The sequence below is a fragment of the Sapajus apella genome, unplaced genomic scaffold (genome assembly GCF_009761245.1).
Source record: "Sapajus apella isolate SASKATOON/1434 unplaced genomic scaffold, GSC_monkey_1.0 scaffold42, whole genome shotgun sequence".
NCBI classification, from domain to species: Eukaryota; Metazoa; Chordata; class Mammalia; order Primates; family Cebidae; genus Sapajus; species Sapajus apella.
This window is the reverse complement of record NW_022436982.1, coordinates 20,756,584-20,828,672: the sequence shown is the minus strand read 5'-3', so window position 1 is coordinate 20,828,672 and position 72,089 is coordinate 20,756,584. Positions and strand designations below refer to the sequence as shown.

Sequence of the window (72,089 nt, the reverse complement as noted above, 5' to 3'; positions counted from 1 at the left end):
GAGGGTGGGAGGGAGTGAGAAAGAGAATGAATGAACTAAACCACTCACTTGACACTTGTCTTAGGAATCTAGTCTCTGATTCCATTTTCAACAGGGTAGTAACTGAGGGAAACAAAAAGTGCCCTGGACTACAAGTTAATTCTCCTTTCCTATTAGCTGTGTGATGGTATCAATATTTTACATTTCAAACCCCTTCTTTCATTTTCTATAATATAAAGAAATTAAACTAAAGGAGCCCAAAAATTTATTTAATTTCTTGTATACTAGTTTTAAATATAGAAAACATTATCCAACCTAATCTTAAAGTAAAATATATCATGAGTGGATTAATTTAATTTAAATTTATTTGCCATAATAGAAATAGTTCAGACTTTTATGGATGAGAACATATCCTCTTAAAGAACATAAATTATGTGATAATATTTTAATTTTTTATCTTTGATTTTCCTAAAAATCAAAATCTATTAAAAATTCAGAAATACACAAATTTTTATTTTATTAATCATAGAAGTATCTACATGCTCTTGAAAAATAGCATCTATGATTATAAAATAGAACTAATTCAATGTAAATGCAATTCGTAGTTTGCATAAAGATTCTTGGATCCTTTGCAATAACTTCAAAAATAACTCCAAAAATATTTGGGGACTACCAAAAATAAAGAGTGAAGAGATAAACTTGAGCATTCTTTAAATGTAAGCTAGGTCTTATCCATCTATAGGAGATATAAAAAAAGTGAGAAACAGCTTAAACCTGACAGTAAAGGATGTCTTTTTGAGGATGTGATATTTTATCCTGAAACCTAAAAGAATCGAAAGAACTTGGTACACAAAGCTGGGGAAAGAACATTCCATAGAGACAGTGTGTCATATAAGTTTCTACAGGTAGACTATGCTGTCATTGTAGTGGCAGGAGTGAGAGGGTATGACTTTGGAGAGATAGGGCTATAAGGCAAAGTCTTATAATTTGTCACCAAGAGTGTGGATTAAAACAAAGCACAAGAAGAAAATAGTGGATGATTTTAAACCAGCCATATAATGCAGCTACATTTTGAGAAAAACCACCTTTGCTGCTATATAGGTAATGGATTGGGATGGGGAGAGACACGGTAAATAAAAAGACCAGTAAAGAGAATCCTGCAGTATTCCAAGTAAAACATGATGATGGCCTGTTCTAAAGGTGAAGACAATAGAGATAAAAAAGAAATGGAAGAATGTGAGAACATATGGAATTAACAAGACTTGATGATGGGTTGAATTCTTAAACAAATTGGGCAATCAGAAATTACTCTATTTTTTCTGGTTTTTATTCCTGGGTGGCTGATACCTCTTCTGAGGTGTGGAAGATGGTGGATGAGGAAATAACTGGGGTGGTGGAAAATACACAAATCATACTTTGTGATTTTCAGGTTAAAGGCATTCTAAAGATCTGTAAGATCCTATTAACTTGGGCATGTCAGTCATTTAGTGAAAACCTTATTCCCACAGTTTGTCATCTTCAACCTCAACTATGCATACTGGCCTGATTCTTATCCTTCCACTTGCAGCTTATGTTTCCAGTGGGGACTTGTGTCAGCCCTGACCCTTGAGGCAGTGTGTTGGAATGGGGAGTGGCAAGAGCCTGCTTATTAACTAGTCAGGACACTATCCACCCACTCTCTGACTTCATTTCTGCTTCCATGGAAGGGAGGGTGAGTGGGTGGATATGGCTCTAGGGCTGTCTGCCTAAGAAATGTAAAGCTAAACTATTATTCTAAACCTGAAAATCCAGAAGGTAATATTTTTTTGTGTTTTTATTATGAAAATGGTCAATATACAACAAAATTGAATCATCTTCCAAGTAACACCTTTTTCACACACTACCTAGATATTATCAGTAATATTTTGGCAAATGTTTTTTTTTTACTTTATTTCTTCTAAAAAAAAAAAAACAAACAAGAAATCAGGATACATATGCAGAACGTGCAGGTTTATTACATAGGTATACGTATGGTGGCTTGCTGCATCTATTGACCCATCCTCTAAATTCCTGCTCCTCATCCCCCAAGCTCCAACAAGCCCTGGTGTGTGTTGTTCCCCTCTGTGTCCATGAATTCTCAATGCTCAACTCCCAGTTGTAAGTGAGAACATGCATTGTTTGATTTTCTGTTCCTGTGTTATTTTGCTGAGGATGATGGCTTCCAGCTTCATCAGTGTCCCTGCAAAGGGCACAATCTCCTTCCTTTTCATGGCTGCTCTCTTTTGGTGCTTGGTAAATCTTCCTCCATCCCTTTATTTTGAACCTGTTTGTCTTTACACATAAGATGGACATCTTGAATACAAGACACTGATGGGTCTTGACTCTTTATCCAATTTGCCACTCTGTGTCTTTTAATTGTGGCCTTTAGCCCATTTACATATAAGGTTAGTATTTTTACATGTGAATTTGATCTCATGATCATGATGCTATTTGGTTATTTTGCATACTACTGGATGCAGTTTCTTCATAGTGTCACTGGTCTTAATATTTTGGTGTGTTTTTGCAGTGGTTGGTACAGGTTTTTCCTTTCTATATTTAGTGCTTCTTTCAGCAGCTCTTGCTAGACAGGTCTCATGGTTACAAAATTCCTCAGCATTTACTTGTCTGGAAATGATTTTATTTCTCCTTCATTTATGAAGCTTAGTTTGGCTGGATATGAAATTCTGGATTGAAAATTCTTTTCCTTAAGAATGTTGAATATTGGTCCCCAGTCTCTTCTGGCTTGTAGAGTTTCTTCTGATAGGTCCGTTGTTAGTCTGATGGGCTTCCCTTTGTAGGTGACCTAGCCTTTTTCTCTAGCTGCCTTTAACAGTTTTTCCCTCATTTCAATCATGGAGAATTTGATGATTATGTGTCTCAGGGTTGACCTTCTCAATGGTGTTCTCTCTATTTCCTGAATTTGCATGCTTGCCTGTCTTGCTATATTGGGGAAGTTCTGCTGGATAATATCCTGAAGTATGTTTTCCAGCTTGTTTCTATTTTCCATGTTTCCTTCTGGTATACCAATCAACTGTATGTTTGGTATTTTTATAAAGTCCCATATTTCTTGGAGGCTTTGTTTATTCCTTTCCATTCTTTTTTCTTATCTGCATGTTTTATTTCAATAAGGTGGTCTTCTAACTCTGATATCCTTTCTTTGACTTGGTCAATTCAGCTGCTGATACTTGTGTATGCTTCATGAAGTTCTTGTACTGTGTTTTTCAGCTTTATCAGGTCGTTTATGTTCCTCTCTAAACTGGTTATTCTAGTTAGCAATTCTAACCTTTTTCAAGCTTCTTAGCTTCTTTGCATTGGGGTATAGATGCTTCTTTGCATTGAGGGTATACATACTTCTTTGCATTAGGGGAGACACACTCCTTTAGTTTTTATTAGCCATTTTCTGAAGCCTACTTCTGTTCAATTAATTCATCTGATCCTCTGTCCAGTTCTGCACCCTTGATGGAGAGACGTTGCAATCATATGGAGGAGAAAAGGCACTCTGGCCTTTTGGGTTTTCAGAAATTTTCGTTGATTCTTTTTCCATTAGTTTGTTTAGTTTGGGTCTTTGAGGCTGCTGCCCTTGGATGGGGTTTTTGTTGGGGATTTTTTGATGTTGTTGATGCTATTGTTGTTGCTTCCTGTTTGTTTTTCTTTCAATAGTCAGATCTCTCTTCTGTAGGGCTGCTGCAGTTTGTTGGGGGTTTACTTCAGGCCCTATTCATCTGATTTTCTACTGTGCCTGGAGATGTCACTAAAGGAGGTACCTCCCTTGGCTGAGGGGAAGGGGAACCCCTTCCCCTGCGTGGCTCAGATGGGCCACCACATCAAACTGCTCTTCCTTCTCTCCATGAATCATACCAGCCTTCTAATCAATTTTGATGAGAAAACCTGGATACCTTGGTTGCCGGTGAAGGATTCAAATGTTTATTATTATTATTTTTTTTCAGTGGGAGCCTCCAAACATCACTGCTTCTAGTTGGCCATCTTCAGAAGGTGTTTTATGATAAATATATCCATTTACCTTTTCCTCCATCCATCCAGTAATTCATCTTCTTTGATGCATTTTAAAGTAAATTGTGGCCTTCAGCCTACTCCCTACTAGTTACTTCCCATGCATAATATTAAATAAAACTAATATTTGTCCATCATTTTTCTTTTGATGAAAAAATTATTTACATAACATACAATTCTTTTGTGTACATTCACTGAATGTTGACAAATATATACACCTGTGTAACTCAAACATCTGTCAAAATATAAGATACTTACATCACCCCAGAAATATTCCTCATACTCTCTCCCATTCAATCTCTACTTCCGCCTTCCCAGAGGCAACCACTGTTCAGATTATCTCCATTCTAGAACTTCATATAAGTAAATTCATACAATTTGTACACTTTTGTGACTGATTTATTTAGGTCTTTATGGTTATTGATTTCTATGATACAAGTAATCTTTGATTAGCACCTAATCAAAAAGATCCCTCCAAGTTTTCCTCTAAAAGTTCTATAATTTTAGCTACAGAACCATATATATGTAGTTCATTTTTAATTCATTTTTGTTTATGAAGGAAAAATCAAGTTTCTTTTTTTAAATTATGAATATCCAGTTATCCAGTATCATTTGTTGAAAAGGCTTCTTTCTCAAGCGAGCAACTACCTTTCCACTATGCATTGCTTACCTTGAATTGTACTACTTTAAAATACCTTTTATTCATTTGCATATTTTATACTCTTATTTATTTTTAAGAGAATTGTAAAACGAGCAGTTTTTTACTTTGTTGGTTTTATAAAACCTGCCTCATCCTCTCCAGTAAAACCAGTCATAACTGACCAGATGAATTTGGCCTGTGTTATCATTTCCCTGTAAGGGACAAAGGGTGTTTATTACACAGAATACAATAGCATTATATACTCTGATGAGTCAGAGATCCAGGAAAATTATGATTTATCATTGATTCACGTGGCATTTTCTTTAGTGCTGCTTAGTAGCTGCAGTTTATGGCTCAATTCTTACACACCCCTGAAAGATACTCTGCCCTCAAGAATTCTGAAAACTTATTCCCAGAATGGTCCACGTTCTGTCACCTCCAGAGATGTGTACATGCTCTTATCTTTGCCCGTAATGCCTCTATTCTGATGTCAGAGGAATTCTATTCATACCAAAGGAAGCCTTTCTCAACCTCCCATCAGTGTTAGCTATTCCCTCCTAGCTTCCCCTGTGGCTTCTTGGCATTAGATATATTTATCCATATTCCTCTAATTATTCTGCCTATGTTCCTCTCTCCTCCCAACACACCACCTCCTTAATGTGAGCCTCTGGAAAGCATAAATCTATTCCATCATTCTTGCACCCCTGTAAGTTACAACAACCACAGCAATAGTACATTTGCTGGATGAAAGAACTTGAATTTTCTGAGGTAGTTTAAACTTCAAGTCTCCTCTATCTTATCGATTAGTACATGTGTATTTACAAGATTGCACAGCCTGATCACTTAGTTTGGGAATTTTAGTCATCTTTTTATATCATAAACTGGAGAAAAACATCTCCTTTAAAAGAATTTTTAAAAGACATTTGTCAATGTACCTAGTGCATATTCTCCTGTTTCCTTATACATGGATATTGAAATAATGATTGCAGAAGCATATTTCAAGTATGTATTCTCAAAGAAGTATATTAAGTGTAGCCTATTGTTTTCCCAAATGTTGTTTTCTTCTGATATACTAATTGAGGCTCTGAAGAGAAAACATACTAATAAGTAGATGGAGTCCCAATTCTGCTATTTATTAACTGTGTGAAAATATCAGTGAGCACAGTCGGGGTGGTGTTGCAATAACAGCGAAGCTACAAAATCATAGTGGTCTCACTCCCACAACAAGACTCATCATGAATCAGCTGCAACCCTATTTCTTGTTGCCATCACTCTGGGAATCAGGCTAGTGAAGAAACCTGTAATTAAAAGATTACCAGTCTTCAAGACAAAAGGAAAAGAGACATGGAGAACCATACTCTTACTCCTGAAGCATCTTTCTGGGAATGTTGCATACCACTTCTATTCACATTTCTAGTAGCCACCTCTGAGTTAATCAGGGCAGGATACATAACCCTCATGCAGAGAAGAAAGTTGAAATTGTGTTTCGCGAAAGCAATTTAGTCTACTAAATAAGTAACCTTGGGGAAAACATGTATTCTGTGTCAGTTTCCTCATCTGTAAAATGATTATAATGCAATGAGGATAGTAACTACTTCATAGGGTTATGTGGGTTAGCAGAGATAATGAATACAGAACACTTAGCATAGTACATAGCATGTAATTATTACTCAGTAAGTGTTAGTTTAACAAATAAAAAGGGAAGCATCTCAGTTCCTGTATCTGTCAAATAAGTACTAGACTAATTGATACCCATAATATCTGGCATTTCAGCTAGGTGGCTAGAAGAACTAGAGATGACTAGAAAGGTTCAATTATGGACATATACATCAAAACTTTATTTTTCTCCATCTTATTTATTTTCTGTTGGGATCGAAAATATCCAAAATGACTCCCTCACTTACAAGTTCATTCCCTGAGCTGGGATAGCTGTAACTTCTGGGGGTGGCCAAGATGGCTTTCTAGTCTACCAGCCACCCAGGTGGATTCAAGGTATCCTTACTTCTTGTATAGAAGCTGGCTACCCTCAAAACAGACATTTCAAGAGACAGTATTTTAAAAGGCCCAGAGAGATGTTACAAAGTTTCTTAAGACATAGCCTGAGTTACAGAACCTCAGCATCACTGCATTCCATTAGTCAAGCATATCACTAAGGTTATTAGGGTTCTTATCTCTTTACTAAAGCTGGGTGAAAAACTTGAGTGGGTGTTATTAGGGGAATACATATTATCATAGGTGTGTGGTGGTTTATTTTTTGTTTATTTATTTTGCTTTCCTTTTGTTTACTTGTCATCTATTTATCTTTAGTGAAGTGCTTGTTCAGATTTCTGGCCATTGTTAAACTAAGCTGTTTGTTTTCTTACTATTTTGGGTTTTGAGAAGTTGTAAGGTATATACTCTAAATAGAAGTCCTTTGTCAAAATTTGTCACAATTATTTTTTCCAATCTGTAGTTATATTTTCACTCTCTTTGCAGAGCTTTTGAAGAACAAAAGTTTTTACTATTGATGAAGTCCAGTTTGCCAAGATACGTTTTCTTTTTCTAGATCATGATATGGCACTATATCTAAGAAAATTTACTTAACTCGAGGTCACAAAGATTTTCTGCTATGTTTTCTTCTAAGAGTTTTGAAGATACATTTAAAGTTATCTCCCTAAACCATTTTGAGTCAATTTTTGTATAAAGTGCAAGGCATAGGTTGGGGTACACTTTTTTTGTATAAGGTGTCCAATTGTTCCAATACTATTTGTTGACAAAGCTATCCTTTTTTCCATTGAATTGCCTTCACGCCTTTGTCAAAAATCTATTGCCCATATTGGGTATATTCTTGGACTCTATTCCATTCATCTATTTATATGTCTATCTCTTTCCTAATATGACACTATTTTTATTACTGTAGCTTTATGGTAAATTTTAAAATAAGATAGTTTGTATTCTCTAACTTTGTTTTTCTTTTACAAAATGTTTTTGGCCATTCTAATTCTTTTTGCCTTTTTAAATAAATTTTAGAATCACTTGTTTAAATACGCAAAAAAATTATGTTGGTATTTTGATTTGAATTGCAATTAATCTATAAATCTACCTGGGAAGAACTGATAGCTTAACTGTGTTGAGTATTCCAATCCATGAGCCCTGTATATCTCTCCATTTATTCAGGTGGTTGTCTTATCTTTTTTTAAGTCAGAATTTTGTACTTTCTTATGTAGCAATTCTGTACATTTCTTTGGAATTTAGGGCTTTTACATAGTACACAGTTCCCAATTTGGGCTTTGTTTAAAGCAGGAAATATGGAAAAATAAAATTAAACCAAAACAAAATAAGGAACCATGAGATCATTTATATGGTGTGTTCTTATTTTCCTTCCTAATCTTCCTATTACCACCTGGGTCTGCGTCCTCAGAGGTATTCTGTTTAGGTTTTCAGTTGTATGCAGAGGGAAAGATGGAGTTACATATGCTTGCTCTATCTTATCTTGAGCTGCAGAATATAATATCAAAAGCAATTTGAAAGTATAAAGTGTTGTTCCTTGCAGGTTTTCATATATTTTGTTCTGACATGATATTAATTCCAAATATGAAACTGTTTGAGCTGCAAAAATACAAAATAAATATATATTTTCTATTATTTTGACAAGATGTATCTTAAGATTTTTTTAACAAATAGGATTCCTAACTTTACTTATTTAAATCTATGTTTAACTATTTGGATTTAACATATGTATTTGTATTGGGTGGAGGGGAGAAGACTGAGCTCATTAACAAGATTATGATTACTTTATGTATTTTAAAGACTAGATTTATGTTTCTGAAAATCACATTTACCTAAATTTTAATAGCATTTAAAGTCAATGTGTGCCTAATATGGATTAGAATACACATATTTACTCAGCTGGATGATTATAATATCAGCACTGGCAGTTTAGAATTGGGGATAATAGATTTACTTTAGTCTGTTTATCACAAAGCACAAGGGTTGTGTATCTAGAGAGCATTCTCTCTTTGTAGCACCTATTTATACATAGGCAAAAACATAACTCATGAATTATGTTGATCCTATGACGCCCAATTCACTGTGCCTGAAGTAAAATATTATATACAATTCAGGGTTTTTAAATGAATCTGAAATTGGTTCCAAAAATAGGAGAAAATATTCAACTAACCCCATAACAGAATTCTGGGGGAAGTGTTAAACCTCACTCCCTATAGGCTCAAATGACTTTTGTAGATTTCAAGAAAATATTTTATTAAATGCTTTTATTAGAAAGTGAAATGTATTACATACAGTCTTTATTGTGTGTCTGACAGAATACTAGTTAAGCATTCTTCAACAATTAGAAATGAAATGGATACATTACATTTTCCATTGCATTTGTCTATTCTGGACCTCGTTTTGAGCCTGAGTCTTTAAAAAACTGGAGTAGTCACTGATAAGTTTTAGCAATTTTGAATCTTTGGAAATTTTAGGCCAATTTTTATTCAATTTCAAAAAGTTCGACAAAGGGTTGATAGGTTCAACAAATCACCAGGGCATACATATATCTGTGTAACAAACTTGCATGTTCTGCATATGTATTCTGGAACTTAAAATTAAATGAAAATTCTTTAAAAAGTTCATGTTGTACCATTTTTAATGTTTTGTTAATGAGTGGTCCCTAGGATCATCAAGTTCATATAACAGAGATACAAAGAATATTAAGAACTTCCTGTCCAGAGACAACATAGAATGGAAGCATGAACACAAACAAGACGTCTTTTTTTCATGCTTCTATCTGTTCATATGGCTTTGGACAAGTTACTTTCCTAGGTTTTCATTTTCTTTTTTGGAATCCCTGAAAATCTCATAATATGGGTTCTGTAACATTACCTATATTCAGTGTCCTCTTTCCAAACTGAGTCCTATAGCGTAGCCTTTCAACCTACCTTTTGCCAATACTTATAATCTCTTTATTTTTCTTTTTAATCCTACCAAAGTAGCAAAACATCAACCTAACCATCCTTGTTCTTCATTTCACCTTCAGTTCTACCGAGACGGTTAGAAAAAGTTACCAAACTTTTACATCTATGCTTCATGATTTCCCATTAAATTCCACTATGGTGGGTAATATCAAGTATCAACTTGATTGGATTGAAGGATGCAAAATATTGATCCTGGGTATGTCTGTGAAGATGTTGCCAAAGGGGACTAACATTTGAGTCAGTGGGCTGGGAAAGGCAGACCCACCCTCAGTCTGGATGGGCACCATCTAATTAGTTACAGGCACAGCCAGGATATAAAGCAGATAGAAAAACATTAAAAGGCTATACTGACTTAGCCTCCCAGCTAACACCTTTCTCCAGTGCGGGATGTTTCCTGCCCTCAGACATCGGACTCCAAGTTCTTCACCTTTGGACTCTGACTGGCTTCCATGGTCCTCAGCTTGCAGATGACCTATTGTGGGACCTTGTGATCATATGAGTTAATATTACTTAATAAACTCCCATATATATATATATATATATATATATACACACACACACACACACACACACACACGTTACAAATATATGATATATATATGTTCTATATATGATATATGTTTTATATATATATATATTTGTGAGTTAAGTAGTATTAACTCACATATTAACACAATCACAAGGTACTAACAAGGTCCCACAATGTATATATAATAGGAGATATATATATATATACACACACACACACACATACACACATATATATATAGAGAGAGAGAAAGAGAGAGAGAGAGGGGAGGGGGATATATATCTCTCTCCTATTAGTTCTGACCCTCTAGAGAACCCTAATACATTCACCCTCAATGCCTCTTAGGGATTTATTAAGTGCTTCCCTGGTCAGCTCCCTTTTCCTTTTCTCACAACGAAACTCTCCAACAGAACAGATTGGACACTTTGAGTGACTCTTGACTGACAATGCCTTATTCTCACTTTCTGAAACCTACTTCATCACAGGAAAAGTAAGTTGACATCCCATTGGCTAGTCTCTCACCTTTTTCACAGCCACGAACTATGTTAATTTTCATGCACACTATACCTAAAAACCCACCATCTGAATACTGGAACTGGTCCTAAATCAGATGCTTCAGTGGCAGATTTGTCTCCAGTTGCCTGCTATACTCAGATTCCACTTGCAGTACCTTTTTCTGTCCTCTCAGCACTTTGCTCAAGCTATTTAACTAGCCAAAATCCCCAGGCTTTCCAGTTATCTTTTATAAGAAAAGAAATTATTAGGACAAATGAAAGCATACTCAACTGCTAAACTCATACCCTTCAGGGAGCATTTGCATTTTGAAATAAGTTTGCCAAAACAGGTTGCTTCTTTGTTAGAGAATGAGTTCGCTATTGGATATTCTAGTATGCTGACTTATGAAAAGAGGGGTAAGTATGAGACAGAAGCACCTCTAAAATAAAAAACACCTCTTCTGCTAATGTAAGGGATCAAAAGCGACAATATATTTTTTCGTTTGATTTTGTGGGGGTTAGGTTTTGTGTGATTGTATTAGAAAGATAATTTGCATGTTTTGTTGTCTACCATATTCTAAGCCTTAACTTATAAAAACAGATTGAGAAATGAGTAACAGAAAATTATTATATTATCTAAATGCATATCTGATTTACTTACTAAACTGAATACATAAAAACTCATCACATGCTGTGCACAGTAATAATATAGTATAATAATGATCTATAATGATTTGTCAAACACTTTCTATTCCTCAGTCATGAGTAGTCTTACAAGTACAGAGAAAAATCCATTTCTCCCACAAATAGCTATTATAAATAATTACATATGAATGTTATGTGTGTACTTAAACTGTAGAAATGTATTACACAACGTATTTTTATAGAACAACCACCTCACAAAAATTTCTAAGAAAAAGGGATTCCATGGCTATATATGTTTAGGAAGAGCTGTAAACGATATATCCTCTTGGAGACTTAAAATGTGTTTGACCCTATAAAATCTCTGAGTTGCTCTACAGTAAAGAAATCTAACTATTTGGTAAAACATTCACAAAATTGATTAGACTACTGAATTCTCCATTTCACATAATGCCTATTAACATTGTGAGCCAGTATACTGCATAACGTATTATGGGAAACATTCTGGTAGACTCTTGTCCATTGGGAGGGATATATTCCGGAGCTCTCATAAATCCTCAAATTCATGAATATCACTGTAGCATATGATTTCTATCATAAAGTATGCAAATGTTGATCCTTATTGCAACAATCACTGAAACACTTTGCTGAATTGTTTCCCCTTTCTCTGTGAGCAGTACAGGGTAGAGTCATTCATGTCATAAAATCCAAATATCTTCACTGAATTAGGCACTAAACTCTTCATTTACCCCAAACATCTTTGGTTAAAACCCATTCTTTCCTTGACTTCTTCATTTTTCATTTACTTCTACTACAAGGATTAGCAAAGGAGAGTTCTGAGGACGACTTCTCTCTCTTTCTCTCCCTCATAAACACACACATGCACACATCAAACACACACATACAGAGTTTTGTTTTGTTGTTTTCATTTTGCACTGCATTCTGTGGGGCAAGAGGGTAAATTGTGGTCCAAGCTCTCAAGGCACTATACGTATATAAATGAAAGTAATAAACAAACATATATATATGTCCATATATACACATATATATATAACATATATACCCACATATATGTAAAATGAAACTTACTGTTTAACCCATAATGATATATCAATGAACCAGGAATTTGGGGAAATGTTGGTGACATACTGGAAAAAGACTTTAGAGTCAAATAGAACTGAGTGGACCCTAGGCAACATTTGAGCAAGTTATTTTATCTCTTTAGATATTCCTCATCTGCTATACAGGATTACAACAGTTTGATAACTAATGGAGATATATGTAAAGTGTCTGGCACCTAGTAGATTATCAAAAGGTAGTAATAATTGTATAAAAAACAGCCTCATATCAGAAATTTTATTAAAATCTAGGTCCAGAAATATTTCATGTCTGCCCACCTATATAGACAGGAAGGATAACAGCATGTTTGATTTTATCAATACCTTTTGCAAGCTAGTTCAGATTTAAGTAATTTAAAATATTCTATAAATATCTCTTCCAGCCCTAAATAAAGAGGATGATACTCCCTAACCTAAATTCTGAAAGTAAATAGAGAATAACCTCTCAGAACCATTGTTCTTCTCAGTGTAGAGGCCAATAGCACATTAATTTTACATGCTTCTCCATATCATGTATCATCTTCAGGAATTAGCAATCGTTTTCTTTGAAAACATAGCTGGATGCCAACTTTCTACTTATTTCCATTTAGGTGAATGCTCAGTAAGTATTTTTTCTTTAGAAAAGAAATTAACATTAGAAGAAATTATTGATAGTCTAAATAGCAGAGATTTATAGCAATGACTGACAACAGACAAAAGAAATTATAGTCATATGCTTATTTTTCGATGTAGAAGCTATTCTTTTTTTCTTCTCATATCCTCTATTTAACCTCTAAAATACTTTCCATCTTGCCTGAAACAAGACAAGATGTGAATATAATATTATAGTAGAAAACTTTCATGTTCAATCCTCCTTTGTTCTACTTCCCTATGTTGTGGCAATGAAAAAGGACAGAATCTCTGTCAGACAATGTGTCACAAATAGCAGAAATACAAAACTTAATACACTGTCCTCTTTCTCTGTCTTAAAGACACACACACACACACACACACACACACACGCACACATACACACACACACAAAGGAAAACCCATAGCATAGATTTGATTTCGTGTGACTGAAATCAAACAAAACACAAACAACGGCTGGATTACTATGACAACAGAGTCCATGCCATGGTTTCTGGGAACCTTTGGCAGCTATCTGCAATTTTAAGTGCTTGTTCTGCTAACTTCTTGTGAGTTTCAAGATGTGTGCCTTGTTCATTTAAAGAAGTTCCACTCATTCTGTATGCTTGTTACCATACGAAAATAAGAACAGAAGTGAGTAATGCTGAGGACTGAGTCACTTCACAAATTTTACTCAAAAGGAGTCCAGAAGGTCTTCTCACTTGCACTGTACAGTATGGTAAAACTACAGTATTAATCTTCTGCTGGTCACCCTTTTTAAGGTTAATTACTGTGGAATTCTTAATTTTGGAGGGGGATGGGGTAGGTTTTATGTGCTATCATCTTGTCTTTCATAGATAAAACATTGATATGAAGGAAGAGATCCTCTTTCTTAAACAAAGTTAGGTAAAATTAATTTGACCTTCAAAACAATCCTGTGATATAGATATATTATTAGCTTTCTATTACAGAAAATGAAAATTTGATCCAGCAGTTAAGCAACATGTACCAAACCCTTAAGTGTACCTAGATTATAGCACTGCTACTCTGAAACCCAACTTCATTATTCCTAATTTAAGCCTTTATATGCCTTTTACTGCATTCATGAGTATGGTTCAGAAAATGATGGTTAGGAAACACCTTTGCCTAAGAAATATTTAATGAGGGCAAACAGCACAACTAAGAATAGTGTTATTGTTGGCAGCATCTACTAAGTCTATGTGTATAGTATAAGAAGGTTAAAAAAAAATCGGGAACACTTTTGAAGGATGATAGTTAAAAAGCAAATAGTAATCTTCTCCCACAAACATCTCCAAAGATGCTTAATGGAAAATGAGAAGGTGTGAATGTTGTGATCTCAGCTCACATTGAGGATTCTTGTAACTATACCAAAAAATTCTTGACAGGTTATTCAATCTATTTATGTATTAGTTTTCCTAATACAAAATCAAAATTGTACAACTTGGGTGGGTGGTAAAAAGAATGAGTAACTCGATGATAATACACTTAAGTTCACAATATTATTGCCTGTAAGTTTAATGTGAATACACAATCAACTGACAATCTTTTATTGCCCACATCAGTTCTAGATATGACAGGAGATCAAAACAAACATATGACACACATCATCCCAGAGGAGCGTATAGGAAGTTGGTGAGACAGAATTTATAGACATAAAGAATTAAAATGTCCTAGAAGATAATGTAGAATCAAATTTTATGAAACATCTTGCCCTATTTAACCACTATTGTTATCTACATTTTTCCCCAAAAAGCAACTAAAGTTTACCCTGTGAAGCCTTTTTTAAAACTTTTCTAGCTTATAGATTCCTCTCTTGGGCACTATTTGAATCATATCTTTGTCAATTAGCATATATCTTTGAATTTTTTATTTAAAAAGTATACAACCTACTTCTCTGTTTCAATTATAAGTCTCTGGCTCAAAGGCCATTTATTATTCCCTCTAACATCTTCAAAGCCAGACACTTTGTTTTGCACAATGAAGATATTACCCATTTTTTTCCTGATTATCATAAAAATGATAACAATTGTTAATGAAGTATGAGTTCACAGAGCAAAGCAACCACAAAGACAATAGCAGGTATCACTGAATTCACTTGACTGTGGGTTCCTGAAGCAAGAGGATTATGTCATTTTCATGTTTTATCTCTTATTTTTGGCCTAGCATGATGCCTGACACATATTAGATATGTTAATTTTTGACAAAGGACAAAGAGTTAGAAAGGGAGAGAGAATTGAAGGGAGAAATGAATCTGGGTGTTAAAAAATAAACTGGAATATAAGACAAGATACGAACTCTAGGCAAGAGGGACATTATCAACAAAGGCCAAGTGGTTGAAATTGACAATGTGTGAGTATGTATGTGTGTGTGATATTATGTGGAGGTCATTCCAATTGGAACAAAAAAATTATTATGGGCATTATGTTGAACAGGAAAGATATGTTCTATGCTGTGGATGCCATACTGTGAAACCTAGAATAAATAATTTAAAATTGGAGCTAGAAGCTATAAAGCCATTATAGATCCTTAAGATGATGAAAAGCATCTTTTGGGAAAACTACTTAGAGCATCTTGCAAGTTAGATGAGAGGCAACCATTAAAGGAGAAAAATCCATTTGGATCCAAATGTGATCATGGAATAATAAACAGAAAGTACAGCAGGATTTCTAAAATAGAAAAAAAATTACTGAAAAAACATCAGTGGGGTTTGATGATTAATTGAATGCAATGGTGAAAGAGATAGAGACAACCTAAATTTTACCAAACCTCTAGATGTTGGGAGAGATTGAACTCACAAATTGTGGTGCCCATACATTAAAGTAAGGAATTATAAAAAATAGTTGCTTTGAGGAAAGTTATAAATTTAATTTTGGATATGGTAAGTTTGTAGAATGGGAGGTAATTCAAAGAGATATACTGTGGATTTTAAAAATAAAGAAATAGAAAGAATGAAAAGTCAGGGAATTGGGAGTAGCATGAGGTGGTAGAAAGGACCTCATATTAAAAATAAAATTAGCAAAGCCACAAGTTCTGTTCAGAGCATGGAGAAGGTACTTAGGGTTTGAATTATTATTTTCATTAAGTCACTCAACATCTCTGAGTATTTGTTTCTTAAAATATTAAAAGAGTACACTGATTCCTGCTATAATTATCACATTATGAGGATAAAATAAAATGTGATTATTAGAATTCTTGGAAATTGTCAAATCTATGTAAGTCAAAATTAGAGATGAGAGGCAGAGGTATGATCTATACAGAGGTGGATTACCTGCTTTTCCTAGGATCTTACAAAGGAATATTACTCTCCCACATTTACTTTCGAAGTAATAGAAGATAGCAAAACGATGGAAAACAAATAATTTATTTTCTGAACAAACAAATCCTAGGATTGGTTGAGCCTTCTTCTGTCAAGCAAACACTTGTCTTTTCCTAACTATAAAGTAAAAACAAGACAACCCTACCCATTTGTCGAATTTGTTCTACAGACTTCAGCAAAGGGACCCTGAACAAATACAAGAACAGAGACCCTGAGTATGTAAGAGAGAGGCAATGGTGCTGGTGACAAGGCTATATGGCCTTCTGAAAGCACTGACGTAGAACCAAGTAGGGGATTTAATCACTGGGGATTTTGACTAAGAAAGGAGAGAAAACATTTAATAATTATTAAGCACATGAACTCTGGGTACGGAGGGGTATTTACCCTCAGATAAAACACAGCTTCTAGATGTGCAGCAATGTGATATTTCCTGGTGAGCTAAGCCACTAATTATAATATGGGCACATAAGACAATCTACCTCCTGAGGTTGTGAAGATATGAGATACAGAGTAAGTACCCAATATTCACTAGTTGCCATTATTATAAGGAAATAGAGTTAAACCTGCTTTGACCAGCATGATAAGGACACCACTCTTTTCTAGTTGAAGTTGTTAAATATAAGAACAAAGAAAGAGAGAAGAGAGAAAATGGCAACAAAGGAAGAAAGAGACAGACAGAGCAAGCAGTAAGGATGGATGAATAAAGAGGCGAAATGGGATAAAAATGAGAAAGAATGAAGAGGCAAATGATGGAAAAGGTTGAAAAGAACAATGATAAGAGAAAATGGGGAAATAATGATTTAAATTAATACTTATAGTTTCAGATTTCTATACATTGTTCCTTGGCCATCGTAATAGAAGCAGAATAAAATGAAATATAGCTGGGAATGAAACTGGATACAAATTTTACTGAAAATTCATGGGTAGCAGAAGGAAAGGGGAGAAAAGAGCCTTGGTATTGGACATATGGGAATTGATTGAAAGTGTAAAATATGACTTCATCTAGTTCTTTTCAGGGTCTTCTTTTTTCATATCTCTATCACTATATAAAAATGCCTACTTAAATAATGTGCAATGCAAGCCTTCTTAATCAAGTATGTCTTGGCCTTTATACAATACTTTAAACAAAGCACACTTATATAATTAGGAATGGTGCTATAATACAAAGCAAAGGTATTGTATTACACCAGGGAACTTCAGTTCTATAAAACAGAGGTTACATTCTAGCAAACTAGCAAATCTTTTTTTTTTTAATCCCTATTCATACACAATTCAGAATGATGTAATACCAGGTTATCTATCAACTAAACTATTCTTAAGGAATCTCTGACCCAAATGCCTGTGGAATCTGCCCAGAGTTGATAAAACACTGAAAATATTAATAAACTCTGTGCTCTATCTACTATAGATTACTACAGTACTCATACAAGAACCAAACGTAACTCAATTTAAGATGCCTGCATTATGCTTAGAAAATGAATATTAGTAAATGATGCAAGCTCACTGAGTTAGGAATTAATGCATTTTATTGTGAATTGAGGTATTCTTCATATATTCTGAGATTTACAGATTTAGTAACCAAGAGATTTTTGTTTTTGTTTTTGTTTTTTTCCAGAGACAAGTGCTTTTTCTGTTCAGAGAAGGGAGCTTACTACGTTGCCTATGTTGAAGTGCACTGCTATTCAAGGAGTGATCCCACTATCAGATCAGCACAGGAGTTTCAACCTCCTCCATTTCCCACCTGGTCGAGTGTATGTCACTTTAGGCAACTTGGTGGTCCTCTGCTCCCGGAAGGTCACATTATTGATGCCAAACTTAGTGCAGACACCAGACCAGCATAGCACACTACAGCTCAGAACTCCTGGACTCAAACAATCCTCCTTCCTCAGCCTCCCCAGAAACTTGGACTATAGGCAGACACCTGCCTTTGCAAACTTTCAATGTGTAAGATGTGCACATTTAAGGTTGGCCACAGCAAAACTGCATAGTACCTGCAGTTGTATTTGATGACTCATTACCTCTGAAGCCCCTCTCCTACTCACACACCCAGACATATATACACATAAATTTATCTAGCTCCTTCTACACAGAGCTCCCAATCAAGTTCCTACACTCTAGTTTTGGTTTTGGCCCTTCCCCTGCTATTATCTTCTATCTCATTTTCCCTCCAGCCAGTTATTTGATAACTAAGATGGCGTGACACAGACCTGAATATTCATGAATTGAATTTTCTAATTACCATATTTGCAATTGAAGGGGAAAGTTAACAAAGTGCAATGGTAATACTGTAGGGGAATTAATATGGATAGATCATTTATTAAAAATACAGAGTTCTCATTATTTAATAAAAGTGATGTGCACTCTAAACTATTTTATTTCACATGGTTCTACTATGCATTTGGCAATCATCTTGCACAACTCCTAGTTACCCTTTGCTCTCTACTTAAGTTATGCTGAAATCAAATAATGTGCCAGAATAGATACCCCCATTAACTATGGGAGAGATATAAAGCAAATTTGTCGTGAAGTACCCAGAGAATAATCACATTATTGGTACTTTATAGAGTTAGGTTTTTTATATTTAGTATAGATTTAGTATTAACAAAGGCTTTTCAGAAAACTTTATAATTATGATACAGAGTTGTTGGGTAATGATATTTTTACTTGTTAAAAACTCAAGACTCCCCTTCAAAACTACACCACTTTATTTCTTTCTTCAATGTTAGATTTTAAAAACCTGTTAAAAAGTCACATATAAGCATTAGGCAATGAAATGAAAAATAAATACTGAAAAGAAAATCTGAAAGCAATATTCTGTGTTACAGTTATAACTAATCAGAGTTAAAAACAGAAAAGTACTAAGATAAAATTTTAAAACCTCCCATAATCTCATCACAGGGTGATAGCTTTTTACTATTTGGTAAATATGCATATATATTTTCTGTGAATTTATTTTCTCTAAACTTTCACAGCCCTCAAGCATTTTCTACAACTTTAAATATCCATTATACATGTATATGTGTATGTGTGTATATGTAATATATACGTGTGTTAAAGCACCTTACTGACACTTGTTTTTAGCTTGTTTCTTTTTTTTTCAGTTAACAATATATTGCCAATATTTCCCAAGTCATTAAGTGTCCTTCAGTCACCTTCCCATTATTGGTTGTAAAGATGTTCAAACTACATACATAATTTATTTAACTATTTTCATTACTGTCTGAACTTTATGTAGCAGCATTTGCTTGCTTGGTGACTTTTTCCTCCTAGGATTCTGTATTGAACATATTTATAAATAGATGTTTTCACATATTGCTTATTACCTTTTTAAAGATAAATCCCTAGAAGGTGAATTGCTAAGTCTACTTAGATGCCTGATTTTAAAACTTGGTCACCAGCTCCCCAAAATGCTGACTAATTTGCTTGTACACTAACAGTACATTCATTTCACTTCAGATATAGTCATAACTTAGATGTTTTGAAAGTTGAGGTAAGTTAGTACATAAATAAGTGGATAAAGACTTTTTTGCAAAGGAGTTATAACAAGCTATTTACAAATAATACAAATTTGTCTTTTCAGCATTTTATTATTCTCCTAAATCATCTACAGCACAAAACCAAAACACAGAGAGATAGACGTGTGTTTCTGCTCCAATTTCTACACGGCTGTCAAATGAGATGGGTTACTACTGTAACAGAGTGACCATTCCTGTATGCATCAAACTGTTAGATGTTTACCTCTATCAGAAGTTCTCTCTCTCTCTCTCTCTCTCTCTCCCCCTCCTCCTCCTCTCTCCCTCTCTCTCCCTATTCCCTGTCTCTTTCTTACTCCCTCCCCTTATGTTCCCTCTTTCCTTCCCTCTCTCCCTCCCTCTCTTTCTTTCTGAGACCATATCTTTTGCTATGGCGCCTTAGATACTTATTGTCATATCTTCTCAATTGACCCTTTAAGATCCAGCCTTTACCCATAAACTCTAAAGAAATATGAAGTGCTTTCTAGTAGAGCATAATAAAATTTAAATAGAACTTAGCATGTTCTTAAAACAAGCTTTGAAGTGTTTGAACTACCAAAGCCAAAGTTTATTGTAGAACTAAGGGTCGGCCACTGCAAAATCAACTACAGCACATGGTTTGGATATAGGCAAATCACCAAAGACATTAGTTGGAGTTGAGCAATTCATTTTCAGCTGCCTTTTGTCTTCTGGAATGGCAGTGTATCTGGGACTACAGCCCTCCCCTGTGAATTTGCCATGCCCTTGGCATTTGCCACATGAGAATGACAAGGAACAGTCTTTGTGAACAAAAGGTCATAAATCCCTCTATTCAGTTGCTTGTTGCACAAACTTTCATACAGCACACATTCATGTATGTGTTGCCCTCCCATCATTACCCTTCTTTTAGAGCCGTCACCTGTGAACCAAAGAACGAATTCCCACATCTATTCAGATCCAGGCCCCACCAAAAGGCAGAATCAGTCTCAAATATAGGTCCTGTGTTAGAGGAAGGTGTGATAGTTCATTCAAAATCAAAGGTGGGGAATGGGACCAGCCTTCTAGAACATTGTAATGTCCTCTAATGATGAATCTTCCAAGAAAACATATATCTCCTTTTTTCACCTATCTTTGATCTCTACCTCACTTGGAATATGAATTATTCAAAATCATCATCAGTAGTAACATGATTTTGGCTTCTCAACAATACAGTCATGTGCTGCATAACACTGCATTCAAGGATAGACCATATATAACATGGTGAGCCCATAAAATTATAATGGAAAGTGAAAAATTCCTATCACCTAGTAACGTTGTAGCTGTTCTAATGAGGTAGCACAATGTATTATATTTTCTACATTTATATATGCTTACCATTGTTTTACATTTGCTGACAGAGTCAGTATGGGAACGTGCAGCACAGATTTGTAGCCTAAGCCATCTCATTTAGCCTAGTGTGCATTAGGCTATCCAATCTATGTATGTGTAAGTACACTCTATGATGTTTGCACAGCAACTAAATCACCTGTGATTCATTTCTCAGAATATATTCCTGTTACTAAGGGATGTGTGACTCTGTGTTCAGAAGCAGAACTCTTAATAGTTTCGAAAGAGGGATAATGCCCATTTGTGGGTAATGGAAAAAACACATACTTGTGAAAAAAATATATATATAGAGAGAGAGATGAGGCTTCTTACTATGTTGCCTAGGTTGGTCTCAAACTCATGGTCTCAAAGGATCCTTCAGCCTCAGCCTTGCAAAATGCTGGGATTACAGGTGTCAACCACCATGGCTGGCAGACAATAAAGTGCAATTTAGGACAATTCTCAGCTTTCTCACTTGACACCACTGGAACATTGGATGAGTGATTTTACCTCTTGGAACTTCAAATGCATTTTATTAGAGGAGAGTTAATAACATTCATTTTGAGAATTAAGCAGTACAAAACCTGTAAGACCCTTTCATAAAATAGTGCTGATTACATAGCAGCTCCCTTTGTAACCAGTACTTTTTCAGTTTTTCCCACATTATTTTAACATAGTGATTTATGCTACTTTGACGTAAAAGTGTTTTCTGATTTTAAAAAGGTCCCTGTTGATTTATCAAATGAATATGACCAGTAACTATCTTTCTTAATATTTTCAAGACCTAATTACAGTATTTATCTTGTACATAAGATGCATATATTCAATATGTTTCATGGTCACAAAGTATTCTCATTAAATCATACATACTTCTGAAAGAAAATCACATACATACACACACGCAGAGAAGTAGGCTAGTTAATATCTTAAGAAGGCTAGTTTTCAAATGTACAGTAATGCTCTTAAGTTATAAGACTAGGATCTGCAATTCTCATATGCAGAGTTCTTGAGTTTTAACTCCCAAATAATGTCAGCTAATTCATGTATGTCGTTGCACAGAATTTCTGTGTTCTTTTCAAAATGAAAAAATGCATAAAAACTTTTATTCCTTATTCTCATTCTTCCAGGGCTTCTGAAAAGAAGTTCTGCACATCCTTCCAAGCCTATGGAACCAAAGATAAGGAGAAGCTAGGAGCCTAAAATATAGACAAGAAACTAGACACATTCATAAGACATTGCCGGAAATGCATACTGATCACAAAATTGAGAGAGACAATTGAGAGGGAATTTTATAGCATGTGCCACACCCTGAGGTCAAAACCATAGTGGAATATTATAGCTCCCTTTAAACCTCTTAGACACCATCCTCTGTGTACTCACCATTGCTTTTCTCTACCTTCAATAAGGTTACAGTTTCAATTGCATAGCTTCTGTGTTAACATTTATGATAACAATATTTCAAAAAAATCTGTCAAATCCTTTTTAAATCCAAGTTCATAGGATTGCTTCTAAGCTAGGAGATAGACATGGAGTATTTCTTTAGGCCCTTTTATGTTTATTTGAATGATTATACTATATATTGTGGGGCACATCTCAAATACAATTTTAGACATCACCGTTGTATTTGGTAAAAGATATCAAAGGTGGGTTGTATGTCTATGACTATGTCACTGGATGGCAAAATAAAGATGTCTCTGTGACTAGTTTTCTAGCCCATAAAAGCACATTTTTTTAAAAAGGCTAATAGTTGTTATTTTCTAATTCATAATTGTACGTAGTGACGTAAAGTAGCCTGTCATTTTAAATACATTTTTTTGTGATTAAGTAAAAGTTTGTTATCTATTCTTTTCAGTGACTTTAAGTGTTCTTGGCTACTTTCTTTTTTTTCTTTTATTTATTTATTTTTTGAAACAGAATCTTGCTCTATCGCCAGGCTGGAGTGCAGTGACATGGATCTTGGCATGCTACAACTTCTTCCTCCTGGGTTCAAGCGATTCTCCTGTCTCTGCCTCTTAAGTAGCTGGGACTACAGTCACACCCCACCATGCACAGCTAATTTTTGTGCTTTTAGTAGAGACAGGGTTTCACCATGTTGGCCAGGATGGTCTCGATCTGTTGATCTTGTGATCTCTCGATCTTATGATCCACCTGCCTCAGCCTCTGAAAGTGCTGGGATTAGAGGCATGAGCCACTATGCCCAACACTTGGCTGCTTTTATACCTCTGCCAAGTAAAAAACAAACTATGAAACAAAAAGAAGATTTCAGTTATCTCATATTATTCACAGCCTCATATCTAAACTACACCTCCAAGACCCCACACCTCTCTACAGTGTTATGATTTGAAGTCTGTCCCCCACAAAAGAGATCCTGAAATTCTAACCCTATGAAACCTCAGAATATAACCTTATTTGGGAAATGGGGTTATTGCAGTTATAATTAGCTAACTTAATCCAAAACGGCAGGTGTGCGTATAAGAAGAGAGAAATTTAGACAGAAGCACAGAGGGAAGATAGCCATGTAAAAACAGAAGCAGTGATTTGAGATATGTAAACACAAGCAAAGGAATTCTGGGTCTCCCAGAAGCTGGAAGAGGCAAGGAAGAATCCTTCCCTAGAAGCTTTAGAGAGAGCATGGCCCTGCCCACATCTTGATTTCGGACTTCTAACTTATAGAACTGTAAGACACTAAATTGCTGTTGCATGGTATGTTGTTATGGCAATCCTAGGAAACTAGCATAACACAGGTCACAGGTTCAGTAATCTTCCTGCTTTCTGACCTTGGGACTCATTTTCCCAAATTATGGCTTTGCCCAACCCTTAAACTTAAAACTGCACGTTTTCTGGCTTTGAGTCTTTATTTTCTTTCTTAACCATAATTAATGATCACCCTCCAATAATTTTATGAAACACAAGTGTCCTGGTGCAAACCAATTCCAATGTGCAGAGACAATTGTTAAATTTTTGAGAATTTTGCAAACTGGTTGCTAAACACAGCCATTATTTTAAAAATTGCATTGTATAAGCTTTTATACAGGGAAACTAAAACAAAGTTAATAAAGAAGAAAAACTCATCGCTTCCTAATTACTTGAATACATTTTACTACTCTCTGTGCCTACTACTGTTTATGCTTTTGAGGTTATTTATGTGTGTTTTAAGTGTATAGTGGAAAGACTATGTAATGCTGAATTACTTCCCATCCTTTCCCAACTCACATTGGTAGTTTACTATCAGCCATGTTGAGAGTATTTACACCATGAATGTTGCTAAAAGCTACAAATCAGTTATTTTTATATTTTCAGAGAGTTAGTTGTAAACATAAACCAACACGGCATTGAAATAACCTAGAAAGTCCATTCTATAGGTCAAATTGAGATGGCTGTAGTGGTTAGCTGAAGAGATCTCTTTTCAGGTCCTGCATTGCACCTTTCAGTAGGAATATAGAGCTCAGGATAACAAGAAAAAGCAAATAAAGGATGCTATTACAAATAATGATGGCAGAGAGATTTGACAGGGATTGTGATGAGGGGATAAGGAAGACTTAGATGCTGGTGACCTACTTTTAGTATTGTCTACTAAATCCTCAGGAAAGTGTTTAGCTCTGATTATAAATATTAATTAGATTTCAATTACAGATTATTTAAAGGGTCTACACACCTTAGAGAGAGATTTCAGATAGATTGATTGTTAGGTAGCTATAGAGATAGTAATATGTATATGTAACATTCTCATGTACAAGTGGTTCGAGTTGGTAATAACTAGATTATTTCACTTAGTAAAACAGACCCAAGACAGCTATAAGATTATAGGTAAATTAAATGACTCTATAAATAAGCAGGATAAAACCTTAGTAACTTTAGCAGATACATAATTTCACCATATATGGATAGGGTCAACATTCTTTAGCTTTGCTGTAACATCTTTCTTGTTATGCATATAAACTGAATGAAAATATTTGTAGAAGCAGCAGCTCTACACATTTAAAAACAAAAAGTCAAAGAACCTGATACTCATTAAATGGTAGCTTCCTAAAATTCTTAAGGGTAATTTGAGGCTGTTGGCTGGTTGATATTATTCTGCACTGTGGGGAGTGGAGTCTCAGGTAAGAAACTCGGCCCTAGCCCTTGAACTCTGTGCCAGTAAGAGCTGGGAATGCTGCAAACTTGCAATTAGTGCCAGAAAGAAGGTGGAAGGCCTTTCTTCTTTTAACCACAGCAGATGCCAACGGCAGATTAAGGAGTGTTGTTACCCATACTACATGAAGTCTTGTTGAGTCTACTCTTGCTGCAAGCACTGTGTCTCAAACCAGGAAGTGTTCTAAGTGTGGAATGTGTGAAGTGTGCATCACATCAGTCTGTTGTGACTGAGGCATTCTTTCAAAACCTGTCATCTGAGTCCAACAATGTTCTTATTTAATTATCCACCAGTTGTTTACTTTTTTAAAAAAGATAAATAGGAGGCTCCCTTTCCTTCTTCATGAACATGATCTAACTAGGGAAGAAACTCAGTCTCTTAAAGTCCTCCATAGTTTAACACTCATTCTTAGATTCCTTGTGCATTTTTAATAGAAAAACAGGAAAATCTAGCTCATATATAAGGTGGTCTACAAAGAAAGCATATAATAAAGTATAAAAAATTACATCACAAATAAAAACAATACAATAATTTTTACAATTTTACTTTGCAATATATTAGGCTTGGAGAAATACTGTGAATTTAGGTGGCTGTTAGCATGGCAAATGCTATTAATCAAAGAAACAGAGGTAGTCAGAGATGGACAAGAAAATTAGGAGCAGCAACGGAGCACTGCTAAGAGTGATGACTCAAGAATTTTTCCCTGTCTTTTTTTTTTTTTTGAGACGGAGTTTCACTCATGTTACCCAGGCTGGAGTGCAATGGCGCGATCTCGGCTCACCGCAACCTCCGCCTCCTGGGTTCAAGCAATTCTCCTGCCTCAGCTTCCTGAGTAGCTGGGATTACAGGCACGCACCACCATGCCCAGCTAATTTTTTGTATTTTTAATAGAGACGGGGTTTCACCATGTTGACCAGGATGGTCTCGATCTCTTGACCTCGTGATCCATCCGCCTCCGCCTCCCAAAGTGCTGGGATTACAGGCTTGAGCCACCGCCCCCGGCCCTTTCCCTGACTTTCTCAGTTCTCCCTATGTTCCCTCTCCCACTTGTTGCTGAACTCACTCCTACCCCAAGCCCCCATCCTGGACTCATTTCTGCAAAGACTTCTCAACTGATTCCCCAAATCAAGCTGTAATTAAATTATTAGGCTAAGAGCAATTGGTAAAACATCTCATACATTTTTATCCTTGTTGTTTGTGGGCATTTTTGTCCATTTATTGTTTTTTTTGAGGCAGCTTCTCACTCTGTCTCACAGACTAAAGGGCAGTGGTACAATCATAGCTCACTGCAACCTTGAACCCCTAGACTCAAGTAGTCTTACAGCCTCAGTCCCCCACCCCTAATCTCTTAGCTAAGACTACAAGTGCATGCCACCATGCCTAGGTAATTTTTAAATATTTTGAAGAGGTGGGGTCTCGCTATATGGCTCAAGCTTACACGGTTTCCTGAGAATCTTGAAAATAAACAAACAAAAATCAAGGTCAAGAACAAAAGTAAAAAAAAAAATTATTTCCAAATCGTTTGAGTATGAAACGTCCTCAGATTAAACCACATAAAGCAGTTATGGTATGATTAACAACAATCTATTATAGCCCTATAAACATTCAATGATTTTAATGTATTCTGAAAATTAACTAAAGTATCATTTAAAATGTCTCCATTTTAAACTAAAATGTCAATAGGCATTTAACTGAAAAAATTTTGAAGGCTTGACATACTAAGCTTTTATTCAAAAGTTTACATTTGTTTCATATTTCACAAAGGGTTACATCACATTTTTACTCTCAGATGAGTTTCTGCAGACTTCTTTAAAAAGCAAATGTGTGTGTGTGTGTGTGTTCAGCCTTGAATACTGATTTTATAGTCTTTGATTCATAGCAAAGGAAGTGTCCCATTTTTCTATACTGACACATGATCATTTGACAATTTTTTTTTTACTGACCAAGTTCAAGCTAGATATTGCATCTATAAACTGCTCTTAGCCCAATGCTGAGCTTTGTAAGGGTTTTGATAATAATAAACTGTTCTTGACTGAAACACAAGCCTTTCATAATTACATGTCACAGTGCAATTCTTATGCAATGAGCTTGTGGTTTTCCAAATTTAGGACCAAGCATGTAGTTTTATCAGTGAGTTGAGATTTGGTCGTGTTTTCCCTGGATTCTATAAATGGTAATTCTAACTTTGAAATGGGTCACCTAACTTATAACTATTTTCTTCATTTCTTTTTAAGAGGGAGAAATAACTTGCAAATTTCCACAATGTTAATAAGAAAGTTTAGCAATTTTCTCTCTGACATGAAATATTTCATTCAGAAGGCCTATGTTTCCTCTCTGTATTAGGTTTCCTAGAGCACGATATGATTAAAAACAAACTCTGAGATGTATATACCTATGTTCTTTCAAGTGTAAAACCTGGGTGATATCTCTGGAAATAGAGCCTGGGAGTGATCAAGAACACAAATACTTATTTGTCCCAGAAATAGAGGGGCCCATACTTTGAAATATTTCAATGGAAACCAAAAATTGTAGTTTGCTAGATAGAAATTAGTATCCTCTACTTAAGCATTTTTGAAACAAACTCAATGCTGATTCAAATCTGTAATCCATGTAGCTCATTATAACTTACTTGCGAGAAGTATCTCACATTAATGAATGGTACAATTGTACAAATTAAAAAATTGTACAATTGTACAAATTAAAAAATTATACAATTTTTCAACTATACAATTAATTGTACAATTTGTATCATTGAAAAATATCTATAAATTAATTTATAGATAAATTATCAAAGAGGAAAATATTTTAAATTGTTATTCCCAATTTTTTTCTTACATAATTAAAGTAAAAGTAAGTATCTCAGCAACTGCTCCCTCTTAAAATTCCACTGCTATCTCAGCAGTTACATTAGTTATTCTGGCTATTTAATGCTTCACTTTTGCTTCATACTGTAACAGTTGGTAGGATAATTAATTTTTATTTTACATTTTCAGTGAACTTTTGTTGAAACTGTTTCACTCTTTTTATTAGTATAAAATTATTAGGAAAGGCTTCCAAAAGAGAGGTTTCCTGTTTGTTTTTCCTTTGAGGAAGACAGTGGGATGGGAAAAGAACGATACCAAATATAAAGTCATTCCTCTATCTCTTAGTTTAAAACCTGTTTTAAAGGTTGTAGCTACCAGGCAATTTAGTAGGGAAAACTGAAAAATCAAATACCCTAATAATACTGGTACTCCTAACTAAAGCAGGACGTTGAAACTCTACTACTAGCGTCAGGGTTGGGAAAATCCCCTTTACTCTTATTATCTGTGATATACGGTACAAGGGTTGGCCCTGGTTTGGTCCACCTGCCAGCGGAGTTTAAAGTTTCCGAGGCTTAGAGGAACACAATGACTTGGATCAAACAGCCTAAATGGGAAGAAGGGCATTTTTGCTGCATCAAGGAAGCCGTTAAACTCCTGCTAAGCGAACTAGCTCTTTTTTATGCGTCCATGCACAGGACCGAATTCCTCCTTCACTGACCAGAGATTATTTCTGACAATCCAGGATATCCCGAAAACCTGGAGACATATGGCTGGAAAATGAAACGACCCAGGACATCGTTTCTAGCTGCATTATTATTTTGTGTAGCGTAGTACCAGATGGGCAGTCAGTGAACGGCGCAGGGATGTGAACGGACGGTTTTATAATGTGAAATTTTTCCCCTGGTAAAACTAAAACAGATTTCATTTCCCTCTCTTTTCTTTCAGTACTTGCTTCCCCCCTCCCCCCCACCCTCTGCAATATCAGTGAACTCAACTTTGCAGTGAGGTGACCAAAAAGAAAGAGAATGAGGCTGTCTAGATCATCTTAGTGTCAGAGGAGTTGCGGCAGCCGGGGAACTGCAGCTGCGACCCCCGCGTCCTGTGCGGATTTCAGGGCTGACACCGAGCGCGGGTGGTCATGGAGAGGACCGTGCACCGGAGCCACGGAGGATAGAGACCCTGGCGCCCGGAGAGCTCTGCTGATCTCGCCGCAGCCTTCGAGGCCGTCGCTGCCTCTCCTCTGCTTCGTTTTATTGCCATTATCGCCATTCTCGAAAAGTCATGGAAGACAGCCCGCTGCCAGACCTCAGAGACATCGAGCTGAAGCTGGGGCGCAAAGTACCTGAGAGCCTAGTGCGCTCTCTCCGAGGGGAGGAGCAGGTTCCCAGGGAAAGAGACACGGACACCCGCGGAGGGAGCGGTGGAGGCGGCGGCGGCTGCAGTAGCAGCAGCAGCTGCTGCAGCTTCCCTCCCTCCTTGTCGTCCTCCTCTTCGTCCTCCCCAACCTCTGGCTCCCCACGAGGTAGCCACTCCAGCGCCCTGGAGAAGCTAGAAACCAAGCTACACCTCCTCAGGCAAGAGATGGTGAGTGTGACGCGCGGGGGCCAGGACCTGGGATGGGCCAAAAGATGGAGTGATCTCTCAGGGGTTGGGAGAGAGGACGGCAGGGGCTGCAGAGCGGAGCGCTGAGCGCGTGGGAAATGCTGCGTGGAGGAACGCGCAGGGGGCGCTCATCCGGAGGCAGCTGCTGCAAGGCTTGTTTACAACGGACTTTGCTCGGTCACGATTTGCAAAGACAGCACAGTGGGCTGAGGGCTCCACTCTGTGTACTTTCGGAAAGCGCCGAATCACTGCGCTGGGCTCTGCCTTTTTAGCTGCGAGCCTGCAGCCTCTGGAGCACCAGCCCGCTGAGAGTTTGCAGTGACTGCACCCATCTAAGGCCTCCTGTGTGCCGTTAATACTTCGGGTAGGTTCAAAAGGCGGCTCAGTCCAATGCACTTACTGCAAAAATACTTCCTGGTTTGCCAGGAGGTGGCGTGGCAGGGTCCTTGGGGCCCTCCCTCCTAGCTCACCCTTCCACCAGTACTGCTCCGCCCTCCCTCTCTCCCTTCTTGGTGCAGCAGCGGCAGCTGTTCCAAGGCCAACAGATTCTCCACAGCTGGTTCTGAAAACAATGGCCCACTCGTCCTTGATGTACTTATGAATAGCTTGTTTTACTGTTTTGATCCCTACGAACAGGTGATCCCCAGGCCCAAGGATTTGCTAGGGACCATCTCCTACCCTTCTCCCTCAAGCCTCAATCTGCAGTTGTTTTCCCTGCTGTTTACAAACGTTAGCCTAAGCATAGGACAATGAGACAAGTACGAGGTTAAGAATACTCATTCTGGACGTATTTAGCTTAAGACACTTATTTACTTGTCATGAGCTCTTGGGCATGTCACTTCTGTAGACCTCCGTGTATTTGATGAGCTGGTTAGAGAAAATGATCCCTCCCTAAGTCCTTTGAAGAAAATGATCACAAAGCAACAGCATTTTCTACCAGCTTGGAGATGAGGAAAATTGTAATAGTGGGCCTCAAAAAGAGAGAATAATTTCATTATATTAACTTCACAGTTGCTTTGACTTGCTTCAAAGTAGGCTAGGAGATTTCTAGCACTCAGACAGAAATGCTGGAAATCATTTCCATCATTCTATCATTTATTTATCATAGATTTCTATCATTTGGTGATTATTATTTTTTAGGCTGGACAATTAAGGAAAACCCTTAGGTACATAATGGAGAAGCTGGAATGTGGAAGGCATCTTGATGAGTTTGAAAAATAGATGGAAAGATAAAATGGGAAAGATGACAAAGCAACAGGTCACAGAGTGCCTGATGCCATATTACAAAGATCACACATACATGTTGAGACAAAACTATTTTTCACAGGAAATCTGTCTTGTACGAGGAATTAAGAATGTTGCTAACTATGCAAAACTTAATATGAGAGATAAAAACCTAATATGAGAGATAAAGACATCAAGGAGATGAGGAAATTTCACTCCTAACCATGTCTTCTGTAAATTTGCCCTTGGAATGTTAATATGCTCACTTTAATAAATAAGTCTTGTTGAAACATATTTTCTTACTCAGTAGCTCACTTACAGCACAGGAAAGGCAATAGTGTCATTTTGCTGGAAACTCAGATGCAACTTAAAGTATTCAGTTATAACTTGAAAACAGTAACATTTCCCAAAACCCATGAACCCCACCCTGCCCCAAGGAATGACTGGTATATATGTGAAGATCATTTTCTGACAAAAATAATTACATTCCGTTTAGCATGCATAATCATGCTGTCCTGTAGAGAAACAACAAATTCTGTGAGAATTTTTAAACTGATGATGTTTACTTCCATGATAACATAAGAGTATATCTTTTACCTTCCATTGTAATGATGAATCACAATCAGTCTTTTTTATAGGTTGGTGCAAAAGTAATTGCTGTTTTGCCATTACTTTTAATGGCAGCCACAATTACTTTTGCACCAACCTAATTTTTGAAACTGGGATTCATGATGGGAGTCTCTAAGGTCTCTGATAATTTGTCACATTTATTGTTCTTTGGAGAATATTTCCTCACTACTCAAAAGATGGTTCTCTGGTTTGGTGGAAGCTTCATAAGCTTTGGAGCTAGATAAGCCAGGGTTTCAGACAAGTCTAGAGCAAGTCAGGATATTAATAAAGCCGAGTAGGATGTCAGGGCTGCCAATCTAGATAGACTTTAGCTTAGCTTCCCTGGCAAAAGTGCTGATCCAGCTCTCTGTGGCCCTCATTTCAGTCTTGGCTTTTTCACTCGCTACTGTGTGGCACTGAGCAAGTTATGTAACCACTCTGAGACACAGCATTCTTGTTAACATAGGAATAAAACATCTCCTAAGGCATTGTAAGAATTTAGTGAAATAAGAAAAACAACTATTACATAGGCATTTAAAACAGTAAGAATGTTGGCAGTAATGAGGATTATGTCAATGACATGGGTTCTGTTGATCTTACAAAACCAGCCCTAGATGGATAATGTGGCTTTGGAACTGATGAAGATCTAGGCATCTTCTCCACCAGACTGACTCTATCATGGCATCTCCCGTGTCATCAGATACTCTCTATAGAGACTGTGTTTCGAAATTAAAAAAAAGATATGTGTAGGCTTCCCTAGCTTCAGGTCAACTGGAAATCTTTATTCTTATGTTAGATTTAGCTATTAAACATATGCTGTGTGCTAAGCATGCTGCTGATTGAAGTAGCATGTATTAAAGAATTGTAGATACTAATGTCAGGTAGCCCAGGAAATCCGAGGAACTGAAACTAACACAGTAGCCCACTTTATCCATGGGAGATATGTTCCAAGACATCCCATGGATGCTGGAAACTGTGGATAGTACCAAATCCTATATAGACTGTTTATTCCTTTACATATTATATTATATTATATTATATTATTATACAGCTATTATACAGCTTAATTTACAAATCATTCACAGTAAGAGATTAACAATAATAACTAATAATAAAATAGAACAACAGTATACTGTTATGGGAATATTCTCTCTCTCGCTCTCTCTCAAAATACTATAATATTTTCAGACAGTTGACTGTACTTACCTAAAACTATTAAAGCAAAGCCATAGATAAGATGGTACTACTATATTTGGTTACTTTGGTGAGACTTTTCTATGTGTTAGACACTATACTAAACATTTTATATGTATTAACCTGTTGAAGCCTTATAATCTTTTAACTAAATGTAACTGTCACCATGATTTTATAAAGCATTAAGATTTATTGAGCTTAATGCTCAAGATAGTAAGGGGAGGGGCCAGGTTGAGGTTAGAATCTGAGATTTTAACCATGCCTATCCTGTCACTTCTTACACTTTTGAATTCCCCTATGCTCATGTGGACACCCAGGAATAAATGAATATTTCTGCTCTTCTTCCAGAATTTCAAAACATTAAACATGTTAAACTGTATTTTTGTTTACTGTAAGCCTTCCCAGGAAGAACAAGTACTAAACAGTCTCTGGCTTAGTAATGCTCAGGATTTGGATGAACATATTCAAAAGCCATCTGGTTGCCAGCAATCACAATCATATCCTTTCCTTTTGGCCACTGTCACCAAGATCTCCAGTAGTACTTCTGGTCATTCCACAAGAACTGCCATGAGCAATTAAAGGTTCTCCTGACATGACTAGTTCAAGGCTTAGAGCTCAATAATATTCATGATGTAGGAGTATCAAGGGCTTTCCTTGGCAGTGTTTTAGTTTCTTATGTTACTTCCATGATAACATAAGAGTATACCTTTTACCTTCCATTGTAATGATGAATCACAATCAGTCCACATTCCTCTTTCAATTCCCGTTTCCTAAAGATGATACTATGATAATGTTTTGTATTATCTTCCCAGAAAAACTTCCTGGAAATTTTCTAAATGTATACTACCATATCTAGTTTTATCTATACCTTAGCTATAATGATAGACATATAATTGTATATGTTTATAATTTTAAAATTGAAATTCTGAGAAGCTCATGATGAAGCCATTTTTCTACGCTCAGCAAATACTCTGCAATTGATTATATACATAGTATATGTGCACACTTGACTTCAAAGCAGAACTTATAATGCTGTGACTTTGAATAGACTGTTGGCAGAGGACACCATTCAGAGAGAGTTAGTCTATGAGTATTAAAAAAATTGCAGCTGATGAGCCAGAGAGACAGAATCAGTGATCTCCAGAAACAGGCAAGAGCGTCATAGAACCATAGCATGGAAAGAAACTTTAGAGGTTACCCAGAAAAATTCTCCACTGGCATCCTAGCCAGTTGATCATCAACCTTTGGTTGAACTTCTTCAGCAATGAGCGCTTCTCTGGCTCCCGAGGCACACCATTTCATTTTCAGATACTTCTATTCAGAATATTTGTTAATTGGCATTCCGGTTGTTCCTCAAAAGACAATTCCATAAACATTCATCATGGAACACAAAATGCTAGAGTGTGTGCACGCAAGCCGTGGATTCATAATTTAAGATGGAAGCTTTGTTGAGTATTGAAAACATAGAAAGCTCAGCCGGGTGCAGAGGATCATGCCTGTAATTCCAGCATTTTGGGGGTTGAGGCAGGTGGATCACTTGAGGTCAGGAATTCGAGACCAGCCTGGCCAACATGGTGAAATCCCATCTGTACTAAAAATACAAAGTATTAGTAGGGTGTGGTACCAGCCATCTGTAATCCCAGCTACTCGGGAGGCTGAGGCAGAAAAATTGCATGAATCTGGGGAGGCAGAGGTTGCAGTGAGCCAACATGGTGGCACTGCTCTCCAGTCTTGGTGACAGAACAAAACTCCATCTCAAAAAGAAAGAAGAAAGAAAGAGAGAAAGAAAGAGGAAGGGAGGGAGGGAGGGAGGGAAGGAGAGATGGAGAGAGAGAGAGAGAGAGAGACAGAGAGAGAAAGAGAGAAGGAAAAACTCAATGTGTTTCTCATAGGTTTGTATGTATATGACTAAAGTATAATGTCTTCATTGCAAAATAAGAAAAGAACAACAATGTCTTGCATTAGCAAGGATGGAGAGAAATGAGCACTCTGCTGCACTACTGCTAGATGTATACGTTGAAAAGCACCTTTAGAGGTAAACTAGACACTATATTTTTTAAAAAGAAAAATAAAAAATATACTCTTTAATTTGACAACTCTTAAACTGTCAAAATTCTACAGTAATACTGTAGAAATTTATCCTATAAAAATAATGAATTGGTAGAAAAATGTAGTTAGCGTATACATTTGGTATAATGTATGATTAAGAAAACTGGAATAATCTAAATGGCCGGTAATGGTAAATATGTTACCTATGTGAATATGATAGAAATTTATGTAGCTATAAAAATTACATCGTAAAAATTCTTTATGGAACAAAATATGGATATATAATGGATAGAACAAAAAGCTCAAATGAAATACCCTATAATGTTAACAGTGATATCATTGAATGATAAGGTTAGAGTCATAGGTGACTTGAGCTCTTTTATTTTGTCCAGTTTCTCTACACTAAGTACATATTATATGTTGGTAAGAAAAACTATTTCGAGGTCAGGAGTTCAAGACCAGCCTGGGCAACAAAGAGAGACCCTATACCTATAACATTTTTTTTTTAATTAGCTGGGTGCAGTGGCATTTGCCTGTAGTCCCAGCTTCTCAGGAGGCAGAGTCAGGAGGATCTCTTGAGCCGAGGAGCCCAAGAGTGCAGTCAGCCATGATTGCACCACCACCACTGCATTCCAGGCTGGATGACAACAAAGCAAGAGCAAGACCCTGCCTCCCCAACCCCTCAAAAAGGAAAATAAAAGAAAAATTATTGATAGAAAAATAGATACAATAAAAATGAATAAGTCTGGGCTTTAGAATAAGATAGAGTTTAATTCAAGGAATCACAGCTTTATGTTTTTCTAATGATGTGCTTTTGTGCACTTAATATAAATAATGAGATGAAGATATAAAGTAGCCGAGATTCTGTCTGCTAAATAGTAACTACTTATTAAGCATCAGTGTTTTTGCTCTTCCCATTTGATTGGTGGTTTATCTCTTTGGCTCAGGAAAAGATGAAACTAGAATTTTTTTCTACTCTTTATCTTTCTTCCTTTTAACTTATTTCACAGAAGGATGCATGACAATATTCAAATAGCTTGTTTTCCTGCACATGCTACATCTGAGTCCCTAAATCACTCCAGAACCTGGAGTGATTAGTGCCCAAGTAAGAATTGGCCTTTTAAAGTGTGGAATGTCCTCTCTTGATAGAATCAGGTGAATTAATAACCAACATACTCTTCAGGACTTTTGTCATATTGGCTAATGTTACATGGACAGGTCTATCATAGGTGAGGAAGGTGACAATGACTTTCAGAAATATTTACAAACCATTCTACAGTTTCTTCATAGGGGCATATGTAAGCCTGATACTTCTTACCAGAAACAGGTGAATAAAATAAGACTCAGATAGATGTTCATATAGGTTTTTAGAAAAAAACGATCCTTGCTCAGAGAGCAGAAAAGATTACAAATAAATTAAGACTACAGATAAAGCCCTTTTTAGTATTACAAAGGAACCACAGACAAGAATCTGACATCATACTTTAGTCTTATACAATTTTTTTAAGCGATTATAAAACTGTATTGCAAGGAAATAATAATGCACAAGAAGCCACCCAGTATAACTTAATTCTATAGAATTGATCACTGATCTACTTAGATCAGTGACTTTAATCACACTATAAAACTTAATGACTTATGGTCGAGTAAATTTTATGCATTGACAAAAATTTTTCTGTAGTTAAGTCATGTTATTGTTTAAAAATATTTATAGGTCTCTGGGGCTAAAGATTTCCAAAGAGTGAAAGTCTGTGGGCCAAATTCTCTATACATGAGTTCATCTGTTACTTTTCTATTGTGCCAAATTTTAGGCTGTCTCTCCTATCTTGGTTAATAATATTGCTCACTATCTTTTTCTCCCATACCGTAATCAACTTAGGGCAGAGCTATGACTAATCAATGCTTGTATGTCCTTAATGCCTGGCCAATTATTTAGGGACTAAGTATTTAATTTCTGAATTAAAGCATTCTTTAATCCTGCTTCTAATTTTTGTGTTTGGACTACACTAGCAACATTTGCTTTTTTGGAGTGGATCATAGAAACCCAGTGCTTCCTCTGCATCTCACCAGCCAAACTCAGTCATCTGGAACTTAGGTTCCTGCTTAAAGAAAGACTAAAATGTCTTTCTCCTATTACAGTAAAAATTCACTAAAAAGAAAAAAAATGAAGAAAGAAAAGGGGAGAAAAGGAAAGGAGGGAAGGGGAGGGGAGGGAGATTTACTGCCTGTTTGAAATGCTGCAGGAGAATTCCTAGTTGGTTGCAAGACCTACTCCTTCCTCAGATACTGTCACTCTCAGGAACTATTTTCCTCAGAGTTGTTGGCAGAGTATAGAAATGAAACATAGTAGGTTTTTTTTTTTCATTCCTAAGTGCAAAAAGAATATATACATGTTAGTTTTTGCCATCTTCTTTCACTATTTTTAATGAGGTTTTGAAGTTTCAGGATTAGAATAAAGATCTTACAAGAAAAAAGAACATTATTTGTAGTATTATATGTTATACGTATTGACAAATGATAAAATCTGTGTGGTTTTAACTGAAAATAAATAGACATTTGATTTGGTAGCCTAATTTATTACCTGAGTAGCATTAATCACTAGGGCATTAATTCACTGACTAGCCTTGGCACAGCCCTCAGCATAGACTTGGCAACTTTTGATTGAAATGTGACTTTGGCACATTGTACCTGAGGTGTTTGAAGCAGTTAGCAAGCTTATAGTGAGCATCACATCAGCAGTGTTCACACAGGTAAGACGGATGGATGGAATGAGGAAGAACAGGTTTCTTGAGTGTTCATTATAGGATTCTAGAATTAGAATGAGTGTTTTATACCTATATATATAAAATTGTACTTTAGGTTCTGGAGTACATGTGCAGATCATGCAGGACTGTTTCATAGGTACATACATGGCAATGTGGTTTGCTGCCTCCATCCCCCTGTCACCTATATCTGGCATTTCTCCCCATGTTATTCCTCCCCGACCTCCCTAACCCCCGATGTGCCTCCCCTAGTCCCACCCAACAGAACCGAGTGTGTGATGCCCCACCTCCCTGTTTCCATGTGTTCTCATTGTTCAACACCTGCCTGTGAGTAAGAACATGCAGTGTTTGATTTTCTGTTCTGGTGTCATGATGGTTTCCAGATTCATCCATGTCCCTACAAAGGACATGAACTCATCATTTTTTATGGCTGCATTGTATTCTGTGGTGTGTATATGCCACATTTTCCTAGTCCAGTCTGTCATCGATAGGCATTTGGGTTGGTTCCAGGTCTTTGTTATTGTAAACAGTGCCACAATGAACATACATGTGCATGTGTCTTTATAATAGAATGATTTATAATTCTTTGGGTATATACGCACTAATGGGATTGCCAGGTCAACAGGAGTTTCTATTTCTAGGTCCTTGAGGAATCACCACACTGTCTTCCACAATGGTTGAACTAATTTACACTCCCATCAACAGTGTAATAGTGTTCCTATTTCTCCACATTCTCTCCAGCATCTGTTGTTTCCAGATTTTTTAATGATCACCATTCTCAGTTAGAGTGAGATAGTGTCTCAATGTGGTTTTGATTTGCATTTCTCTAATAATCAGTGATGATGAGCATATTTTCATGTTTCTTGGCCTCATATATGTCTTCTTTTGAAAAATGTCTTTTCATATCCATCGCCCACTTTCGAATGGGTTTTTTTTTTTTTTTCTTGTAAATCTGTTTTAGTTCTCTGTAGATTCTGGATATTAGCCCTTTGTCAGATAGGTAGATTGCAAAAGTTTTTTCCCATTTTGTTGGTTGCCAGTTCACTCTAATGATTTTTTCTTTTGCTGTGCAGAAGCTCTGGAGTTTAATTAGATCCTATTTGTCTATTTTCGCTTTTGTTGCCGGTGCTTTTGGTGTTTTAGTCATGAAGTCCTTGCCTGTGCCTCTGTCCTGAATGGTTTTGCCTAGGTTTTCTTCTAGGGTTTTTATAGTATTAGGTCTATGTTTAAGTCTTTAATCCGGAGTTAATTTTAGTGTAAGGTGTTTTAAGTAATCAACCTGTTTTTTCTGTTTGTGATTTGGAAACAGATCCAAAATATGAAAAATGGCTACCACATATTCAAGTGTTGCAACAAAACCATCAGCTGTGTGGGTTTCTGCCTAGATTTTTTTGTCTCTATGTGAACTTTTTAAATACCCACTTTCTCATAAGCATCCATTTTACCACCTTACAAGAAGCTACAATACATACATTGTTGCTGTTTTAACCTCAGTCTTTTTTACTTAAATCATCCAGAGGAGGATTTCCTAATAAGTGGCGAGCATTTTAAAATTTTCATTTTGAAATAATTCCAGATTTTACATAAAAATTCCAAAATAAGTACCAAAAATCACTATGTATCCCAAATCCAGATTCCCCCAAATGTAAGCATTTTACATGTCCCCTCTAATTCTTTCTCTCTCTTCTCTCTCTCCATCTCTCTCTCCTGCCCTCCCTCCTCCTTTTTACACACACATAGACACACACACACACACACACACACACACACTTTTTCTAACATTTTTCAACTTTCTTAAGAATTTTGCACATGATATCACTGTTCCTCAAAATATTTCAGTGAGCATTCCCCCTCTCCAAAAGAACAGTTATGGAGCATAAATGTTGTTCTTCTTCCTTCCTGTGTACATTGTTGTCACACAATTAATACCACAATTAATGACATGTCACTTTTTTCCTGCTGACTTAAGACTTGTCCAAGGAATAGTTTTCAACAGAGCTCTGCAAGTGGTCACCTCACATAAATCAGAAACATACCTGAGGCCAGCATTCAGTTAGATAATAGAAGTGGGTCTGCCTGAAGTATAGGACGGTTGATTAGAAGAACATGACCTTAATTTCACACTTTTCTATTGGCTTAATGCCAGAAATTCTATTCTCACAAAGTCATATTTTCAGCCAGAGCTTCTGATCCATATGAAAATACAAAATAGTAACTTGGAGGTTTGGGGCCATACATGGTATTTAGTAAATATATTTTGAGTGTTAGATGAATTAACAACACAATTGCTTTGCAATATTTAAACTGTATGAAAGCAAGAATTCTGAGAACCAGTTTTGTTAGGTGAGGAAAAAGAGAATGAAAGACACAGGAAAAAGAAATAATTTCTTAGCACTTTTGTCTAAAAAAATATTTCTCCTGTGAGATATTATTTTGCATAGTATACAAAGCACTGTGTTGTGTGCCATCTTTCTGTGTTCAGTCTTGAAGTTATGAGGGTACAATGATTAAATAATGAATGTAACATTTGCAGCATTCATTTCAATATAATATTTGCAGCATATATTTGCTAGGATAGAGTATTTGGCCAATAAAGGTGTCTATTAATAATGGCCTTCTGCCTGATGTTATAGTTGCTTGGTCAAGGAAGTAAACAATGAAACTATGCTATCACTATTACCATAAGCTACATTAGATTTAATTTTTAAAACTCATACAAACTCTTATTAGGGATTTTATTTAGTAATAAAATCCACATATTAAATTGACTCTTGTAAAATATCCACTTGTTTTTTCTTTTATCTCGCTTTGATTCATGTTTTTTCAGGAATCCTGACCCTGACAACCCTGAGACATGAAACAGAATTTTACCATTTATATTTGTGATTCTTTTAAAATTTGCTTTTATGTTTGCTTTGTAATGTAGTACTAGTTCCAATTATTCCTTATTTGGAAATTTCTAAAAATTAGTTTGAAGACGCCAGAAAAATTATGCGAGATGAAGCTTAGAATAACTAAGAGATTTGTGGTCTTCTCTATATATGTGTTTTGTCAGTGGGGAAAAATGAACCAGAATTTGACAAGGACTACTTTGGTAGTCACTGGACTCATGCTGATTAACCCTGATTGCATGCCACCTTAGTAGAGATCAAACTTATAAGGATTTAGAAATAGATCTTGGAATAGCCCCTATTCTGTCTCATGCCCCTCTGTCCAATTATCACCCTTCAGTAGCCTGAGAAATTATAAAATAAAGTTACCTGTCTACCAATATGCATTCTGCTTCAGGGCAATCTCATACCACAGGGAAATGAAATCTAGATTTTCTATACCAATATGTTTAATATAAATCAACTATTTTCTTAGATGTCTGTTTTGATATGATTTAGGTTATCACTTAATCAAGTTGATACTTATCAGTATACTTACATTTATTGTCCATGACTTAACGTTATAGAATTAGACTGATGCATGTCCTGTCTTTCCTGTTAGGCATTTTTTGGACCTGTTTGGTTACTCACGAGCTGCGCTTTTTTTTTTTTTTTAATTGCCCTCCTTTCCAACAATGTTACAATTTACATATACAAGTGGGATTAGAAGAAACTAATTACATTAAAGGTGAAAAACTTATTCAGTGAAGCAAGTGACTATTTCCACTTGAAGTTGAAATCTTACATGGATTCATACATGATATGATCACAAATTTTGAGATCTTAATGACCATTGTGCATTGTGCTAAAGACCATGAAAAGCTGCTTTAAACAGTATTCTATCTAGTCATGGCACAAAAAAATCTCTTTAGTGAATGGTAGCCTTACTTAGTACCAAAGGTGGAAGACCACCATGCTTTGAAGAGTGGTGCCTGCACAAAATGGAACTGCCCAAACATTTTGATTTAATTAATAAATAAAATGAGCTGAAAATATGGTCATTAGTAGTGAATACATAAATAACAAGGCTGAATTCAAAAAATAGATGCTGCCTTTTGTGTTGGAGACTTTTAAATAATTATAGCACAAACATGTTACTGGCATTAATAAACAAGACCATTGATTACCGTTAGAGTCAAAATGATTAACCATTAATTAAGCCTCCTAAGAGCAATATCAAATGTCCACATTGTTGAGTTCAAAATGGAGATACAGAGACTGAGTGATTCACAGTAGACAAAAACAAAGCCAGCTTTCCCACTTCCTAAACTGGTTGTTCTGGGTGCTATGCAGCAGCCAATATAAATAGAGAAAATGTATTTCCATGTATACTTTAATTCCAAAAGTCCAAACATCATTACTGGGAATGCTCAGTAATTTCATAACATTAAATGTTGAGTCACTTTTTGTTTGCTTTCAGTCTTAGGACAAATTGATTCTATTTGGATTTCACTCAATTCTGTTACTTTTTTTTTAACTTCATTAGGTTGATTTTGTCTCAACAAGATCAAATAAATTGAAAAACTTACCCTCTACATGAAACTTCCCCAATGTCCTTTTGTAAACAAAACTTGGAATTACTCAAGTGTATCAACTCTTCGGAGAACAAATAAAATGAGTTAAGTAAATGCCGAGAATGTCCGATTGGTTCATACACTTGGAAATGAATCTAACGAGAATCATTTGCCATCTCTATGACCTTACATGTGAAATTTTGCCTCAGTCAAAAATCTTGTTTGCTATAATTAAACACTGATGATGCAAATCTATAGTAAATATGTATATTTCCAAATCCTCACTCCTTGTTGAGCCTTGAGAGAGATGGAAACTCTCAGCTGCACACCATTTAACTATGTAAATGTCCACACTTTGGACATTACTCCCACTCTGTGCTTCTAGAAGTGTTTCTGTGTTAGGCATGAAGTGAATAAAGATATATTTTTGGGCATCAACTATATTCCATTCCTGTGATAAGCCCCAGAAGTAATACAGAAGATATGGAAGATATGTATTTCAGGTTACTTACTAATCAATCAGGTAAGTAAAGTATGAGGTTGCTACTAAAACAATTAGCCTCCATGATATAGAAAACTTTTGTCTAATCTCAGAGGTCCTATGGTCTGTAATAAAATATTATTTTGATATGAAAGAAATTATATCATAGTCATTTAATGCTGTGCTGAGGAGCTGGCCAATTGTTTCTCAATTTACAACCTAAGCCCCATCTCAATTTCTCAGGTTTACCCTTTACACTCTTGCCCCTTAACATTTGCAGGCGATGTTGCTTTCGCCTGGGTCTTTCTTCCTGTCCCATCCCTATTTTCTATACTTTCATAGTTAACTCTAACTTATTATCCTTCAGGCCACACCACTGATTATTATATATATATATATCTATCTAACTAGACTATTAGTTCTTTTATGGCTAGACCCAGGTCCAGTTCATTCTATCATTAGAGTTTAGCAGAGTGTAAGAGGTCAGTATTAGAGGAATAAATTAACAATGTATTAATGATAAGTTAATTCTCTAGAAATTTCTTTCTTCAAGAAATTCCTTCTAGAAAAATCTTCCTTCAAGGAAGTGATTAGAAAATAGGGTAACTGTAGGTAGTAGTAACAAGGTAGTTATATGCATGGATTGCCCAGGAAACCATAGTGAGATTGATTGAGATACTTGGGATGGTTATGTTGGAGTTAATGAAAAGAAGACTGAAAAGGTAAAATAAGCCTAATTAATAAAGAATACTGAATGCCAAGCTAGGTTTGAATATGGTTTGAAAGGCAATATGACCAATTATAGTTGTTATGTTAGGGAGGTGATATAATGAAAATTGTGTTGCATTTTGCAAAGTTACTCTATTTCTTTTTCTTACAATTCTCTTCTTGAGAACCAAACAGTCTCCATGTGTTTTATATTATGGGATCATTAAAGGATGTTGTGCTTTTGGAATAGTCATAAACAAGAAAGCACACTGTTGATTACTAGGGAATGAAAATATGCAGTAAAATAAAAAATGACAAAAATACTTGTGGAACAAGAAGAGAAAGACAGAAGATTATACTAGTATAAAATAAATAAATATTTTTAAAAGTTTTTCTTCCTATCAGATATGATCTACAGTTACATAGATTTTTATGATTTCATAGTATCCTCTCAATAAATTAATCATGAATGCTTATCTTTATTACCATGTTGAAGTTTTCTAAACAAATTTTTAAATGTTTTAATCATCCAAATAACATTTATCCATGATTTCCCATTTACATAATTCCGCATGTTCGTGATGGATTTATTTTAAAATTAAAGATCTTTTCTTGATTGAGAGATGGCTTATTTTATAATTAAAAATCTTTTCTGATTTAAATGTAATATACACTCCTAATAAATATTTTAGCAAGTACATAAAATATAAAAAAGAGTGACAAAAAAACACCACTGCATTATCCAGTGGCCATTTTTCTTACCATTTTTTTTTATTCAAGACTTTTTCTTTTTTATTTTATTTTTTAATTATTATACTTTAAGTTTTGGGTTACATGTGCAGAACATGTAGGTTTGTTACATAGGTATGCATGTGCCATGGTGGTATGCTGTAGATGATCGGTGATGGATACAATAGTTTTTCTTCTGTAATTTTTTGCATTGTTGAAATTATAATTTATAACTTATCCTTTTTGTAGTGCCCCCTTCTTTGCTTGACATTGTGTTATAAATCCTTTCCTGTGTTATTTTTTAGACTTCATTTGTATTTCCTGAAAAATATTCTATTTTATGTGCATTTCTCTAACATTGGATATTTAACTTTTTTCATATACCTGTGATGTGTTTTTCCACATTTCAAGTTTTTTTTGTAGTAATTCATAAGCTGAGGGACTAAACCTCATATTTTTATAATTTTGTAATTCTTGATTTATTTTTCTTTTGTCAAATGAATATTCTAGTAGTTTTTAAAAGAGTGCATGAATGCTGTATTTACTGAGCTCTTACATAGGTGTGAGAAAGCAGGTTAAGCATGTGAACTTCAGAGCCAAGTAAATCTAGGCCTGAATTCCAGCTCCCTCACTTTCTAGTTGTATGACTTGGGCAAGTTACTGATCCTCTTCAAATTGCAGTTTGAAGATAATCATTTCTGCCATTTAAGGTTTGAGTAAGATTAGGTGGGGGGAAAGGTATTTAAAGTACTTGTCATTGTACCTGGCACTTGTGCCTTATTAAAGGCTAGCAGTTATTGTTTATGCTATTATTATTATCATTGGGGTTCTTTGTTGTCACTATGAAAGTTAACATGGGTTAAAAATTTCTGCATGGGCTTACCAAACAAAATCAATAAGAAAAGCAACATACACATTATCAACAACCAAAACCCCCACTACCTCTGAAATCCATTGCTACCAGGACCCTTCCTATGTCTGTGATCCACCAAAAGCTTTACTTATGAAAACTATACTTATTTCCTTGAATGCAGTACATCACCACCCATGGCTCCTAACCCTACTTCCTGAGCAGGGAACTCTGATAACTATGAAACCAGCCTAGAAACATGCTACTGCTATGATTGAAGAGTGACAATGGGAATCACACTGAGATTACTTTATAAAAGCAGCACATACAAAACATTAGGAGGTACCAATGCCAAGTTTTAGTTGGCTAAAACATTATACTTCTGAATCAGGTGATAGACACTGGAGAAGAAAAAACAGACCTTTTTACAACTTTGGGAGTGGGCTAGATATTATATAATATGGATTGTATTTTTTAAACTTTATCCACCAGGATTTTCATTATTAGTAGAAAGTCATTTCAAATTCTAATAATAGTTTGAGCAAAAGTTTGAGCTTTTATTATTGTAACTTTTTTTCTGTATTATAACTTAGGACAAAATTTTGGATTTTATTTAACTTCAGAAAGTTCTCTAAGGGTTTTATTTAAGAATTACATATTTGCTTTAATAGAGAAATATCAAGCCCAACAGAGCTTTATTCACCAAATTCATACCCAAGGGAAAGCATATAATTTGGCATTATCTTTACTAATTATATGGCAAACAGTTATATCCAATAAAATCTAGCTATTATTTAGTTTCATGTGTATTTGAACATAAATTATTTTGTTTGTTTTTTCTTTTTTTATCTTCTGAGTTTATGAATTATTTTTATGGACCCAACTTTAAATAGGTAATAAAAAAATTTCCTAAAAATGAACAGTAATTTAGATGCTTTTATTGGGCAAGCATTTTATCTTATCTCTGCAGTGTTTTATGGGTACTGAATCAAAGTTTTAACATAAGCATCATTTTTATTTCTAGTTTACAATAAAATCATGTATAATTTAGTATAAAATTGTTAATGATTCATAGGTAAAATGTTCAGTGTAATATTAGGATAGGATGTCATCTGAACAATAATAGTAAAACTTAGTATTAACAAAGCTGGTGTCTGAACATGTCCTAATGAATTCATCATGTGCCATCTGCTTCAATAATTCTGGCCACCAGCAGACATATTTTGCCAGTGAGTATTGTACAATCCTACCTATGGTTGGTTGACTCTTTTTTTTTTTTTTTTTTTCAGGAATATTTCTACCTGGCTATGGACAACACTATAACATGAAACATACTAGCAAACTACAAGTTCTATATTTTAACAGGACATTTAAAAACTGAAGGAAAATTAGGAGCCAATTAAGTCTGCATTGCCTAGATTGTTTCCCTCTCCATCCTTTTCACCTTTTGTAGTAAGAATTGAGAAAAGTAAACCAAGCTATTCCCAGTAGCTCTTCTTAAATGTGGTGACCCATCTGTTGCCATATGTCAGACATCTGCTTTTATCACCCTCATTTGTGGTCCTTCAAAGTTAGAAGTGATGAATTAACATCAAACTTATGCTAATTTGTGGTGAGGGAGAACAGCTATTTACAAACTATTTAATCTGGCAGTAGTCATGATCAGATATAAGGAATACAGGAGAATAAGAACAGAAATCAGAAATACTTTTTTGAATTAGTGGGTGGCTTTTAGGTAATTGTAGCACTTCCATGGTTATATTTCTATTAGCAAAATGTGCAAGTGGCCCTTGCTTGTAAATATTTGTTGATTTTACATCAAAGTGACTACAGTATCAAATATAATAGGGTAGAAGAATGTTCATGCAGGTCAATGCCCATTTAGCTTCCATTGTAGAATTGCTTTTCTTGAAAAAGATTATTCTTTTTTAAATTCAGTCTTAATATGTCATCAGAAAATGTTCACAGAATATGAAAGGCTAATACAAACACTGACCAGACCATAATAAAAATATTTTTCTATTCTTTAGTGTTGTGGAAAATAAGTGAATTAGAATCAGAAGATCAAGATATTTGGCCCATTTCTAGCACTAAGTGGTGATACAATTTTGGCCAAGTTATCAAGCTTGTGTCCACATATGTATCATAGAATGTGGTGCTCTGACTCAAAATTAATTGTGATTTCTTTAAGCACTAGAAATCTGTGATTCTTCTGTCTGACTTTAGGGTCTATTTTCATTGTTGCATGGAAATCATCACTTATGCATTTATCAACTCTGTTTTTCAAGCACACATGTAATTCTTCAGAGCAATACATAAAATATCAGTGCTATTTAGATTCAAATAACATTTTTAAAACAAAAATTAAATTAAATGATGTGTACTGGGCACGTTTTCTATGCTAAAACCACATATAAAAATCATTTTGAACAAGAGAACAGATCATTACTGAAAACAAATTGTCGCTTAATTGAGCTGCTTAATTACATTATATTTCAACATCCTTGAACGTGGAAGACATTTTAAAAAATTATACCATTGTATTTTATAGTATGTATTCTGTGTATCTATTTATACAGCATATTATTTTGATGTTTGTAGTGAAATGCTTACTACAAACAAATTAACATATCCATTATCTCAGATAGTTGCCTTTTACATTCTTTTTTTTGGCACGTAAAACCTACTCTCAGTAAATTTTTAGTATGTAATACAATATTATTAACTATAATCCTCATGCTGTGCATTAGATTCCGAGACCTATTCACCCAACAGAGCTACAACGTTGCACCCTTTGACCTACATTATGCCATTTTAAAAGTAGAGGAGATAACCAAATGTTATTAAGCACTGTCTAGTGAGGCTTTATGCCACATACATATGTTATCTTATGCAGTTTTCCCAACTGCATTGCCTTGATACGTACATAATATATACCACTTTATGATTAGAAAATTGGTATAGAGAAAATGTTTTGTAACAGATCCAACTGACAAAATCCAAGAGGTAGTTAATAGAAGAATAACAATGTAAACCCAGTCATCTGAGATTCAAGATCCAAACCATGTCTTTTTATAGGGTGCCAAACTGGCTGGGATTCCATGTACTACACTGTCTACATTACATTGGGAACTTTACAGGGGTTTAGCAAAACAAAACAAAACGAAACAAAATATATTGAACCAAAAAGAAAAAAAATCTATTACTTCTTGGTTGATTTTAAATTTCTGAGCAAGAATCTTTCAAGATTTCGTGAATATTTGATAATCTATTAATTTCTACAATACCATATGATAGTTTCTCCTAATGAGCTCAGATCATCACTTTCCACCATGATTGTGTTAAGTTTCCTAAGGCCTCCCCAGAAGCTGAGCAGATGCCAGCATCATGCTTCCTATACAGCCTTCAGAACAATGAACTGAGTAAAACTCTTTCCTTTATAAATTACCGCATCTCAAGTATTTCTTTATAGCAATGAGAGAAGGGACCAATACACTTAGTAGGCTGCGGCACAGCAGAGAGTTAAAGCTCTCTGCTTTACCTAAGTATAAAAGCAACTGAAAATATTTAGGCTTTTACATAATGATAAAGATCAAAATGATTACCTTTGGTGCAAAAATAATTTCCCAGTGAGTTATATAAGCAGAGAATGTGACCTCTTAATTGTAGAAATTATATTGCAATTTCACATGACACCACTCATCCAAGAACGTTCAACCACTCCACAAGCTATAACTAATGGAGCCTAGCATTAGGATATTATGTTAAATGTGGTTAAGTATATCAAAGATAGCTAAAGCTGTTAAGAAACTTACTCATGGTGAAGTTGTGAATTAGGAATTACAGAGGTATATCTTAGGAATCTGTACCTCTGTTCTTTACTATGGAGTGCCAGGCTATGTATATATGTAGGTATGTATATGTATGCATGTATGTGTGTATTTTCTAAAGAAAAAAAGATTCTCAATCTATTACCTTAATAAGTTATTAGATCAATTTCATAAAACTGCTATAAGACTTTAATTTAAAAAGAAAATCTTCCTTTAAGAATATTTTTAAATGGGTAAATGGACAAATTTAAAACAGTATGTTTAGGAGTTAAACTTGGGAATGAGTTTTATTACATCTGAAATTCATGAGACAAACTTCTTTTATGTTTATTCTTTTTAAAAGGCATAAACACAGACTTCAGAGGAATTTAAGAATGTCCCCAAAAGGAAGAATAAGTCAAAACACAAGAGGAAGAACATATTTGTCATGGGAATTTTAACAACTGTAAGACTGGGTTACACGGAGGAAATAGGAGATCAAGCCCTCTGAGTTTTTCTGGGTCATATATTTGAAAAGCACTTCATTGCCTCTGATTGAAAAATGGAAAGCATCCATGATTCACATATACAAATTAACTATTTTTGAATTCCCAGTTTACTTCCTTCTGAGAGTGAATCTGTCACTCTGGCTTCAGGAGAATGAAATGGTAGTTTGAGTACTAGAAGAGTTAACCTCCATTATGCATGATAAAGTTGGCCTGGTGTCAATGCAACAAATGTAGCTTTTTTCTAATAAATCAAAGATAAGAAGTGTATATATAATTACTAAAAAGGAGTTGAAGGTCTAGGGACAGATATTTGTTGGAAATTTTTGTCACAGCAGAATCATACTTTTAAGTTCTTTTGTATCATCTACATAGTCTATACTGTATTGGGCCCATCTACATTTGCATCAGTTCTAATAAGATTTTTGTCTGTAGCTTTGTTATTTTGCTACTTGATTTTTTTTTTTTTTTTCTGAGACAAAGTCTCGCTCTGTTGCCCAGGCTGGAGTGCAGTGGCATGGTCTCAACTCACTGCAACCTCTCCCTCCCATGTTTGTGATTCTCTTACCTCAGCCTCCTGAGTAGCTGTGATTACAATGGCCAGCCACCATGCCTGGCTAATTTTTTGTATTTTTAGTAGAGATGGGGTTTTACCATGTTGGCCAGTCTGGTCTCAAATTCCTGACCTGAGGTGATCTGCTTGCCCTGGCCTCCAAAAGTGCTGTGATTACAGGTGTGAACCACCATGACTGGTCCTCTATTATTTGATTCTATCAAAATTTTTCTTTAAAAATAGTAAAAACATACAAATATAAAACAAGCATATGCTTAATATTTATTTGACTAAATGAGGGAAATCATCAGGATGGACAGATGGTTAAAGGAAGAAACAGAAGTCAAATAATTCATTAGGAAAGGAATTTGGGTTAAATTCACTAGGAAGTGCCAATTTTTTCTTTTTTAATGCTTGTCAGTTTGGGACCCTGGCAATTCACTGCCTAAATCCAGCCCACCTGTTTTTGTAAATAGTTTTATTGGAACACAAACATGCTCATCGATTTACCATGACTACCCCTATAAACCATAAGTTATAATCAAATTTAAAATGTGTCTTCATTTAAAAATATAAATTATAAAAATTAAATGATGTTTGTTTTTCTTTTTTTTTTTTTTTTTTTTTTTTTTTGAGACAGAGTTTCACTCATGTTACCCAGGCTGGAGTGCAATGGTGCCATCTCGGCTCACCACAACCTCCGCCTCCTGGGTTCAGACAATTCTCCTGCCTCAGCCTCCTGAGTAGCTGGGATTACAGGCACGCACCACCATGCCCAGCTAATTTTTTGTAGTTTTAGTAGAGACGGGGTTTCACCATGTTGACCAGGATGGTCTCGATCTCTTGACCTCGTGATCCACCCGCCTCAGCCTCTCAAAGTGCTGGGATTACAGGCTTGAGCCACCGCGCCCGGCCTTGTTTTTCATAATGGCAAAACAAGGAAAAGATATTTAGCTATACATAAACTAAAACTACCAAACCAAAAATGTCTAAAGATTCATCTTGATTATTACATACTAATGATGCTTCTGAGGTAGGGTTTTTATGAGGAAATTTATTTTTCCTTAAAAGACTAGAACATTCAGTATATTAGAGTTCAGTTTATTTTCTGAGAATTCTGGGACTACTAAATTTGTGCAAGTGTTTGACAGCCTCTAAAATTAGAAAAAAATGATTTTCCTGAAGAAACACTATAATTTAATTTATTGGCATACCCTAGAAGAAAATGCTTCATATTCTCAATATGATAGTTATATGCATATATAAAGAGTAAATATGGTAAATAGTGGTAAAAGGTTTTTCTCAGTTAAATACACAACCACCTAAAAGACTGAAATTCAGTTCCACAACCTCGAGCAAGAGACATGCAATCTTAATGGTTATTCTCCTTTTCAGTGGAAAATGAATGTTTTCTTTGTGGATTTAAGCAGACAAACAGACACACAAACAATATAGAACAACTAACCATATTCTCTGTCTTCTACCACTCAACAAAGAATATATTCTCATCATCCTAATACAGGTTACCAAGTGACTCTCATAAAACCAGATTGCTAATTATTGTTATCACAAAGGGAGAACAATTTATAGATTATGTGATCTCCACTGACCTAGTTATTCAGTACCTACTAGTCCCTGGAACTGGCTGTTTTATACACATGTTTTATGCATGAGGGTTCTCTTGATTACATAATTAAGCCCAGCCTTGTAGTCCAGTATCTAGTTGTGAAAATGGACATAATCCTAGACAATAAGTTAAACAAATGTGGAACTTCCTGACCAAGATCATAAGAAACAATGAAATAAACCTGAAAAAAAATAAAAGAGAAACACAGAATCAGAAGACAAATCTGACAGTCAGAAAGGGAAAGTTCTATTGCTGTTTGTGATTCACGCCAGGAGCTGCTTAGGCAACTCTGCTTCACTAGCTCTAGCAAGTGAGTACACTATGCAGCTTCAGAGCAGCCTTCAAACCTGTCAAAGTGTAATTTTATAAAAGTTGAAAACTGGACTCTCACACAAATATAGAGGGAACATTTGTCAAACATTGATTTAGTTCACTTAATGAGAGAACCAGTACGATGGTACAGCTGGTTCAAGGGAATTAGAATAGGTTGTATATTTCTAAGGAAAGTCATATAAATTAGTTTTCTAAAATATATAACAAATTATCAAACATCTAGTAGGAAAATAAAACTATAACCTTTGAGATTCTTTTTTTTTTTTTTACTGGATAGAAATAATTTGCATTTCTTTAAGACACAAGTCTACAAGTCAACCTACAGCTTTATAATGCTGGGCCAATTCGGTAGTAAATAGCAGGTCACACAAAACTGTAACCCCATAGATAATTAAATAATGCTTCGATAGGTTTCTTGGACTGTGCTCCATTTTACAATGGAAGAGACAGTCAAACTTTGCTTTATTTTCAAATGCTGGATAATTGTCTCAAAAATTTTATGTTATACTTTTAGATGTCTATAGATATTCTCAAGAAATTTTGAAAATTTTTGGTAAAGTGGATTATACTAATTTACTTTTTTATATTTTCTAGTAGGCCTAGAGAAAAAATAAGGTGTTGAGATTTCCATTTCTAGATTGTAATGTTCTTCAGTTGAGGTGACAGTGTTGTCTCTATGCTCTACCAGGGTCTAGGAGAATGTCATGTACATACAATCTTTCAATAAGTGTTAATAGCCTCTTTTGCCCCTCAATTAGTTTTTTACCACTATTCAACTATATCATGCTACTCTTCTGAACAACTGAAGTCTTTTAAATATGAGACTGAAAAGGAGAATTGGCTAGGGTAAGCTGATGTATTACAAATAAGCTTTGGAAGAGATCATCTGTTTCTCATAGCATGGAAATAGAAAGACCCTTTCTAGGCAGCACAGTTTGAGGCAGAGACTAGAGACTATGTAATTAACCAAACTTCAATCTGATTCTGGCTCTGCCACTTAAAATCTGCAAGAATAGGATGCCTTACTCTTCTGGGTCTCATTTTCCTTCACCTACATAATGAAATTAATCTATCGGTGTTTTTATATTTAAGGTGACTTTCTTGTAGAAAGATATAGTTGGGTCTTGTTTGTTTATCCACTTTGACAGTCTTTGTCTTCTAATTGATGTATTTAGACTATTCATATTTAAAGTGATTATTGATATGGTTGGATTAATAGCTATCATATTTGTAAATATTTCTATTTCTTTTCTTTGTTCATTCATTCTTATTTTTTTCTTTCTCTCATTTCTTTTTTGTCTTCCACTGCTCTGGTTTTAATTGACCATTTTATATGATTCTACTTTCTCTTCTCTTGACATATTAGTTATAGTTCTTTTTTAGACACAATTTTTAGTGGTTACCCTAGACTTCTTAGAATATGTTTACAACGAATCTAAGTCCACTTTTAAATAATATTATACCACATCATGGTAGTACAAGTACTATATGAAACAGTATTCCCAATTCTTCTCTTTTGTCTCTTATAAAACGGCTCTCATTAATTTCATTCACAAATAAGCTATAATCATTGAATACACTGCTGTTGTTTTGAACAGATTGTTATCTGTTAGATCAATTAAGAAGAAAAATCAAAAATTTTATTTCACCTTCATTTTTTTTCCTAATGCTCTTCTATTTTTTAACATAGATCTGAGTTTCTGCCTATATTTTTTCCTTCTCTCTAAATAAATTTTTAAAACATTTGTTGCAAGGCAAGTCTACTGGTAACAAGTTTCCTCCATTTTTGTTGGTCTCAGAAAGTCCTTGGTATTTACTACTTCACTTTAAAAAGTTGTGGCAAAAAATATATATATAACATAAAATATGCTATTTTAACCACTTTTAAGTGTATAGCTCAGTGCCATTAAGTATATTCACATTGTTGTACAACTATCACCACCATCCATCTCCAGAACTGTTTTATTTTCCCAAACTTCTCCTTCATTTTGGAAGTATAATTATGTTGGATACAGAATTTTAGGGTAGTAGCCTTCTTCTTTGAAGACTTTCGATATTTTACTCTACACTCTTCTTGCCCATATGGTTTATGAATAAACGTTTGTTGTAAATCTTATGCTTGTGCAACTGTAGGTAAGGTGTTCTTTTTCCTCTAGCTTTAAAAAATTTTTCTATTTATCTTTCATTTTCTATAATTTGAATATAATATGCCTAGATATATGTTATTGGTATTTATCCTGCTAAATGTTCTCTGAGTTTTGCAAATCTGTGGGTTTTGTGTCTGCCATTCATTTTGGGACATTCTCAGTCATTGTTGCTTTAAATGTTGCTTCTGCTACTTTTTCTCTCCTCCTTATGGTATTCCCATTACACATGTGTTATTCTGTGTCAGTTCATTTGCCTTCCTATAAAGGGTTACCCAAGACTGGTTAATTTATAAAGAAAACAGGTTCTGCCCATATTCTGCAGACTGTACAGGAAGTGTGCTGCCACCATCTGCTTCTGGTTAAGGCCTCAGGAAAGTTACAATCATGGCAGAAAGAAGGGGCAGCTTGTGCTGTCACAGACCAAGACAGGGAAAGTGAGGAGATGCCACATTCTTTTAAACAACCAGATCTCACATGAACTTAAAATGAAAACTCATTCATTACCGTGAGGGGAGCAATACACCATTCCTAATGGATCTGCACCCATGACTCAAACACCTCCCACCAGGCCCACCTCCAGCATTGGGCATCACACTTTAACATGAAATTTGTAGGGGGCAGAACATCTAAACTGTATCAATACCTTTTCTAATAGCCTGTAATTTTTAGATATTCTGTTTTGTGTTTTGATTTCTTTTTTCTTTTTGATTTTCACTTTGGGTAGTTTCTATGGACACATCTTCAAGCTCACTAATTCCTTCCTTAGCTCTGATGTTCAATCTACTTATGAGCCCATCGAAGGCATCGTTTATGTTAGTGTTTTTTATTTGTTACATTTTGTTTATTTCTTTGCACTTTCACCTCTCTGCTTTTATTACTCATTTGTTCTTGCATGTGTCCACTTTTTCTATTAGAACCATTAGCATATTAAACATAATTGTTTATATTTAAATCTGATAGTTTCACACCTGAGCCTGGTTCTGATGCTTGCTTTGTGTCTTCAGACTTTGTTTTTACCTGTTAGAGTGGCTTGTAATTCTTTGTTGAAGGCTGAATATGATATGAAAGGAACTGTGATAGATCGGCCTTTAGTGCAAGGTTTATGTTTATGTGACTAGGAGTCAGATTCTGTTTACTGTTTGCTGTAGCTATAGTGTCAGAGACTAAAATTTCCTCTAGCACTCTTGCTTTTGTCTATTCTATTGTCTTTGGATTTCCTTCAACATTCTTTAAATAGGGTCAGAGGCCTGCAGTTCTTTTTGCTGTAGTCCCCGGTTATTATACAGTAGCCTTATTGATGTGGTGGCAAGCTGTGGAAGAAGTCTTCTACTCTCCATAATCAGGTCTCAGTCTTTTATCAAGCCTGAGTTGGATATTTTGTTGATTAGGTTTTGGTAAAATTCCAGTCTGTTAAGTTATGGTAAAATAGGTTCCCTTAGGGACAGGCTTTGTTATGGAGAACAGAGATGTGTCTGGGTATATTTCAGAGCTTTCCCCCTCCTGCCAGAAGCACAGGGGATATTAAGAACCTGGTAGGGTTCCTAGAGGTAAAACTCATGAAAGTGTGAGGTGCCTGAGACTGAGCCCCCTTGGATTTTTTAACTCACAAGCTAGTCCACACTAACCTTCCAGCAATTCACCAATTACAACAATTGAGAGAGTGTGCCAAAGGCAGAAGCCACAATCTAGGTGATCCACAGGTACATTCAAGGTTGAAGATTTCTGCTCTAGGAGCAGGGCCCATCCACTTTATTCTGTTGCAGAGATTCCTTCCTTGCTTAATTTTACTCACTCTCTGATGTTGTTTTTTTAAGAAGTAAAGAGATCACTTTTTTTTGTAACTCAATTTTCCCCTACAATAAATTTTACAAAGTAAGTTTACTAAAGCACTACTGGGCTGCACAAAACAGCAGAAAATAGAATTGGGAGAATGAAGAAGAAATATGGGGCATAAGATCCATGACAAACAAATTTAATTAAAGCATCAAGAAATTACTAAAAGAAAAGATTAAGCATTTGGGTAGAAAAGATGTCAGGAATCATGTAAAAATAGAGATTACAGTCCTACCTCCTCAACAATCTTTAAATGCATTGCTGACCAACTCTCCATTATAAAGCCTACTATTTACAATAGTAGCCTCTTATTTTAGAAATATAGCCATCAGAAAGTATTATAATACAAAAATATAAATGTTCAACTGAGTTTAGGTACCTAGATTATTCCCTTTTTCAGTATATTTAATGTCTCAATAATGCTGAGTCATTTATATTTAGCATTCGAAATCATTCCATAAAAGGCACTAAAAACTTTGGTATATTTTGCAACTATCTCAAATTTTATTCAAGATAAAATTAAATTACATTCAGGTTTTAATTATGTCTACAAAAATAAAACCCCCAAGGGGTAAAATGAAAGTCTCTAATCTGCTTAGCATAAAACGCAATCAGTTAAGTAAAGCCTTCATTCTGTACCTTCTCAATGGTATACTGAAGCCAATACCACTGAGACGTGTGAGCTATTTGTTAAATTTTCAGTAGTTTTGTGAACTAATTGTCAATCACATTATTATTAAAATTTTATATTTTAATAAGACATTATTAAAATTTAAAGTATTTATATAAACCTATAAGTTAACTATTTATATAAACTTATAACTTAAAGGTAATAAATATTCAAAATTCATCACATTCTAATTATGTTACTACATTTTACTTTAATTTTTTTTTGAGGTCATTTAAAACATCTACTGTATTCATAGGATGAAAATACTCTCTATGCTGCAGTACTGAGTATCTCTTATAAATCTCATGTTTATGTTTAAGGACATCCCATTGATAGATTAAAATTGGCCATATAGGAGTATTTATGCTACAGAAATTTAAAAACTCTATAAAGCAGAACTCAGCTTTTATTTTCTTGATTGTCTAGACTTAAGAAAGTGTTAGAGAAAAATGTTAAAACTGCAGGTTAAATTTGAAAAGTGTGGCATGTCACTGGTTATTAAATTTCCAATAGTGCCAAAAAAGGGAAATATTCTCCATGTATTTGAAAACTGCTATTCAATTCAGTGAAGAAGTTGCTCATATCATTGATGAACAAGTAAAGTTCCAACATAACCAGTGCTGAGGCTGAAATAGGTTTCAGTTTAGTTAATATATTTTGCACTAAGTAAGAAAGAATTTAAGAGTGAATCACATATCAGAGGTAATGATAATAATTATTGAGGAATGAATTAGCATATGAGATTCACTGTATTTGTGAAATTTTGTTTAAACTGCATCCATAGTTTCCTATACATATAAGAGTTCAGCAAGAATAAATGAAAGCATTCTCTGAAAATCAGTTGGTCATATGGAAATGACAATAAAAAGTGCTTTATATTTTATTATCTGTAAAGTGTATGTTATACATCTTCCATATCAGTACACTTTGTATTACATTTATGTATGAATATATGTATGCATATGTGTGTACATATATTTTTCTCAAGAAGCTGCTTGTTAAACATTTACTGGCACCCTACCCTGTGTCCTTCCCTTACAATGTAATTATAGCCACTGGAGATCACAGAGGAGCACATTAACATGCCCTGGTCTTCCATGTGAAAAGAAGATTTTAAGTTATAAATTTCAAAGACACATACGCAGAATACTTATTATAAATTGATGGAAACGCTTCTCTGGTTTATGTTCAGTGTGTATAAACTTCTCTGCTATGAATTTGGGGAGCCGTGTTTTCATTAGATCATTCTAAACGAATCTTGGCTCAGATGATTTATAGTCTACTGCATTAGCCAAAACTACACTTTGCATATGCATGTTGAAAATGTTCAGGGAAACAGTTTTTGCTGTATTAGAATATGGAAAAGGAATTGACATCACAGGCATCGATGTATCAATTGGATCTAGAATCTGATGAAATCATACTGAAACCAAACTGCATGTCTTTCTTTGGCAATCAAAAGACTCACCAGCAGAAACTGTACAGATCTCATGAGCAGGACTGGCGGCAGGAATTTATGCTTATGATTCAGGGGAATCACATGTGCCCCTTTCAAATGCACCAGATACAGCTTTCTACTTTATCAAAACAACATCAGTCAGTCCGCTGTGCTGATGACAGTGTTTTTATGTATGCGATTGAGTCCTTGGGGAAATTACTCTTCTACAAGGTTCTGGGAAAAGAGTGAGCTGTTTTAGTCCTGTACTGTTCAGTTCCACATATAAACAACACAAATGGAGAAACACAAAGCTGACTGTTATAAAAATGGAATCCTCTGTTGCCCAATTAAAAACAAATTTTGTTGTAAATTTTGGACTGACTGAGAAAGTGAAGGAAAGCTTTGGCGAGAGGAACAGCACTGACTTTTGCATAACTGCAGGCTTTTCACCTGAAGCATTCCAAACTAAAAGCAGTGAGTGGAAATGCTGTACAGTGTCTTCTCAGACTGCAGAAAGATGATATCATTCTTATGGATCTTCTGAGAAAACAGAAGAGTGCTTTATAAATATAGATATTAATAAAACTTCTGGAAATTTTAAGGATGGGTAGGCAGAAAATCTTCTGTGATCATCAAATTGAGGATGTGCTGAATTTGGAGAGAGAGCAAATTTGGACACAAGGAGGTTATGCAAAAGGATCAAGCAAACAAACTGGAATAAATTGCTAGAAAAACATTATTCCAAGTGCCTTTACAACAGCTCTTCAGCTTATATAGACTTTTAAAAATATATCCTAAAATAAATGTGGGTAGAAAAGAGGCCTTGACAGAATTAAACTCTCTTCCACTAACTACAAATCAGAGAATGCTGATTAGTTTCTCCTCTTGAGAAACTAGGGTTAGAGAATCACATTAAAAAGCAAGTCTAGTCTTTCTTCCTTCATTGTATGTGACTATGGACTTGCAAAGAAGTCTTTCTTCCTTCTAATTCATATTACAGCTTGCAGGATGCTTGGGATTTACATCTTGAATACTGTGGATTTTACAATAGGAATAAATAATTAGGAGGTGGTCTGCTTTAATTTGTTTAGTTAATATTCATAAATTAAAGGGCAACGATAATGGAGGAAGGCTTTATGAGAAATATGAGTCTGTGATGCTATCCAAGGCTCCAGGATGAGAAAAGCAAAAAATGTCCCTATTTGGAAGGTACCTTCAGCAGCTCATGTGCATATTGCAGTTAATATATAAACATATTAAAGATGATATGCATGTTTGTCTTGGAGTGGAATATAAAAATGATTTTTATTCAAACCCAAATGGTGAGAGCAAAAATTATTATTGTGACAAAATTTCTGATACAGTACCTAAAATTCACATCAAGCCCAAACTTATGACCTTAGCCATGAGTTTTTACCAGTTACATCTTTTGCTGGAGTTACTGAGCAGCAGAATTGATTGTTCTGTCTCCTCTACAGCCTGCATAATTTTTTCATAGCAGAAACAATTTTGTAACAAAATGGCCACAGGAATGACGAAAGTATCAGGGAATATGTCAAAATGGAAGAAAATCTTGAGACTGTCTGATTTGTAGAATCTTATTAAATTAAACATTAAACACCTAAAATGTTATGTTATTAAATATCTGAAATGAAAATCAGTATGAAAAGCAGATACGTTAGGTGGATGCCTCAGTTGAATTCAGTCTTCTTATTGGATAAGATTAGTTTTTGTTCACAGAACTACTTTACCACCTCCACTGAGTCCCATGGTTCACTGCAGCTCAGAATGAAATATCCTGATTTTTCTTCATGTATAAGGAAACAAGCCACTTTACCCGAAGGTCACATAGGAAGATGGGGAAGTGACAAGTTACAGTCAGTACCATGTTTCTCATACACCACCACAAAGAAGTCAACCTGATTAGCAACCAAAAATCCAACTGCATTCTTTCTTGGATTCCATTGCGCCAATTTATAACCTTTGTATCCTTTCAGCATTAAAACTGCAGTCTAGAAGACAAAAGATATCTGGGAAAGTTTACTTTTAAGAATATTTTTGCCTTCAAGATCCCTCATTTCTAGTTCTACCATAGACCCAGTTCATCATCTGTCAAAAAAATGACAGGAAATCTCGGTATTCTCCCTAAAATACAGAGACCTGCGACATCACAATCTTGAAGCCTGAGAGACTAAGCAGGAAGCTGAACCATGTGACATAAACTGTTAAGGACCAGAGGGGAGGTGGGGAAGTGAAGAGGAAATACATCTCTTTGGACCTTTGGACCAATCAGTCCAAACCTTATATTTTTGTTTGTTTTTTGGTTCTTGTCCTGTTTGTTTGTTCCCTTTGTTCAATTCATTTCGCCAAGTGTTTACAGAACATCCATGTTGTGCTAGTACCAGTTATCACCTCTCAACAAACAGAATAATGTTTGGAGTGTGACTCACACCTTGAAATCCACTTCCTTTTAGAGATACTATCTTATACTCAGTAAATTTAAGCTAGGAATAATCTCACACCAGTTAATCAGTGTTTGAATTTGGAGAAGGAATAGAAGGGATTATCTGCTGGGAATGCTTCATTACTGAAATGTTCTTTCCTAAAGCTACTTTTTTTTTTTTCCTTTCAAGTCACATATCACTGACCCACAGCAAAACCCAGATTCCGACAGATAATCCAATCTGAAGCAAAGTTGGTTATACAGGTGTCAGACAGGTACTAATTTAGCACCTACTTTGTGTGAGATACTCTTTTAGGTCTTGGCATAGAGTGGTGACCAGGAAAGATCAAGACTCAAGCACTCTGTGGTGCTTTCATGCTCACAGGGGAAACAGAAAATAATAAGTAAATGCATGATAAACAGTATGCTTTCAACTAGTCAGAAATATTATGAAGGAAACAGACATGAAAATGTAATATTAATCTAGGTATGGGTATTGCATATCATGATTGATCAGGCAGGAATCGGGTTCTCCTAGGAGGTGACTTTTAATTCAGACCCTTAGGGTATCCCAACTCTTAGTATTACTCAGAGTCAAGTTACGGGACCTTATAAGACTCCAACAGAAGGAACCACACAGTTTCATGCTGCCAGAGCAAAGTTATTCTGTTCTTAATTGATGGCTGCACTTCATAAAGACTGAAATGAATAACAGTGAGGAAAGGCGGGGCAGCTACTAGAGACAGAAGAGTCATTGTGATTTAGTTCTTTGGTGGATTGCTCATACTTTCAAGGGTCATCAGTAGTATAACCACACCTTGGTGCTTGGAGAAAGCAGAGTGTAGCAGCTGGGCTGGCCCAGGCCTCTCTGTGCCTGGAGTTCCTGGTAATGAACATGCCAACGTGTGAACCGGCTTGCCCAGTGCTCCCACGGTGGGAAGCTGTTTACTCTCTCCCTGGAGGACACAGGGTTAGACACAGTTAAATCTATAATCATTATCAACTAGATCAACACGTTCTAACCGACTTGCTGTCGTCGTTTTTTTTTTTCTTCCCCAACAGTAGTTCAATGGCCTGTGAATGTTTTGCTTTCAGGGAAAAAAAAAGAAAAAATTTTCTTATTTCAATAAGTCATTTCATGGTCAAAGGAAGCTTTTGTTACTTCATAGTCCACTCCTCTTTTCTTTTTATTGCTTAATAAAACTGAAAAACTTGATGCAGCCACTGTGTAAGTCAGACAAAAAATGCTGACCAAAAAAAATCTATTCTAAGTATGTTTTAACCCCTGGTGGTAGAGTTGTTAGGAACGTGTATTATTACTGTCTTAAGAGCTAAACTTTCACAGTTCCTAAAATTATGGCTATTTCCAAAAATCAACCAATTATGACTATTTCCAAAAATCAGCCAATGCTTAGGATAGACCTTAAGATATGGAAGAAATGTAAGACATGGCTTCTTTCTTTACGGAGCTCATAGCTTAGTTGAAAATGCTGAAAGACAATCATTGGCAGTATATGACAGTACAAAGTTAAGCTACACTGGGAGATAAGCTAACAGGACTGCAGTGGTGAAGAGGGCCAGCAGTGGAGGCTGGAGCCCTCAAGTAGTGCTTGATGAGAGAAATATGACTTGAAGAATGGGGAGGATTTGGAGAGGAAGAGAATGAAGTTTCTCAAATGGGGAATGACAGAGGAACACACCCAGAGTTGGGCATGAGCTGGAACACTTTCACAGGAGAGGGTGGAGATGTGAATAAATGCAGTCGTGGTTCATTTGGGGAGCTGTTGGGAAATGGTTAGATTAATATTGCGCCATGCCTTAAAAGGGGCCAGCTGTTTTATCAGCTACAGATGCCTGCTGAATAATTTTGCAAAAGTTTGACTCATATTGATTTTCTGGGCTGCTCAGTGGACTCAGAAAAATTGTTGGTGATTTGTAAATATTTGTTGTATTACGTGTAACTTGACCATTGTCTTCCTGGCTCATAGTGGGTGCAGATGAATTTAAACACCATCAGAAAGCTTCCTTCCTCAATATAAAGTCATTGCAAGGTTATCGAGATGCCCCAACAAATAGAGGGGCATCTTAAGTTCACATCCTTCTGTTCATGAACATCTCAGTGAAAAGTCATTTTTTCTGTTACTCTCTGTGCAATTTACTTTTAGTGCTTTGTTCAGAGAAGATGAAGAAGTCAGTCAAGTCACTTCAATATTCCAGCAAAATAAAGAGATTTTAAATTGTACTTTATGCTTTTTGCATGTATATATATAGTTTTATTCTTTCAAACCCTGTACAATCTTGCATCTCTTGGAGTTATTAATGGAAATTCCATCTCTCCCAATGTTTGTTCATCACATTCCCTCAATCCAAAGTTCCTCTTCATTTATGGATTAACTCCTCTCCCAGAAATATTTTTACAATACAAATGAATACTTTTGAGGGTAATTGGCTCTTTTCTTTCTTACAGTTGGAGTTATCCAAGAATGTCTTTGATAATTCCAGAAACTGACATAAATCTCAATTAGCTGTGAATCATAAAGAAAGAATTAGCATGACTCAGCCTTTAGGGTTAATAACCCAACTGGAGGAACAGAAATCCATTTTTAAACCATAGAGAAGACCAGGTGCGGTGGCTCATGCTTGTAATTCCAGTGCTTTGGGAGGTCAAGGCGGGCGGATCACGAGGTCAGGAGTTAGGGACCAGCCTGGCCAGTATGGTGAAACCCCATCTCTACTGAAAATACAAAAAATTAGCTGGGCACGGTGGTGCACAACTGTAATCCCAGCTACTCTGGAGGCTGAGGCAGGAGAATCACTTGAACCCAGGAGGTGGAGATTGCAGTGAGCCAAAATCATACCACTGCACTCCAGCCTGGGCGATAGAGCAAGACTCTGCCTCAAAAAATAAATAAATAAAAGAGAGAGAGAGAGAGAGAGAGAGAGAGAGAGAGAGAGAGAGAGAGAGAGAGAGAAAGAGAGAGAGAGAGAGAGAGAGAAAGAATATGACTAGGACCTCTACTGGCCAAACATGTCCCTGCCAAGCTCTGGACTCAGGAGCCTTATCACTTCTGTTCCAACAGAACAATCATGGGAGTTCTTACAGCAGGACCTCCCCAAACATCGCCTCTTGATGTTAGTGTGGGACCTGCAAAGAGACTCTGCTTTGTGGCTGTGGAGACACATCCCTGAAGTAACTTAGTGCTATCAGAAGGACCACACACCTAGAAGGCACATAGGGGAGTTTTCAGACCTTCCCAATGTCTCGTATCCCACTTTTGATTGGGGTGACCCTGATATATCTGAAACAAATAGTCAGATCTACAGAAACATTTGTACACTTCATCTCATACATTGGATCAGGCTAGTGTATCAGCTTTGGTTCATAAAAGCAAAAGCATTCTTCAGCAGTGTCTATGTTGATATAGTCATGAAGAATACAGGCCTTTTTTGTACACTTAACTTTTTTCTATAGGTTTATCTTTCTTCATCTGTAAAATGAAGACAAAAATAATAATACCTGTCGTACACTGTTATTACATTTGGCTAATGAATGCTAAACTTTAATGAGGATGCTTGTCACATTATCACTCTAAAACCAGAGGCTCTTAGAGGCTTCTATGACGCTGAGGATGACTCCTTAATTTCTTCACCTTCCTTTTCTTCCCATGCCTCAGGACTCACATATATATTCCAGTGTAAACATTAATAAACTTGATCTGGCCAAAGAGAGAATAAATTTTCTAGTAGCGAACCTGCCATCCATTACATGTTCAGTTCACTGGTTAGGGTCAGGGATGCAGCGGGAGTTTTATTGTCCCTTTTGGAGCATGATGCATCTGGCAGGAAGTAAGCTTTTTTATTACAACTCCTACCATCAGTCAGCAATTTTCAAAAGTTCCTGAGATCCAGTTCACTTATATTTTATTCTGTGAATTTAAAATTCTGAACTGCATACAGTCCCCAAATGAATTTGAGGTGTTTCAAGAATATAAAATAATTGGAATGTATTTATTTTCTCCTTCTCCATAGGTTAACCTCAGAGCCACAGATGTCAAGCTCATGCGCCAGTTGCTCGTAATCAATGAGAGCATCGAGTCCATCAAGTGGATGATCGAGGAGAAAGCCACCATTACCAGCAGAGGCAGCAGCCTCAGTGGCAGCCTGTGCAGTTTGTTGGAGAGTCAGAGCACCTCCTTACATGGTAGCTACAACAGCCTACATGATGGCAGTGATGGGCTGGATGGCATTTCCGTGGGAAGTTATCTGGACACATTGGCAGATGATGTCCCAGGCCACCAGACTCCTTCAGACTTGGACCAATTCAGTGACAGCTCCCTAATAGAGGACTCACAGGCACTACACAAGCGTCACAAATTGGATTCTGAATACTACTGTTTTGGCTAGTGACACAGTTTTTTGCATGGGACTGGTGTGCAATTAACCTGTATTTATCCTTCTTCTCTGCTGCTATATTTTTGGTGTGATTTTTATTTTAATAAGATGATCTTTTTAAAACAAGCTGATTTTGAAACTGCTTAATGGTATTTCTGTTGCTCCTAATACCTCTCATCTGAACTGATTTTTCTCTGTTACATCTCTATTTTTTATTTATTACAATGATTTTCTCCCTTCTTTTACAGTGGCACAAACAAAGTAGGGGGAAGAGAATAAGCAATAATTATGTTTTTGCTTTAGTTTTCAGAGCAATGGGTCAGGGACTAAAAGAAAAACTTTGCTAAATTTTACAATAAACCAAAATCTGATTAACAGTAATTTTGTCACTTGTGTTCTTAAATGATTTAAGGTTTCATCTTCCAGAAGATACTGAGATATATCACTGTTGGCATATCAGGTTAAAGAAAATGCTTGGAAAAAAATTAAGCATTATTTCTAGGCCACAACATTCTAGTGTATAATAAATGCTGTTAGTCACATCTGCCTGCATGACAGTCATCCAAAAGTCCCCAACTATATACAATCTGTTCAGCCAACTCACCCTTGTGTTGGCACTTTGGATTAACATTTTGTCATCAGTGATTCTAGCTTAAATCATCTATTTATTTGTGTAATAATATGTATTACTCTCTCAAATTTCAAAGAATAATTAAGTATGGAGGCCATTCAAGGCAAAAATGTCCTAAATTTAATTGCATATTGAGATTTTGCTGGTAAATACTTTTTTGCATTTTGCAATTCTAATAGAATGTATAGCTACTTAGATGCATACAAGCAGATGGATAGAAAGATAGATAAATATCCCTATAGTAGGGAAGCAGAATTGTTATTCATTAACGAAGTCCAATATGATATTTATTCATCCTAATAAATAAATGATCTCTTAGTTTCTGAAATGGAATATTGTAACTCACATAGAGAGTGGACTTTTAGTTTTAATATAATGTTATTAATCCTCTGCATTTCTTTCACCTTGATAACTCCTAGTGAGGGAATCTAATTAAGATTTCACGCTGTTCTTTGTAATGTAAATGTTTCTGGACTAAACACTGTATAATACAAATCAAAAAGTCTTCCTTCTTACAACTGAGAAATGTCCTTACCCAAAAAATGTTTCACCCAAATTTCCTTTGTCATTATATACTTATTACACTTCTTGAATTTATTGTTTGTTTCCAAGGCATATATTATTCAATTTCCAATTAAAATATATCAGGGCTTATATTTTATGCTAGTCTTTTCACATAAATAGCTTGATATAATTCTCATCACAACAATCTCATAATGTGAGGATTGTCACCATCCTATGTTTTATGTTTGAGGAAATTGAGGCACACAGAAGGCAGGCCACTGAGACACATCTCCCAGTAAGTGTCAAAGCTAGGATTTAAACTTGCATCTGTCTTACTCCTAACAGCAACACTCAATAATCTCTTCGGTAATAATTGATATTAAATAATAAAATGGGAATGAGAAAGCACATGCAAGTCCATAACAAAAATTAAAAATGTAACCAACTAATTTCAAACAAAAGATAATGAAATATGTAACCATATGCCTATAAACGTTGCAAGCAGAATATCCTCAACTAGAGAGAAGTGGCAGGCAGCAAGAGTATGAAGCATCAAGGGCAAATTCCAACTTCTTAAAAACTCATCCTTTGCCTTGAACAAGTCATGCACATGAAAGGCTATTTCTGTTCTCAGATCAGTTTCAGATCATGAATACAATCTGGTAAATTTCTGTTACACTCTCCTTGTGCAACCCACTTGCCCTGCTATATGTCCACTCCATGACCTCTATAAATTTTCCCTCTGGAGAGAGAAAATGCAAAAAGCACAAGAATATAATGTGGAAGAAGTGTCTGGAATAGTTTTCATTTATATATTGCATTTTAAGAAACCTGTGATGCACATTAGCAGAACCCTTGAGAATGATTTTGGCTCTATGAGTTTCAATATTTAATAGGCTTTACATTTATTCCAATATTTTTTACAAAAGAAAGAAAATATAGATTCCACAATTTAGATATATGGAATCACATGTAAACCAATTTGGTTTAATAATTGATTTTACTAAAAGGAAGGAAATAAACAGTTAAGCAACACTAACTACTAACATATTAATTGGTCTCAAGAGTAGTTGCATAGAAGTGCCTCATTTTTAACTGAAGAATCCCCATAACTAATCTCTGACCCAGATCATTTGATATTTGATCTCTGTCAGCACCAGAAGGAAAACGGGTAAAAAGTTATAGTATCTTTCAAACTATTCTGCCTGTCCTGAGTTGTGCTTTCCCAGAGAAGATGGAATTTTCCTGGTTACATTAATCTCTCTATTTTTATGGACTTGTTAGTCTTTTAATGGATGGAAATAATTAGATGTAAGAAATTTAGGCAAGTTAAAACTAGTACATTTTTGCAGTTTTGCAAATAAAGGAACTCTAAAAGACCAACCTACGAGGCTTAACTAAACTTCAAGAAAACAATGTTTAGAACCAGCCAGCCCCAAAGTGCACAGCATAAAGCTTTAACTATTCATCAATGTTTGGAAATGCAAAAAAGATTATTTATTACGGGTGGACTATCAAGGTACTTGGAGCCCCACAAATAATTGCATTCAGGCATTTGTCTCCCATTTCATAAAAATACATTCACCTCCTTGATGCCAAAATACATTTTTTATTTTGTTTAGTTTTATTGAGAGAAGGTCTCACTGTGTCACCCAGAATGAATACAGTGGCACCATCATGGCTCACTACAGCCTCCAACTCCTGAGTTCAAGCAATCCTCCTGCCTCAGCCTTCAGAGTAGCTGGGACCACAAGCATGTACCACCATGCCCAGCTAATTTTTTATTTTTTGTAATGAAGAGGTTTCACTATGTTGCTGAGACTGGTCTTGAACTCCTGGACTCAAGTGAATCTTCCACCTCTGCCTCCCAAACTCCTGGGATTACAGGCATGAACTATCCTGCCTGACCAATAAATGATTATTAAGCCTAGCACAGTGGCACATGCCTGTTGTCCCAGCTACTCAGGAAGCTGAGATGGGAGGACGGCTTGAGCCCAGGAGTCTGAGTCCACCCTGAGCAACATAGCAAGACCCTATCACTAATAAATACAAATTAAATAAAGGAAAACAAGATAAATGGTTATTTCAAGCTCCTCATCTTACTAATCTCACAGCAGTTGACATATCTGATCACTCTTTTTTGAAAGAATGTCTTCCTTTGGCTTCCAGGACATCACTTTCCCCTCATCCTTCACTGCCTGCATATTTGCAGGCTCCACTGCTGGTTTCTCTTCATTTTTCTGATCTTCAAAGGGAAGAGTGCACTTGGGATCAATTCTCTTCCAAAACGGTTACCCTGAGGAATCCATTCAGTTTCACAGTTTTAAATATCAGCTATGTGCTGAGATTTCTAAATGTATGTGTCTAGCCCCAATCTCTCCCCTGCACTCCAGCCTCCCATGTCCACCTGCCTCTGCAGCATTTCTGCTTGATGTCTGATAAGCATCTCAATCTGAACATATCTAAAATGGAAATTTTGCTCATTTTGAAATCCTCCCCAGTGTAGTAAATGGTGCCTTCACTCATCAATTTCTCCATACAAAACCTTAAAATAATTCTTAACTACTCTCTTTCCATCACACAGCATCCATATCATGTGAGTTACACCTTAGAAATATATCCAGAATGTTACAGAGTCTCATCACCACCACTGCTATCACTCTAATTCAAGTGCCATCACTTCTCCCTGCAACTACTGCAATAGCTTTGTCTTGTTTCCTTCCTCCCATCCCTACTTTCCTACAGTCAGTGTTCAACACAGCAGAGTAATCTAAGATACAAGTCAGATTTTACCAGCCCTTATTCAACCCTGTAATGAATTTCCACCTTCTTGAGAGTCTAGTCTAAATCTTTACCGTGGACTACAAAACCCCATGCAATCTGTCATCCTTCTGCCTATCTGACCTCATCTAGGACCATCTTCTCCTCTTTCATTGTGAAGCCTCATTTGCATCTTTGTTATTTCTTACAGATCTCAAAATCCAAGCATGTTCCTACCACAGAATCTTTGCATTTCTCATTTCCTCTTTCTGAAATATTTTTCTAAGTAGGCTTAATTCTTGATTCCCTAGTTCTTTGTGGTCTCCAGTCAAGTGGCCGCTTGTTTGAGAGGACTTCTCCCATAGTCTCCTGGCACTGTCTATCTTCCTTACTCTGGCTTTTCTTCCTAACCTTATCAGCGCCTAACATTTTGGGGTGCACTCTCTGCCTTTCCACACTAGAATGAAATGTGTGGAAATAACTTTATATTTGTTCACCACCATATCCCTTGGAACCTAGAAGAGTATCTGTCACATAGTCAATATCAAGTAAATATTTTTGACTAAAGTAAATATTACACGTATTAAAGCAATGATTACACATTTGCTGAGTGCCTTTTAGGTGCCAGGCAATAACTGTGCCAGGTCCTGGTGGTATGAAGATGAGGAAGGTATGAAACCTGCCATCCGAGAGCTCATCTGTTTAGTATGTTTCTCTGATTGGAAGAAAAATGGTCTCCAATCTCGCCCCAAATATGCCCATTTCCTTGAACCTGTTAAATAGGAAAAGGGACTTTGTGCATGTGATTGAGTTAAGGACCTTGAGCTGGAAAGACGACCCTGGATTATCTGAGGGGGCCTTATGAGAGAGAAGTAGGAGTGTCAGAGTAAAAAAAGTGAGAGACAATGGAAGAGAGAAGTGAAGAAACACAAAATGATATATTGCTGGCTATGAGGGTAGAAGAAGTGTCCAGAGCCAAGGAATGCAAGCAGGGTAGTTTCTATTTCTCAGCATGAACTGCTGCATCAATCTTATGCTATTTCTATGTAATCAGTGTTATCATTGTTCAAATATTTAGTAGAGAATTCCAATTAAACATTAAAACTCAAATATTCTCACCAATCACTGTAGATGGTTTTTTGTAACCCAAGGTAGGGTTGGGCCAAATCAGAGCTCTGGGATTGTTTCACATCTACCTGTATTTGAGTGCTAGTTACATTCCAAATACTGTCCAAGTTTGCATTCTTTCAAGTCATTAACACTGTGTGCAGGGCCTATTTTCCAGTGTAGGAGGAAGAACTGTCAGAGGCTGCATTATTTCATTTTTTACTAATAAAGAATCCTGTACCAATAGGGAAAGGTGTGCCTTCTTGAAGTTTTAGATTAGTCTCAGACTAATTTACTACAATTATTTTTACATCAGCCAAATCCATCTATAAATCAAATATACTTCCAGTTAGCAACTCTGCATTTTTTCACTCTCATAAAAAGGAAGATTCCTTACTCTTTTACTGCTGATGCATTCCAGCTTTTTGTCACTTGGCCTTCCACTGAAAGTAATTTACTTGTGATTTTTATGAAAAGTAGGCTCCCTCAAGCACCCCCTGAAAATTTCGTTCATTACAAAAAATGGACTGAGATGATTGTATATGCATTCTGCTAAACCCTCAAAAATCTAGTTTTTTTTTTTTTTTATTGAAAGATCACATAGTGTTAGGTGTGAAAGAGCTGCTAGGGGACGTGTAGAATAATACAAATAAGGAAAATGAGGCATTTTTGGGCAACTTGTTCATAGACAGTGTGGCCACGTTGTATGTCTAAACTAAGCTTCAGAAAAATCATCAGATCCACACCTGCAGCACAGAATGAATGGCTCAAGATGTTTTAATGCAAAACAAAAATAATTTATTTCATTTAAAATACAAGTGATGTAATATAAAAGGAAAAAGAATGACATTTAAGAAGTAAAATGGCATAATCATTAACTCTTAATTAAGGGATAATTATAAGCTATCAAGGCTTAGGTTTCAGAGTATCTCTGTTTTGCCACTTGTGATTGTGTTTGAGTAAAGTAAATTTGGAATAAGTAACTGCTTCTTTGTGCCTCAGTTTTCTCATTTGTAAATTGAGCATAATGAAATCTGCTTCATAAAATTGTTGATTAATTAATATTTAGAAAGTGCTTGAAATGTTAGCTAACACATAGAAATGCTTAATAAATTAGGTTATCTTTATAATAAATAATCAAGTAATCTGTTTTATATCTAAGAAGGAATTAAGATTAGCTTATCATAGTGCATATAATTTAAGTACATACACTGTTGCGTGACCAATTCAATAACTTGTCAATCTGGAAAATATCTTCCATAAAGGCTGCAGAAATAAAATAGTTACATTTGTATCCCCCTAGTTGCTAACCATGGCCATGGGACAAAGTTTTGTCCAAAAAACTATAGGCAGGAATCTGAGAGAGGTTTCTGGAAAAACTTTGCTGACTTTGACCTGTTTATATAAACCTTCCTTGAACTAACAATATTTTGAGATTTTCGCATCCTTATTTCCTATGGCAATTGTACTTTTGAGGGAAAAAACGTTTAAAGTGCAACTTGCATTTTAGTACTGTTAACACACAGGGCTAGCAGTCAATTAAACAAATGAGATACAGTTGTTTTTATTTTATCCTCAGTGTTACCATCATACAGCTATTTGATACAGAGACTTTTTTTTAAAAGCAAAACAAGTTTTCACCTTTACAGTACATGCTTTAGAATAATAGGTCTTCAGGATGATGAGACGGTGCTAAATTCAGCTTGTTTTCTCTAATTTACTTTCTGGAAACCTATAAAGGTGCATAGAGAATTCTGTAGACATGAAGATTTTGTAAAGTGTTGTTAATTTGCTGTCTGAAATTTCACTTGGAGCTATGTTTTAAAAAGAGAAAGAAATATGTATATAATGTGTCACTTTCTTCTTTTACATCACTTACAAATATAATACCAGTTAAATGATAATGGCTTATTTTGATAGATTTATTACAGATAGAAAAGCAAAGCCAATATTAATGGGAATAGAGTTTAAAATGGAGCTGTACCTCACCTACTTTTTCCTACTAGGTTTGTCAAATCAATCGGTGAGAAAATAATAGGTGACAAAATGATGACTGGTGATATTATTTATAGTATAGAAATCATTTGTCATAGAGATTATTTTGATTGAATAGATGATCAAAATAATTTATCAAAAATCTGTCATGATTCTATCTTATTCCAAATTTTTACTACTTATAGAAGTTTAAAATACTAAAATCCTTGTAGAGTCCATTGGTAGGGTTCTAGGCAAAAGTATCTGCCAGCATTTAGAGCCTCATCAAACTGAAGGCTAAGTATCCCACTTGAATTCACGATAGGTACAATGTGAATACTCCCAAATTCCAAGATCAGTAGATCTATGAAAATGGCTGAAATCTCATGTAGTATGTTTCAAGATGACTGACTAATTAGAAAAAGTTAAAACCCTGAGCCTTTAAGAGAATTTGCAAAGTTAGACAGGTTGGGTGTATTAAACACTATTTTGAAAAAAATGAAAATATTACAGTAAAAATGTTATGCTTTTTCTATTTGAGTTTTCTATTTTGATGAGAAACATATATGAACTCACAGATCTTAAA

General features: G+C 35.6%; 1 protein-coding gene across 1 annotated transcript; it reads left to right on the top strand.

Annotated features, from left to right (window-relative positions):
• Positions 1 to 28,624: 28,624 nt before the first annotated feature.
• Positions 28,625 to 65,812, top strand: LURAP1L (leucine rich adaptor protein 1 like). Its single transcript, XM_032300223.1, has 2 exons — positions 28,625 to 29,708; positions 64,165 to 65,812. The coding sequence occupies exons 1-2, from the start codon at positions 29,406 to 29,408 to the stop codon at positions 64,537 to 64,539; spliced, it is 678 nt and encodes a 225-aa protein (XP_032156114.1). The 5' UTR covers positions 28,625 to 29,405; the 3' UTR covers positions 64,540 to 65,812.
• The last annotated feature ends 6,277 nt before the right edge of the window (positions 65,813 to 72,089 follow it).

Bases quoted from the DNA above. Each gene is read 5' to 3' on its own strand.
- LURAP1L (XM_032300223.1), top strand. From the start codon at position 29,406: ATGGAAGACAGCCCGCTGCCAGACCTCAGAGACATCGAGCTGAAGCTG. The intron at 29,709-64,164 runs GTGAGTGTGACG...CCTTCTCCATAG, and splicing joins ACCTCCTCAGGCAAGAGATG to GTTAACCTCAGAGCCACAGA.